General features: G+C 41.5%; 3 protein-coding genes, 2 non-coding genes and 3 pseudogenes across 8 annotated transcripts; 5 read left to right on the top strand and 3 right to left on the bottom strand.

The window, feature by feature from the left end:
- Nucleotides 1-11,987: 11,987 nt before the first annotated feature.
- Nucleotides 11,988-67,532, top strand: LOC127449220 (uncharacterized). 2 transcript variants are annotated; one of them, XM_051712518.1, is made up of 2 exons: nt 11,988-12,149; nt 66,338-67,532. In XM_051712518.1, exon 2 carries the CDS (start codon nt 66,552-66,554, stop codon nt 67,473-67,475), a length of 924 nt encoding a protein of 307 aa, XP_051568478.1. In that variant the 5' UTR covers nt 11,988-12,149; nt 66,338-66,551; the 3' UTR covers nt 67,476-67,532. The 2 variants fall into 2 exon arrangements, with proteins under 2 accessions (XP_051568478.1, XP_051568468.1); XM_051712508.1 differs by lacking the exon at nt 11,988-12,149 and adding an exon at nt 54,466-54,606.
- Nucleotides 14,001-59,808, top strand: LOC127449161 (uncharacterized). Of its 2 annotated transcripts, none has more exons than XM_051712399.1 (2): nt 14,001-15,365; nt 58,525-59,808. In XM_051712399.1, exons 1-2 carry the CDS (start codon nt 14,311-14,313, stop codon nt 59,660-59,662), a joined length of 2,193 nt encoding a protein of 730 aa, XP_051568359.1. In that variant the 5' UTR covers nt 14,001-14,310; the 3' UTR covers nt 59,663-59,808. The 2 variants fall into 2 exon arrangements, with proteins under 2 accessions (XP_051568359.1, XP_051568367.1); XM_051712407.1 differs by lacking the exon at nt 14,001-15,365 and adding an exon at nt 53,199-53,233 and having other exon boundaries at nt 58,525-59,807.
- Nucleotides 25,119-25,296, bottom strand: LOC127449249 (uncharacterized; annotated as a pseudogene).
- LOC127449203 (uncharacterized) lies at nt 25,370-31,920 on the bottom strand. Of its 2 annotated transcripts, none has more exons than XM_051712483.1 (2): nt 31,886-31,920; nt 25,370-26,773 (listed from the first exon to the last, which is right to left on the bottom strand). In XM_051712483.1, exons 1-2 carry the CDS (start codon nt 31,903-31,905, stop codon nt 25,636-25,638), a joined length of 1,158 nt encoding a protein of 385 aa, XP_051568443.1. In that variant the 5' UTR covers nt 31,906-31,920; the 3' UTR covers nt 25,370-25,635. The 2 variants fall into 2 exon arrangements, with proteins under 2 accessions (XP_051568443.1, XP_051568435.1); XM_051712475.1 differs by lacking the exon at nt 31,886-31,920 and adding an exon at nt 29,306-30,678 and having other exon boundaries at nt 26,014-26,773.
- On the bottom strand, nt 30,697-30,884 carry LOC127449283 (U2 spliceosomal RNA). The gene has a single exon (XR_007898705.1). It is a non-coding gene; the product is annotated as a U2 spliceosomal RNA (small nuclear RNA).
- Nucleotides 54,235-54,425, top strand: LOC127449234 (U2 spliceosomal RNA). Its single transcript, XR_007898692.1, has one exon. It is a non-coding gene; the product is annotated as a U2 spliceosomal RNA (small nuclear RNA).
- LOC127449273 (uncharacterized) lies at nt 59,999-60,175 on the top strand (annotated as a pseudogene).
- A 2,347-nt stretch (nt 67,533-69,879) lies between the features above and the next one.
- LOC127449244 (uncharacterized) lies at nt 69,880-70,060 on the top strand (annotated as a pseudogene).
- The last annotated feature ends 1,521 nt before the right edge of the window (nt 70,061-71,581 follow it).

The following is a 71,581-nucleotide window of genomic DNA, read 5'->3' as shown; positions in this document are numbered from 1 at the left end:
GGATGAAATCACGGACGGTCTTGGAGTTGATTTTTGGCAAAGGAATACCCACTTTGCTGAGAACCGGATCCTCCACCAAAATACAATGCTGAATTCTCTCGTAGGCTTTTGTGATGTTTTTTTCTTCAGGGGTCGATTGAGTGCTGCGAGGTGACCACAACTAGAGAAGTTTCACTAGCGTGTACATCAGCCTGTTGTGCTGAGCACTGATGTCTTGTTGAGCTGGTGCGTAGCGTTTAGCCATCTTGACTCGCTGAATCACGGCAGCATCAACGAGATCATCCCTCTTTGTGCGGCAGAACAGTGTGTTTCCCCAGTGTGTTCTGTAGAGCAGATGAAACTTCTGTGGCTGTTTGTCATGTTTCTCTACAGCATTCCATGCATCAGTGAGCTTATTCCTCTGTTCTGTTGTCAGGCTCAACTTGTCCTCAGTCAGGCCAACCTCTGCACAGCAGAGAACAGAACTTTTCCAACTGTCAGAATCCTGGAAGTGGATTGGGACTACAAGCATCCTCCTGTTGAGTAGTACAATAATAGCATGTTACAATTTAATATCAATAAACGCTGGCTAAAACGATATGCAAATGCTAGCATGGTTGAGGTAAACAAAATCACTCACAAAAGCCAGCAGGTGAGCCGCGGTGGTCTCATCAGTCATCAGGGTGATGTGGGCTGGGACAACATTGCCATCTGCCTCTGTGTCACTGGTATGCCTCGTCATTTTAATCTGGATCACACTGGCCAGGCTGAACCACCTCCTCCTCTGGACTGGGTCCGTTCTTTATGATGTCACTGAGGGAGAAAGGACCAGTTTCACCTGTGCTCTGGCTAAAGAGGTATTCCAACCCAAGCAACTCATTGGACGTGACATCAGCAGGGGCATGGAAATTCTCCTCCACAGTTTCTCCGAACAGCTGCTGGCAGCGGGTGTGGAGGCGTTCCATCAGAGGTGCAGAGTACATTCGGTGGTGTCGTCCTTTGCCTCCAAACACAGCGTCAGGACTGCGGTCCGAGTTTCACCGAGCAATACCACTAAGCATGTAAAAATTATAGGGTCAAGCCGCACAGTGGGGACCTCAGAATGACAATAAATTACATTACAATCATTGCATGGCCACAAATAATTTAACTGCCACAAGCAGTAATGACAACATTGATATACAAAGTATCATATCATGAGTGAGTGCCATCACAGGTTTAGCATTTATTTTAGCATTTGGAACAGCAGGTTTGCATTATTTGTACCTGGAATCTTATTAGGCAGAAATTGGTGGAATCCCTCCAGGCTGTTGCTTCCATGGACACACTTGTAAAACGGAATGTCCACTCCATTGATGGTTGTTGTACGAGCCACGTGATACATGTTCATGTCTGGAGGATCCTGGAGGCACTCTAGATGATGTTGCTGGCCTTCCCACACCTCATCTATGGCTTCTGTAAATAAACCACTGTAAACATTAGAAGGACAGTTTATGGGTGCTAACATACTACATGATAAATACTGCATATATATAAAAAAAGTATGTAATATTAGTTTATAATATGTACTAACAGTATAATATATAGACCATACAGTTATTGACCTCCAATATTGAAGTACTATTAAAAACTTTTTTACATATTTGTATCAAATTATATACCTGGTGACTTGAAAAGGCTGACTCCACTTTCGTCTAGCCCAGCAGGACCTTTGAGCTCACCAATGGCTATCTGGATGAGCCTGAATGTCTCCTGAGCCCCAAGTGTTACTCTCCGAACATGGTGCTTCAGTTGCTCCCTTGACACATAGAGTCGCAACATGTCTTCATCCGTGACCGTGTTCAAAGCTGTCGGGTCTTTTGCTCTGACAGCCTTGATGAGCAGCTCCAAGTCTGAGCGGTTTTAGGCTAGCACTGCTCCTGCAAGCGCAGACTTGAACACTGCATACTTGGAGTGGCTGTCAGTGTGGATGGCTGCATAAAAGTGATGAATCCAGTGGAATATGTCCAGACGCACCACCATAACATTGTCCACCCATGTCTGGAACAAGGTCTACACAGCGGTCAAGCCTTGTGCACGACAACACCCATGATCAACGTATAAGATCTTTGGCACAGACTGATTGTCCTGCTGGAATCTCTCCATTACTCCACGGCACATGGGCTCCAGATACACAATGGACTCTTCACAGGTAAGTACAAATGTGACAATCTAGGAATCCTCATTGCCTATGCTGCTAAACCACTCGGCTGTGCCTTCACCCTCTCCCGACAGCTTCTACACCACCTGCAAAGCAAAATGTTTAAGTCTTAAAAATGTGCATGATCCAAGTAATATGATAGCAAACATGTAATAGAAAGTCAGTAATCAGATCACACACAACACTGGTTGTACTCACCTTCTTAGTGGAGTCCATTTTTAGCACAGTGCCAAAAGTGGAGAGAATTTGTCTCCTGAAGTCCTGCACATTGTTGGCCTCTGCAAGCAGGAAGGTGTGGCGGAGCAGACGAGCAGAGGGCAGCTCTCTAGGAGGAGGTGAAGCCTCAAAAGTGTGTCCCAAGGCTGACACGATCCCCCCGGGTGGTTTCACGAGAGTCATGAGGAGTGTGGTGTACAGATCTTTCCTCTGGAGATACTCCTCAAAGTGATTTTCTTGAATCTGTCACCACACCTTCACCATGGTGTTCCCTTCAGTCTGGTCCCGCAGAAGCCGTACCACATTCTGGTCCACACCACGCCTGTAAAATATGATCATCTATATGCCAACAGTGGCTGGTGCTACTACTTTAAGGCATGTACTCACTTGTCTGTGAGGATAGCAGGGAACATGGCTTGGTGAGCTTCACTGTGTTGACCACGGATAGCAGGATCCCAAGCCAACCACTGGCCAATCTTGCTACCTTCACTGCACTGTCAACAGCACAGGACCTCCGTCAGCATAGTATACCAGCTGGATACATCACAGATGTGACGAACCTGCAACGTAAAATAAAAACCAGTTAAATAGTAGTGATTTATTTGATTTGATCCGTCTGTGAGTATTATTACATAATAATAACATTGAATTGTTGCACTGCTACATAAAAAAATACTATTACCCTGCTGTGGTAGCCTGACTTGTAGAGGTAAACATCTTTTCCTTTCCCCACACATTCATCGCTACGAAGACACTTCAGCGAATATCTCCATACCCCAACAGGCACCCACACAAAGATGCTACTCCGGAAGAAGAGACGTGGAGATGGCACAGTACCACTAATGTAGCCTGGAGGTTCTGGAGGGTAAAACCACATCTTGTCTGATTTCATTACCCGCTGCCTCTTCAACGCACTGGTGTTGTCGCGGTACACCTGAATGGGAGTGAAGATCCCTCCTTCTGTGTCATCCTTCACCTAGGAGAGGTCCGCTGGTGGAATGCCGTTGGGATTTTCCCACAGATACACCCAACCCAACCTGAAACATGTCAAAACAGTAAAATACATCATCTCACCCAAACAATAATTATTTAAGTTTCCTAAGTTTGCATTTAATGTGACTATTACTCACTGGGGAGTCACTCAGAGATGATTCTGCAGAGGTGACATGACTCTTGTGCTTGAGCTTCGACACAGACTTCTTGGATGGAGACATCTTCGACACGAGATCTTCAAACGAGACATAACGTAAAACAAAGGCAACCTGAGTAAACACTAAATACAGTTTTAAATAGATTTTTTTTATTGAAGCAAAAAGGTTATCCAACACATCACCCATGTGAAAACCCTTAAATGTAATAGCTGGTCGTGCCACCTTTAGCAGCAACAACTGCAGCCAAATGCTTCCGATAAATGGAGATCAGTCTTTCACAACGCTGTGGTGGAATTTTGTCCCACTCTTCTTTGCAGAACTGCTTTAGTTCAGCCACATTGGAGGGTTTTTGGGCATGGACTGCCCATTTAAGGTCCTGCCACAGCATCTCAATCGGGTTCAAATCGGGATTTTGTCTAGGCCACTCCAAAACTTTAATTTTGCTTCTTTTGTGCCATTCAGAGGTGGACTTACTCCTGTGCTTTGGATCATTGTCTTGCTGCACAATCAAGTTACGCTTGAGCTTCAACTCACGGACTGATGAGCGGATGTTCTCCTTTAGAATTTCCTGGTAGAGAGCAGAATTCATGTTTCCCTCAATTATTGCAGGTCACCCTGGCCCTGAAGCAGCATAACATCCCCACTGCAACACACTGCCACCACTATGCTTGACTGTAGGTATGATGTTCTTTTTTTGGTTTGAGGATCATCAAGGTGTGTTTTGGCAAAAACCAGACAAGCCTTAATGTTCTTCTGGGTTAGCAGTGGTTTTAGCCTCATCACTCTTCCATGGATGGCATTTTTGGCCAGTGTCTTTCTGATAGTGGAGTCATGAACAGTGACCTTCACTGATGCAAGAGAGGCCTGCAGTTCCTTGGATGTTGTCCTTGGCTTTTTTGTGACTTCCTGGATGAGTCGTCGCTGTGCTCTTGGAGGAATTTTGGAAGGTCGGCCACTTCTGGGAAGGTTCACTACTGTGCCAAGTTTTCTCCATTTGGAGATAATGTCTCTCACTGTGGTTCTTTGGAGTCCCAGAGCCTTTGAAATAGCTTTGTAACCGGGGGCGCTCACGGACGCTGAAGAAGATGGCCGCCTAAATTGTAGCTCCGCTCCTGATTGTTTAATAAATTGCTACCCTCCTCGATTTAAGTTAAAGAATCTCCTAATTAAAAAGCTTAACACACGACTAACATGTCTGAGACTCAAGATCCAAAGACTTTCCACTTTTCACAACCTCACGGTCACAGAAAAAGAAGAAACAAACTGCGTCTGCAGAAACGTCTTCGACTTCAACGGAACAAACGGACCCAGTTTTGAACGAAATACGAGCGCTTAGTAACCGATTGGGGAATATCGATGGTCGTTTCGAGACTATCGAAAGTCGTCTCGATGCTATATCGACCTCAGTTTCTGCAGTTCATGAGACTTTATCCAACTTGTCACAAAGAGTGTCTTTGAGTGAATCCCGCTTAATGGAAGCTGAAAACAGAATCTCTACCACAGAGGACACTCTGCAGGCCCGCGAGGGTGAACTCTCTGCTTTGTCGAAAACAATGACTCAGCTTCAAGCTAAAGTGGATGACTTAGAAAATCGAGGAAGACGTAAGAATCTGCGAATCGTCGGTTTACCCGAAAAAGCTGAGGGCTCTACTCCGCTCCTCCAATTCCTGAGGGAAATGATACCGAAATGGCTCGACCTCTCTTTTGATCTCAGGCTTGAGATTGAGAGAGCGCACAGATCGCTCGGACCTGCTCCAGGAGTCTATGACCCACCACAAAGCGTACTGGTCAGATTTCTGCGCTACGTGGACAGAGAACGCATTCTACAGGCAGCACTGAAAAAACGGCAAATTACTCACGAGGGCAAGCAGGTACGCTTCTTTCAAGATCTTTCAGTGGATGTGATGATGAAACGGAGGGAATTCGATGCTGTGAAGAAGATTCTAGTCGATCGCAAAATGTTCCGTAAATTCGCATATCCGGCCAAGTTGCGTTGTCTTCATGATTTGGAGCTTCGCACGTTCAGCACTCCGACCGCGGTGGAGGAGTTCATAGAGACTTTGCAAGAAAAGTGATAAAGGGATTCATACTTATTCTCTTATCTTTACCATACTCGGAGGTGTACTGACTTTAATTTTCCCGAGTTCTCACATGCCATTTATTCGTTTCTAATCTGTTCGGAATGGCAGATGTGACTGTTAGTTCATATAACGGACTTTTTATATTTTCTGTCATTTTTTCCTGTATGAGTACTCCGAGATAATGTCTATTTTACTGGAGCGGATTAACGTAGCGTCTCTCAAAATAGGTATGATCCTGAACCTTATGTTGGTAGAAGGTATAACTTTTTTTTACCTGAGTCCTAGGCTTAGGGGGATTTAGTTGGCCCTGTCAGTTGGGGACGGAGCCGGGGGTGGGGGAGAGGGAGTTGTTTTTTTGTTACCTGTTTTTTGAGGTTAAAAATTTGCCCATCAGATATTTTTGTTGTTTTATCTTTTTGTTGAAAATTACATTAACAGTCTTTTATCTTTTTACACTTCGTTGTAATGCAGAGCTCGACTAGATTTATGACATGGAACATTAAAGGATTAGGGCATGTGATAAAAAAGAAAAAAATACTGACTTTTTTAAAAAAGGAAAAAGTTACAGTTGCCATGCTTCAAGAAACTCATCTATCGGATTGTGAGCATCTGAAATTGAATCGAGATTGGGTGGGTCAAGTGTATTATTCTTCATGCATAGCTAACCTTAGGAAAAGAGGTACGATTATTTTAATTAACAAACACTTGCCATTTATTTTTGAAAACCAAGTTAGAGATCCTGAGGGTAGATTTATTTTGGTCACAGGCCTTATATTTGGCCAGCATATTACAATGTTGAATGTTTATGCACCTAACAAAGACTCTCCCAAATTCATGTCCAAAATGATTTTGTTATTTAATGAACACTGTAAAGGTCTAGGAATCTGTGCTGGAGACTTCAATTGTGTGATGGATGAAAGACTAGACAAACCTTCGTCAGGTACTCTAGTCAATCCTAAATCCTCTTTGCTTCTCAAAAAATTATGTAAAGAAACTGGTTTAATTGATAGCAGGAGAGAAATGAACCCTCTCACTAGAGACTATACATTTTACTCCAACCCCCATGGTTCATATTCAAGAACTGCTTATATCTTTATTCCAAATACTTAACTGGTCTGCTTTATGCCATGCTAGGGCCAAACTCAATCTTGATCACACTAATCATATTAAAAAAACTGCTGTTTCTCTCCAAACAGAATTATTATGAGCATGCAAACAAATCCAGTAGACTGTTAGCATATCAGATTAAAAAAAACAATCTGAACGAGCAATTAAGTCTCTAAAGATGCCAAATGGTGTCACTACATACGATCCTGTACTTATAAATGATGCATTTCGATCCTACTATGAATCGCTCTATTGTTCACAAAACAGTGCCTCACAAATAGAATTTCAAACTTTTTTCAATAATATTTCTCTTCCAGCTATTTTGGATGAATACAGAGATTACCTTAATTCGCCTATAACTTCAGAAGAGGTCCTGGCTGCAATACAATCAATGTCATCCAACAAGTCACCAGGACCCAACAGTTTCCCCCGGAATTTTATAAATCATTTTGGCCCGAGCTTTCTAACATTTTTATGCCAGCTTTACAAGCTATTTTAGATCAAGGCGCAATACCTGAAACATGGAAAATAGCAAATATCTGCGAAATACTTAAGAAAGATAAAGACCCACAAGATTGTACATCATACAGACCAATAAGTCTACTTAATACAGACTCTAAAATACTGGCAAAAGTTCTGGCATGTAGGTTAGAGAACATACTACCGAAGTTAGTTAAGCCGGACCAAACAGGGTTTGTGAAATCGCGTTATGGCACAGATAATATACGCTGACTTTTAAATGTTATTAATTTTGTTCAAAGTGAAGGGCACCCTGCACTTGTTCTCTCCCTTGATGCTGAAAAAGCTTTTGACAGAGTCGAGTGGGACTTTTTGCTTGCAACTCTTGGAAAATTTAACCTAGGGAACAATTTTATTTGGTGGATTCAGTTGCTTTATTCTGATCCTAAGGCAACAGTAATTGCGAATGGTCTCACTTCGACTCTGTTCGGAGGGAGAGGCACAAGGCAGGGTTGCCCTCTCTCACCTTTGCTTTTCGCTCCAGTCATTGAACCCTTAGCAGAACTCATTAGACAGAGCAGAAATTTCCACGGCATTATAGTGGGAGGAGAAGATCATCGAGCATCACTTTACGCTGATGATGTACTTATATTTATGTCTAAACCAGAGCAATCTATTCCAGTATTACTGGAATGTATTTCTTATTACAGTAAGATTGCATTACCTTTAAACGTCTCTTCTTTAGAACATTTAAAATTAATTTCCCCTTTCCAATTATCAGAAAATGGCTTCAGATATCTAGGCATTTTTGTCACAGCTTCACTTAATGATCTTATAAACAATAATTATATTCCTCTTATAGAGAAATCAAGCTTAACTTGAAAACATGGTGCTTACTCCCGATCTCATTTCTAGGGAGAATAAATGTTATAAAAATGAATGTACTTCCCAAGCTTTTATATTTATTCCAGTCCATACCTAGTTATTTAGCAAATTCATTTTTCAAAGATCTCAATAAACACCTCTCAAAGTTTATCTGGAATAATAAAAGGCCACGTATCAAATTTTCCAAATTAATGAAGCCAAAAGATAAGGGTGGGATAGCTCTGCCAAATTTTCAGTTTTATTATTGGGCAGCCCAGATAAAAAAATATGATCAGTTGGTGTAGTGAGAGGACAAATTCTGTTTGGTATAAGATGGAAGAAACAGCTTGCGCCCCATTACCAATTAGATATTTGCCATTTGTTAAGAACTATACAAAGCTAAAAAAGGTTTCGGAACATTTTACCATATCAAACACTCTTCGAACCTGGAGGGATGTTAAGACATACTTAGGAATTTCTGCCTCTCTTTCCTTGTCTTCCCCACTTTCTTTTAACCCTGATTTGCCTTTAACGTTGCAGAAGATTGGTCTTTCAGCATGGCTGAAACTAGGAGTCTCTCAAATATCTTGTTTATTTTCAGAGGGCCCCTAAAGTTTTTCCAGCAGATTGTAGAGCAATATAATTTCCATAATTGTCCAATTTTTACAAATATCTTCAATTGCGGCATTTTTTAAAACCAAAGATAGACAAAGAAGAGTTGAGAACCGAAACAACAGAGATTGAAGACCTTATACTGAATCCAATTTGTTTAAAGGGATTAATATCAAGGGCATATGACATCTTGTCTAGTAATTGCACTTCTGCCTTGCTGGGACTGAAGGGTGTTTGGGAGAAGGATATTGGTCAAACCATTGAAGAGAATGACTGGGCTATTGTATGTGATAATATGTACCCGAAACATACTTCTCTTAGGATCCATGTGCTTAACTTTAAATTTTTTTAATAGGATATATCTTACACCGATGCGTATTAAGAAGATGTTTATCAATGCCACAGGCCTGTGTTTCAAGTGCAAAAAAGATAAAGGTACATTCATTCATTGTTTTTGGTACTGTGACAAAATTTTGCCATATTGGAAGAAAATACATAGGGTAATGAAAGATCTTCTTGAACTAAATGACATGATACAAAGCTGGGGTCATGTCATTTGTTTAATTCTTACTTAAAAACTGCTCTAAAATGATGTGATCCTTTTTTATTATTATTATTTATCATTTGTTTTTTCTTTGCTTTTTTCCATTCATTTTTACTTCCTATTTTTAAGGTTTTGTACATTCTGTAACATGGATATATGACGTGATACTGTTAATGTTATTTGATTCTGTGGGCAAACAATAAAAAAAATTGCTTTGTAACCCTTCCCAGACTGATGTATATCAATCAACTTTTTTCTCATCATTTCTGGAATTTCTTTCGACCTTGGCATAGTGCGTTACTGGGTGAGACCTTTCAGACAACTTCATGCTGCTGAAAAAGTTTAGAAATTTAGGTTTAAATTTAGGGGTTGATCTGATTGAACAGGGCTGGCAGTAATCAGGCCTGGGTGTGTCTAGTCCAGCTGAATCCCATTATAAATGCAGTTTCATAGGTTTGGGGATTGAGTAACTAAGGGGGCAAATACTTTTTCACACAGGCCCAGGATAACTTTTTTGCTTCAATAAATTACATGATCATTTAAAAACTGTATTTTGTGTTTACTCCGGTTGCGTTTGTTTTAAGTTTGATTTTGTTTCAATTTTTGAAACAATTTAGTATGAGATGTACACAAAAACTGAAGAAATCAACAGCACTGTAGGTAGATGGTGTAGGATGTTTTATTTATTGAATGTTCAGATATTTTAAAAAGCTAAAATGTGACCAAGATGATGGAAAACAAATAAAATATTATCCTACGTTTCTGTTAGGGCTGGGTACTGATACAAATTTCCAGATTCGATATCGATTCATATGGGTTCAGATGTCCCTTTTGCTCACATATAAAAGAAATTCTCTCTCAGCTAATGCATTTAATTATACAGGGGACCTTCTAACTATGTACATTATGAAAATTGTGGATCTATCGGTTATCGGCAAAAATTGGCGATAGTTGCCGATACATTTTTCATCATTCTGTCATTTCAAAATAAGAGTCCCCAGTGTGTTTCAGGCTTGTTTATACTTTACACTATAGTCCCGCGTTATGTACCAAATCATAATTTTTTTATAGTCCCGCTTTATGTACCAAATCATCTTATTAGCATTTTGGTTCAACAAAAACTGCATTTGGGATTTTATTCATTTTGGACTCTTTGTCTGTGCCCGCCGTAAAAAAAGTCTTACATTTGATTTTTAAAACTCTGCAGCAACCTTGTTAAAGCCAGAGGAGTTTTAAATGTACGAAAGTGTGAAAGAGATGTTGAGAGCTTGATTATCAGTAAATAACCATTTAAATTTTGGTCTGTTCCTCACACAAAACTGTTGTATGATTTGGACTGAGATAACGCACAAGTCTTGCACAATTTTAGTAAAAAAATCAAACGTTGATACACCACTGTATTTAATATCTATACAGAATATTAATCAGTTTAAGTTTTGAAAATAACCAACAATTATTCACACTGTGACATCAAATAACTCCTCTCAGATGTGATCAAGATTTCAGAGAAACTTAATCAGAGCAAAGATAAAGATTTGTTTTCAGCATAAGTTTCACAGTTCACACATTTTTTGGGATCTCAAATGAATTAGACTTCGTCATGTTAAGATTATGTTTTTAATATTAATTTATGAAAGCCTTCGCCATTGGACACGTGCCAAGCAACGTCGGCACGTCCTGATAAATATTCATGAGCTAGCTCTTCGCCATAGTGGGTTTCGTAATTTGCAATAAAAAGGCGAATGTTCAGGTGGATCTTTACACGGTTTGATGCAAGACAAGCGACACCTGTGAGTATCTTCACATTTAAAACTTTGAATTTGATCATTTAGACTTTAAGATTACTTTGTAGTTGCTAAATGCAGAAATGCTTGTAGTCCCGTAAACTATGATCAAGCGTTTGAACATTAATCCGTCGAAATAAGTCTAGAAAGTGAGTGAAAGTGTTCATCCTTTCAAATATTAAATAACAGCAGTGACAGTGGATAGTTTCACAATGCATCAATTTAGAGCTTTTTTTTTTGGTCGTTGTTAATCAGTGTAGACTAATCTGAGACAATCGTCCAGTTTGAGTCGTTTAAATGAGAAAATAAAGACATTTCTCACGTGAACTGTGGCCATTAAATACACAGATGAAGTCAGTCATTAGAAAAGCATATCAAACTTATTAAACGTGTTGGTGATATTTAACTCTCATTCAAGGATTTTCAAAGATCAGTTTGTGCTGATTTTCTAGTTTGTTGTTTCAGTGTAGATCTGTAAAGATTGATGTTGCTAAAATGTTTGTTTCTTCTTCAGTAGTCTTTGAAAGTGTTTCAAGCTTTTATCGTCGTCAGTGTTTGTAGTTTGATGGACTTGCAGTCGCACATTTAACCACATGAGGACATCAAAGACAGAAATGTGTAAAAAGCTTCATTTTCTCCTGTTGTTTTGTGAATCTGGTGTCAGAACATGAGCAGACAGACTGTCCTGTTAAAAGGTGATTATTTTAGGATTATAAAGAGACTCGAGAGAGTTTTATTGGCCACAAACACTGTTCTCGTGTTTGATTGGACGATGAACTCATGAGAACAGAGGCAGAAAACATATAAAAAGCGTATTTTGAAGGTTTTTCAGCTTCTTATCGACGAGAATCTCAAAACTCTTCACACAGTCTCTGAGAGGGGCTTTAGTTTTGCAGTTTGTATGTGTAAGTAGTTTATAGTTTTAAGTTGTGTAATCTTATTAAAAACACCGTCAGTGAGATCTGTAGTTGTCTGAATGAGTCCCTTTGCTCGGACCCTTTCTCGGTATCGCTTCTCGGCCTTTTGGCTAAGAGACAGTGATCGATTCTCGGTTGGGCGGAGCCTTCAGTCTTGTTTGTGGCTTTAGGCGTTTCTAACTGGGAATACATTTCGGACGGAGCAATTTCGTTTGGAAAAAACAAAACAAAAAAGGTAAGTGCTGATTTTATGTTATTTATTGATTGTTTTAATATAATTTATTTGTTGTTTTAACTTATTTATTGTGGGTTTTAGGCTGCTGGTGTCTCCATAATGTCAGCTGCCCGTGCTGGCACGAGGAGGCACCACAGCGTGCGGTTTTTATTCAAGGAGTTTGAGGGGAAGCTCCTGGGAATGTCGCGTCTTGACTTTTCCAGGAAGCTGATCCAAAACACGCTCCATTTTAAACCTGAAGATTTAAATTGTTTAATGACTCTGCCCCTGAACAAAGGTTTTGATTTAAGCTTTAAGAGTGCTTCCCTGTTGAGTGTTTTTTGGCAAAAGTTGGATTCAGTTAAGGCCCAGTTTTCCATGTTTGCGGTGGAGAAACTTTCTGACAACACACTTAAAACTGTGATTGTCAGGATGTTCAATGAAACAGTAACTGGAGAGGATATTTGTATTTGGCTGGGTAGATTTTGCACTGTTCGAGGTCCACCAGTCAAAGTGTTAGATGAGGATGGCATCTGGACATGCTCCTGGCGAATTCCCATTAAACAATGGGAAGACGCCGGGGGCTACCAGGGTCTGAAACACCTGCCTTCCATGATTGTGTTGGGAGAGAACAGAGGCTACATTCACTATCAGGGGATGCCCAAGTTGTGTAGGAAGTGTGGGAAATTTGGGCATCTTGCTGAAGCGTGCCAAGAGATAGTATGTGGGAAGTGTAGAGAAATTGGTCACAGTTTTGAAGAATGTACCAATGGCAGACGGTGTAATCTCTGTGGAGATTCAAACCACCTCTTCAGAGATTGCCCTAAAAGTTTTGCCAATAAATTAAAGGTTAACAAAATGGCCGCCCCACAAGCACACCCAACCTTACAACAAAGAGAGGAGGAGGCGGGACCTGAGGTTTTGGCGGGAATTTTAAATTCCCAGCCAGCCTCAGGGATTGGACAGGAGGAAGGAAGTGGGGCGGTCGTGAGGGCGGAGTCTAACCTTTTATTGGAACAGGTGGAGGAAGCTATTCCCTCCCCAAAGAACAGGGAGTTAGAAATGGAGGATGGGGAGGAGGAAACGGCTTCCTCCCTCCAAACGGTCTCGAGTGGGAGTGAAACTGGGTGTTCACTCCCAAATGCTCAAGTGCAGAAAAGGCCTGCAGGATCTCCTTTGTTTGAAACAGAGGAGAAAAGCTGAAGGCCACACAGTGGCTAGATAGTTCCGTATCGGAATATCTGGACCATGTGTGGCCGCTTGAATCCCCAAATGAGGTTTCTTTTCTGCACGTAAAGCTAAAATCATCGTCGCCAAAAGAGCTGCAAGAGAATTTCTCTGCGGCCCTTGAGGCGTCGAGCACCTACCCTCCTGACCCTGGGCTTTCCAGGTTAAAGGAGGACGTAAGTGTCACAAGCTTTTAATATGATTTTAATGTATGTCACTGTGGTTTTAATGTATTTTGTTTCTTAATGGCTCATACCTTTTAACCACACTGCTCATGGCCCTCACTATCTCTACAGTTAATGTGAGAAGTGTGAGGTCCACTCTGCGAGCAAAGAGTGTTTTATCCTTTTTAAAATCTTGCAAGTCAGATGTGTTTTTATTGCAGGAATGTGCTCTTCCTTTTTTAAAGAATTACAGGAAGTGGGAGGCGCTTTGGACCTCGGGCCCCTCGCTATGGAGTGGGTCCAATTTTAACAAGAATGACGGTGTTGCCATTTTAATTAACAACCCAAATATCTTGGTGAAGGGCAGCACTGTGGTGAGGGATGGGCGGGCAATTTTAGCAAATCTGACTTTCTTAGATAAGGATTTTAACATTCTTAATGTATATGGTTTTACGGACAAAAATCAAAGGTACGAGCTTTTAGAGGACTTGCAGCCCCACATGTTGGGTAGAGCCCCCTAGTTGTGGCGGGGGATTTTAATTGTGTGTTAACAAAAAGAGATAGGAAGAGGGTAGTTGATGATTTTAAAGTAGATAAAACATCCTTTTTATTACGGGGGTTGGTTAAAGATTTTAAATTAACCGACTGTTTTAGAAACTTGCATCAAAGAGAGGAGGGCTTCACCTGGTCCAGTGGTGATAGCTCCAAAGCCTCTCGAATTGACTACATTTTTACAAGAGACTTCCCGCCAACCGATGCAACATTGACCCCCTCTTTTTTCTGACCACTTGATGCTGTCTTGCACCCTTTCACTGCCCACTGGTGTGACTGTAGGGGGAGGGCTGTGGAGGCTGAACTGCTCCTTGTTGGAAGATGAGGATGTAGTTGGAGAATATAGGGAGCGGTTCAGCCAATGGCAGACCCTCCAAGACTTTTACGATTCACGAGCACAGTGGTGGGAGATGGTAAAGGACAGGACAAGACAGTTTTTTAGGAAGGTAGGGAAAAATAAGAAAAATAGGGAAAAAAGGCACATGATGGGGCTGCAAAAAAGACTACAGAGATATTTTAACCTTTTAAATAATGGTTTGGATTTTAGCGAGGATATTAAAAAAGTAAAAAAGGAAATGTCCGTTTTAAGTGAAACACAAAGCAAAGGTGTCATTTTAAGAAGCCGAGAAAGAGACCTTGAGGAAGGAGAAAAGTGCACCAGATATTTTTTTAAAAAAATAATCACACGGGGAGGGGCAATTACATCACTGAAAACAGGAGGGAGGGAAGTGCACACAACAAAAGAAATTTTAAGTGGGGTTACAGAATTTTATGAGGCTTTATATTGTAAAAAAGATGTAGAAAGTGACACCTTGAGGGAAGTTTTAGGTTTTTTAGAGAAAAAGGTAAGCAGTCAAAGTGAGCTTTTATCCCAAGATTTGACCATTTTAGAATTACAAAATGCTCTTAAAGGTTTTAAACGGGAAAAGTCCCCAGGAATGGACGGACTCCCCTTAGAGTTTTATCAGACTTTTTGGGATATTTTAGCACACGACCTACTGACTGTTTTTAGTGAATTGGAGACCTTAGACAGACTTCCTGACAGCTTTAGATTAGGGATAGTTTCACTACTATATAAAAAAGGAGACAAGACGGACCTTAAAAACTGGCGTCCAATCACACTTTTAAATTTTGACGTTAAGCTTTTTAGTAAAATTTTAGCAACACGTATGTCAACCGTTTTAGAGGACGTGATCCACCCAGATCAAGCTTGTGCTGTGCCTGGGAGAAAGATCACGGACAGCCTAGTGCTGATTAGAGATGCCATCTGTTATGCGAGAGACAGAAATATTCGGTTAGTAGTCCTAAATTTAGATTTTGAGAAAGCTTTTGACTGCGTCTCGCACCAGTACCTGTTTCAGTACCCGTCTCCTCTCTTCCTCTCCAAGAACCAGCGTTACAGTTCGCTTCCGTACATCTCTGTGACGCGTGCTCATGAGAGGGATGACGTAAGCTCGTTGCTATGGTCAGGAAGCACGTCATAGTTTACAAGAGGAGCGCTGTACAAAAATGTAATTATCTTTGCTGTAGATTTGTATTTGTATAAGTGTAATGTTCCAAATGGTCGTTTGGTATGTGTATCCTGGATGCTTCATCAGTACATTCATTTGCATTGTTCAAAGGAGGAGGCCTGAAATGAAATCCTAAAAATCTTAAATTCTGTTTTGATGAAGAAAGAAACTCAGATACATCCTGGATGGCTTGAGGGTGAGTAAATTATCAGCAAATTTTCATTTTTGGGTGAACAGTTTTTTAGGGCTTGTCTAATTTTTGCCAAAACATACCTTGATGATCCTCAAACCTTTTGGGAGAATGTTCTGTGGACTGATGAGTCAAAAGTGGAACTGTTTGGAAGACAGGGGTCCCGTTACATCTGGCGTAAATTAAACACAGAATTCCAAAAAAGAACATACGGTCAAGCGTTGTGTTGGAATGTGATGGTGTGGGGATGTCATGCTGCGTCAGGGCCAGGGTGACTTGCAATAATTGAGGGAAATATGAATTCTGCTCTCTTCCAGGAAATTCTAAAGGAGAATATTAGGTCATCAGTCCGTGAGTTGAAGCTCAAGTGCAACTGGATTATGCAGCAAGACAATGATCCAAAGCACAGGAGTAAGTTCACCTCTGAATGGCTCAAAAGAAGCAAAATTAAAGTTATGGAATGGCCTAGACAAAATCCTGACTTGAACCCGATTGAGATGTTGTGGCAGGACCTTAAATGGGCAGTCCATGCCCAAAAACCCTCCAATGTTGCTGAACTAAAGCAGTTCTGCAAAGAAGAGTGGGACAAAATTCCACCACGGTGTTGTGAGACTGATCTCCAGTTATCGGAAGCATTTGGCTGCAGTTATTGCTGCTGTGGAACAACCAGCTATTACGTTTAAGGGTTTTCACATGGGTGATGTGTTGGATAACTTTTTTGCTTCAATAAAAAAAAAAAAAAAAAAAAAATCTATTTAAAAAATGTATTTAGGTTTTACTCAGTTATTGTGTCAGCCTTGGGACACACTTTCGAGGCTTCACCTCGTCCTAGAGAGCTGCCCTCTGCTCGTCTGCTCCGCCACGCATTCCTGCTTGCAGAGGCCAGCAATGTGCAGGACTTCAGGAGCCAAATTCTCTCCACTTTAGGCACTGTGCTAAAAATGGACTCCACAAGAAGCTGAGTACAACCGGTGTTGTGTGTAATCTGATTACTGACTTTCTATTACATGTTTTCTATCATATTACTTGGATCACGCACATTTCTAAAACTTAAACATTTTGCTTTGCAGGTGGTGAAGAAGCTGTCGGGAGAGGGTAAAGGCACAGCTGAGTGGTTTACCAGCATAGGCAATGAACATTCCCAGATTGTCACATTTGTACTTACCTGTGAAGAGTCCATGTTTGAGCCCATGTGCCGTGGAGTAACGGACAGATTCCAGCAGGCAAATCAGTCTGTGCCTAAGATCTTATATGTTGACAGTGGATGTTGTCATAAACAAGGCCCGACGTTGTTCCAGACATGGGTGTACAATGATATGTGGTGTGTCTGGTCATATTCTACCGGATTCCACTGATTTGATGCAGCCATTTGCACAGACAGCCAATCCAAGTATGCAGTGTTCAAGTCTGCGCTAGCAGGAGTAGTGCTAGCCTACAAACGCACAGACTTGGAGCTGCTCATCAAGGCTCTCAGAGGACCTGACAGCTTTAAACAGCTGAAGACATGGTGTGACTCTAAATGTCAAGGGAGAAACTGAAGCACCATGATCGCAGTTACACTTGGGGCTCAGGAGACATTCAGGCTCGTCCAGATAGCTATTGGTGAGCTCAAAGGTCCTGCTGGGTTAAACGAAAGTGGAGACAGCCTTTTCAAGTCTGGAACAAGGAACAAGGACCATTGAATTAGGAACACTGGAGGAACATTGTTTTATCATGGTTTATTTAAAAGGATATTTTTATTGAAGTGTATATTTGTATTCTTATTTTTATATTTTTTTCTATTTCATCTTACTCTAAATAAAAGTTGTTTTATCATTACAAAGAAAGAGTGCAATTATTTAAAGTACAGTTTCTTTTATAATAGATAATAATATTAATCAGATATTTATAATAATATAATCAGATAATATTAGAGTTGTTTCTAATGCAATGCCTTGAGTTTATGTCCCTAGCAAAGATTATGGTATTAACTTATAAATTTGAATGGAATCACATCAATACTGAATTGTGCCAACATATTTATACTGTACAGTCTGTTTTATAAACAGCTACTGTCATCATCCACCTAATTTAGCTAACATCTATTGATAAATCTGGCTAGCTAGCTAACGCCGACATAGGCTATCGTATAAATGCAGTCAATGTATCATACAAAGAAAAGTGATTACTTCAAACTACAGTCTCACATAGTCAGACCTATATCCACACTTTGTTTTAACCCTGTTCCAGCACTGGAGAGTCAAATATAATATACAGTCTCAAAGTCTGTAGTAAAACAATCATAACTGTGTAATTTTAATGATGCTACCTCATCTGTCAGCATGCTGCCCATGAATCACGTTCGTCTCCTTGTATGTTACATCATTGTTCTTGTCGATGCTCGCGTCCCTGTGGAGTGTGTGCACGAGCAACAGGCTGCAGTTCACTTAACGGCCACAGGTGTCATTAATAACAAGGGTTTCTGAATCTTACATACTGCACCTTTAAATGCATTTGGCGAAGGTGTGTGTAAACTTGTGACTTCAACTGCAGCAATGTTAAATGTAAATCAAGTCAATCACTGAACAGCGCCACCTTGAGTAACAAATTGCATGTATAATACGTGAACATGAATATGCAATACTGATAATTCATCATTGTCACACAGAAAATCAATGTGATATAGTATTTATCTGTATGAATATACAGGTGCATCTCAATAAATTAGAATGTCGTGGAAAAGTTCATTTATTTCAGTAATTCAACTCAAATTGTGAAACTCGTGTATTAAATAAATTCAATGCACACAGACTGAACTAGTTTAAGTCTTTGGTTCTTTTAATTGTGATGATTTTGGCTCACATTTAACAAAAACCCAGTAATTGAGTTGAATTACTGAAATAAATTAACTTTTCCACGACATTCTAATTTATCGAGATGCACCTGTAGTATTAATTTCTCTTGTAATAAACAACAAATGTCCTGTGATAGTAAACTTATATAGATATGAAATAATCATAAAAATATAATTTATGGAAGTGCAGTTTTTTGTGTGTTAAATTACTCATAAAAGTACAAAAAAAATAGATTAAAATAAAAAATAAATGTTATATTAAATTTCGTTACATATTGTACAATTCAGTTTGATTATAAAAATGAAATGCAATAAATCTCAGAAATAAGATAATACACTAACAAAGTTAGATGAAACTAATGACCAGACTATCGAAACCTCAATAGAAAGAACAAGGCACGTAATGAATCGTTTTGCCGTTTAAACGGTGTGCTGCGAATATGCTGTATTTGTTGATTATTACGACTAAAAGAAAACCATGACGTAACCACGCAGGAATAGCCACAGACGTCGGTTACATCACTTCCGGGAATTTAGAAGAAAAGGCGCTACTTCAGAGTCGTCAACGATTGCCAAATATCGTCAAAATACTTATAATAAAATCGACTATTGTAAGAGACCCTGGCGGGGTTTCTTCATAAAGTCGCTTTTAAATACGGGCAGTCGTCGGATGCGTTTTTAGGACTTCTTTCCAAAATACAGTCGCGTTTTGGTGCTTGCTGGAGCTTAACTCCATATTGCCCAATGAAGTGTGACCGACCTCTAAGTTCATCTGTCAAATATCCCCACCAACTGTTCACCTAAACACATGACAACCCAGTTCATTCTGAAAACTGTTTCTTGTTATTGATTCATTAGAGAAATAACAATAATTATAATTAGCTCCATTATAAATCATTCACTGCGCCCCCAGTTTAAAAACCACTTAAATGCATATTGTATTGTATATTGTGTCAATATGTGTGCAATATGGTCAACATATGAAATATTCCAGACTATTTGACTCTCTTAGTCATGTAGACACAATTACAATAGCAAATATTGCGATTGCAAAATCACAACAGACTAAAGTGAAACCATTTACATTTTCAGTCTGTCAGTTAAAACTCTGAAAATAAAGCAATCACATTCTTACAAGTAAACTGAACACAAATTGCAACCTGTTGCTTTACATTTATTCACATGCATTTTAGTGCTTGATATGACCATGCGCGGAAATATTTAAAATGATTTAATAGAAAAACCTCTACATTGAACAATCAAAGGGAACATACCTTTAGAAACAGCTAAATTAAAAGTGAAATCTTTAAAGTATATGAATATGAAATGCAGACATAATTAATGAACATCAGGCTGATCAAATGAGTGATGGAAAAAAAATGGGTCTTTTGCACTTCAAAATCATTTTTGTCATACATTAGTATTAACATTTGTATATTTCAGGAAGCTTATGACCCATGGGAAAAAAAACCACTTAAAGAATTGAATGAATAAAATAACAAACCAAGCCAATTCACACATTCTGCATTACAAACAGAGCATCCAAGTTTTTAAAAACAATTGTGATTTAAATGAGCTCCAGCCTCAGAAATGGAGGCATTCTTTCCCACAATACATTTTTTTGTTTGTGCCCAAAGCCTCGTGTTGAACCAAACATTAGTGGACAGTGGTCTGGTTACAGCCCGTATCCACCAAGGCTTGATGTGTACTCCCCTTGACACTTACCGGTATTTTGTACACTCCAGCTCAATCGGGGGCAGCCCGTGGAGTGTCGGGGATCTGGACTACAGTTCACAGCTCCATCACCAAGTGTCCCGGATCCCCGCAAGTCCAGCAGGCTGGCCCAGGCGTTACGCCCGCACCTGTGTCGGCAGGTTCATCCACCTGAGAGCGAGAGCGATGAGGCGATGAGGCAATGAAGTCGGTGGGGGGGGGGGGGAACAAACCCCCGCGAAGTCACGAAGTCAGTGATGGACAGACATGATCGTTTACACGGCTGGTCCATGCGGTAATTATGTCGGCCAGGAAATCCTAAGTGTGGGATCATTTTGAGAGGGTGAAGGATGACCCCAAGAAGTTACATGCAAACTCTGCAGGCAAATGTACGCCTATCATTCATCAACCTCAAACATGGCTTATCATTTGAAACATGTAAGTAGCCTAACATTAGCCACTTAGCATGGCCGCTTGCTCTAACATTAGATAATTAGATAAATGTGCGCTATTAGGCTTATCCAAGTGTTCATGGGGAAGCTAAATTAGTACCTCGCTTACTGCATGTTTAATTTTTTTTATATATAATTAACATTTTTTATTGATTCATAAATACATCACAAAGAAAAACCCAACACATATACAATGAATCAACATTTCACATTTAAACCCCACCCCGTCCCCCAACGAACACCCCTGTGGTCCCACATAACACACACACACACACACACACACACACACACACACACACAACCAAAAAAAGAAAAAACAAATGATAATAAACATACATAATTAAACTAAACTACATTCTCCACATTCCCTCCCTGAGAGTCCCCCCAAAAAACTAAATAATTGCCCCATTTAACAAATAAGTCCCAAAACTTCAGCCTTCTACTTATCACTTCCTCGAAAGCAGCCACCCTTCCCATTTCCACACACCAGTCCGAAACAGAGGGCGCTCCATCCGACTTCCATCCCCTTAAAACTATTTGCCTGCCGATCATGAGACTGGTCAGAACCCAATTTATTTATGTGATTATCCCCCCCAATTTATGACCGACCCATCACCCAAAATACAGATTCTGGGACAAAGTAAAATTTGAGGGCTAAAAATGTCACACATAAAACTCTCAACCAAACTTCTTGAATCTTAGCACACCCCCAAAAAACATGGATTGTGTCTCCATCTTCTGACTGGCATCGCCAGCAGGTGGGTGTGTCTTTAAGACCAAGCCTATTTAATCTAGAGGGGGTCCAATAGAATCTATGTAAAATTTTAAATTGCATAAGGTGCACCCTTGCATCTCTAGATGCAGACTTGATATTTTTTAGAATCCTAACACTCCCTCCTCCAATACCAAGTTTAAATCTTTCTCCCATAATCTCTTGATAGAAGTTAAAGGCTCCATCCCCCAGACTCTGAATTAACAGGGAGTAATACACTGATGACTCATGACCTTTTACAAAAACAGTAATCACCTCTCCCAGAGTATCTGCAACTTTAGGGGGTGTGAGCTACTCCCAAAAATATTACGGAGCAGGTGGCGCAACTGTAAATACCTATAGAACTGAGATCTGGGAATCTCAGTGTTGAACCAGATTTTCAAAAGATCTAAACACTCCACTCTCATATTGGTCACCGAGTGTAGTAACCCCCTCACAATCCATTCTGACCAGCAGAAAGGGGACCTTTCAATACATAGTTTAGGGTTCAGCCATATGCTCAAGGCAACATTTCAATAAATGTCCGAATTAAACACTCTGGACACTTTTGTCCATACCATGTGCAAATGCGAGGTAACGGGGTGTGACTTAACTACTCCGGTTGGTTTAATAGAAAGGCTTTGTAATGGCAAAATAGGGGCAAGAACTTCCTGTTCAATATAAAACCAGGGAGGGGCTCTCTCAGGTGGAAGTGACCAATGAGCCAAATGTCTGAGACCGAATGCATAATAAAAAAACAAAAATCTTGGGTAGGCCTAGCCCACCTTTTGACGGCCTATGTAACTTATTCAAATGTAATCTGGGACGTTTACCATTCCAAATGAAGGACTTCGCTATGCTATCAAATTGCTTGAAATAAGAGAGGGGAAATCTACAGGGAGAGATTGTAACAAGTAGTTAAATTTTGAAATACAATTCATTTTAATAACATTAACCTTCCCAATCATAGATAAATGTGATGAAGCCCAAACGCCCACATCGCTCAAAAACCTTTTAATTAAGGGGTCTAATTTAACTAACTAAATCAGACAGATTTGCTGGGAATAAAATGCCCAAATACTTAATGGCCTGTTAGGGCCACTGGAAGGTGCCCGGCTGGAAAGCCGTTACTGGGCAGTACGCTGTCAGAGCCAAAGCTTCGGATTCTGAGCAATTGACTCTGTATCCCATGAACTTAGAAAAGGAATTAATAATTCTGTGGAGGCAAGGCATAGATCTAGTAGGGTCGGAGACAAATAATAAAATATCATCTGCATAAAGCAAAATCTTCTGTGCCACATCTCCCGCCACCACACATGGAAACTCATCTTCCCTTCTTATCACGGCTGCTACTGGTTCCAGGGCAAGACAGAATAATAATAGGGAAAGAGGGCAACCCTGCTGGGTGCCCCTATCCAAAGTAAAATAATCTGAAATTAATCCATTTGTTTGTACCGCCGCCACCGGGTGTCTATAAAGTAACTTAATCCAACTAATAAAAGTTTTCCCGAAACCCGTATATTTCCAAAATCTTTATTTTTTATTTTTCCCCTTTTTCTCCCAATTTGGAATGCCCAATTCCCAATGTGCTTTTTAAGTCCTCGTGGTCGCGTAGTGATGCGCCACAGTCTGGGTGGCGGAGGACGAATCTCAGTTGCCTCCGCGTCCGAGACAGTCAACTCGCACATCTTATCACGTGGCTTGTTGAGCACGTTGCCACGGAGACATAGCCTGTGTGGAGGCTTCACTGAGGCTGGCTGCGAATTTGAATTTCCTGCCAAAACCTCAGGGACTGCCTCCCTTTGTTCTCCTGTTTGCTCCATCTGTGGGGCGGCCATGTTGTTGCTTTTCAGTTTGTTGGCAGAACTTTTTGGGCAATTTCTGTAGAGGTAGTTGGTCTCTCCACACAGATTGCACCATCTGCCACTGGTACATTCCTCAAAAAAGTGACCAGTTTCTCTACACTTCCACAAACAATTTCTTGACAGGTTTCAGCCAGATGCCCAATTTTCCCACACTTTCTACATAATTTGGACATCCCGATAGTGGATGTAGCCTCGGTTTTCTCCCAACAAAATCATAGAGGGCAGATGTTTCAGGCCCTGGAAGCCCTCAGCGTCTTCCCTTTGTTTGATAGGAATTCGCCAAGAGCAGTTCCAAATGCCATCCTCATCAACCACCTTGACCGGTTGGCCTTGTACTGTGCAATATCTGCCCAGCCAGACACAATATCATCTCCACTCACTGTTTCATTAAACATTCTAACAATCACAGTTTTAAGTGAATTATCAGAAAGTTTCTCTACAGTCAACATGGAGAACTGGGCCTTACAAACCTCAAATGTTTGCCAAAAAACATTCAACAAGAAAGCATTCTTAAAACTTCAATCAAAACCTTTGTTCAGGGGCAGAGTCATTAAACAATTCAAATCCATTGCACTAAAACCAAGAGTTTTTTGGATCAGCTTTCTGGAAAAATCGAGACACGACACCCCCAGGAGCTTCCCATTTATTTCTTTACAATTAAAACGCACACTGTGGAGCCTCCGCACGCCAGCACGGGCAGCTGACATGGTGAAGGCACCCACAGGCTACAAAAACAAGGTTTAAAATCAGTGATAAATAAATAAATTAATTAAAAGGCTTACCTTAAAAAGATTCCTCAAAGGAAAAAAAAATGAGTCCTGTGCTTTAAAAACGGCAAAAACAATGTACCTCCTAAAGGTTGAGCGGCTCGCGAAACTGTCAATCACGAACTATTGAGATAAAAGGCATATAAATGTATATTTATTATGCTGAAAAATATAATACATATGCTGCTTGTGGAGGAAACGCAAGGTCTCATGCACACTTGCTGCTCTGCTCTTATTTTTACCCACTGAATGAAGTGAAACATGGAGCTGTGACTTTGTCTCCTGTGAAATTCTCTTGTCGCTGTAGCTGCAGATCACTGAGCACATGAGTTAAGGGAGAGTAGCATGAATCTCCACATGCGATCACTTCACTTCTGGGCATGTGGACTTTAATGTGCAACAGAAACAATGATTGAAGTGTTTTTGTTACTGGATTTTAAAGTTTCACATAAATAAAGTTCAAATTTTGGGCGGATGCTTTCTTATTTTATTTTATTTTTTTACATTTCTTTGCAAATATATTTATTTTTAAATCACATTAGGTCCTCCAAAAGAGACTAGTTTTGAAATTGAAATGCCCAACGGATGTAGAAAGGAAGTCCCACCTTACAGGTAAAAGAGCCAATCACCTGTTAGATACAGACATCGCCTGTCAATCAACTCGAGAACGCGCATGCGCATCAGCAATACAAACCGGGAAAATTGCGTTTATTTAGCATTATCCGAACTAAAGCAGCACACTTTATGAATCCAGTGTCTTCAAGTTCTACTGCTGAACATATTTTAACACTGAACTGTTTTCTGATCATAATCTCGCGTCCGTTGTAGATGGGATGTTGGATTAAAGCACAAATGACACTTCTATACGCCTTCAATACAATTAAACAAAATGAAAAGCAGACTAACATTCAGTTTATCATTAAAGCATGTTGTTTTGTTTCAATGTTCTTATGTTGACAATTATATGGGGGTGCACCGTTCCCGGAGATACTGCAATACCGGGTCGATGCGTGGAGTGGACGGAGCAAGCCCCTATTCCATCTCCCTAATCCAAAAATCAATTTAATATATGGTCCCCGGATAGGGGACGTACCAGATATTAAACTGATAAGAACAGATTTTTTCTTTCGAAAAAAAATTTATTGTTACAAACATCTGTTAAAATACACAACAACATTTTTTTATATTTACAAGATGAACAGATACTACATAACTGATAAGAACAGATTTTTTTCTTTCGAAAAAAATTTGTTACAAACATCTGTTAAAATACACAACAACATTTTTTTATATTTACAAGGTCTGTTGCACTGATATCACAAAATAAAAATAAAAGTAAATATATTTGTATCATTTTGTGAGTCATTTGTTTCCATGTGCAAAAGTCCATTGAACAGTTTGTGTTAAAACAGTATGTTGTTAAAAATGTAAAATAAAAATAAAGAGGGTAAAAGCCACCAAAATGCTAAAAAGTCCTGTTGTTCAGGACCGCGAGTGAGTCCTTATCAAGTGGGCCATCACCCTAGTCTCCAGAACAGGCACCTGGGCTACCGCTTCAGGGGCCCAGAGGAGATCCCCTCTCCTCCGGCCCGCTGGCCCGCTGTTCCCGTAGCCACTGGTGGTAAGGGTGCATCTACGGGCGGCCAAGTACGGTGGCGTCCGGGGCCTCTTCCGTGTGACCCCGGCCCCCCGTCCGAATAACAGCGCCCGGTACCCCTGCAGCGTTGATGTTACCATTCGCTCGCTCGCGTGGAGGGGGACCGTAACGTGTTTCCCCACCAGCAGGTTTCTGGTGGTCCAGATGGCATCCTTGATTGCATTGAAGGTGAGCCAGAGCGAGGTAAATTGTTGTGCTGGACAGTCCTTCGAGCCCCGGCCCACCCCAAGGATGGCGAGCTTGTAATCCACCTGGACCCCACCCACTGGCAGGCACGGGAAATACAGGGGGCCGGTCGTGGCCCACAGGTCCCGCGCAGCGCCGCACTCCCAGAGCAGGTGTCTTACGGTCTCCGGGTTTTTACACCCGGACCGGGGGCAGATTGCATTTTTGGCCATGCCTCTGGAGTGCATAACCGCCCTGACCGGGAGGATCTCATGAGCTACCATCCACGCCAGGTCCTTGTGCCTGTTCTGGAGAGCGGGGTGGGCAGCATTCCTCCAAACTTCTTTGGCCTCACCTAGTGTGAGGCCTGGAACTGGACTCACTGGTTCCCGGTCCTGCACAAGAGAGACAAGAGATTTGTGGTTCGTTAAAATGGTGGCATCCTGGGTCTCTAAACTCTTTTTCTTTAAAAACTTCTTGATAAAATCATATTCTTTTGGAAGATTAAAAGCCACTGGGGTTGTCAAATCAATTGGTAAAATTTTTAAAACTCTCAGGTAAGACCCCATCCAGAAGCGGGCCATGGCTGCAGTCTTATTTTCTCTGGATGGGGTCACCGCATAACCAATATGCAGGGCGGTGAAGCGGCTGGCTAAAAACAGGTGGGGGTCTGGGAGGCCTTTTCCACCATTTTCTGGTCTTTTCTTGACGACCTCCCTCTTCAAACGTTCCCACTTGGACCCCCACAAGAAGTAAAAAGCCGCCCTCTCCAGGTCTGAAAGGAAATGTTTTGGGGGACTAAAAACAGAACACACAAGTAAAAACAATGGTAAGATCACAGCCTTAAAAATTAAAACTTTTCCTTCCATTGTCATCTGTCTAAGTCCCCAAAAGCCCAGTCTTTTCCTAACTTTCCCTATCATGTCAGTCCAATTTCCCCGTCCTCCACCCTCTTTGTCGAATTTAACCCCTAGAATTTTTAAATCGGTCTCTTTAAAATCTACGTCCAGTCCACCTGTGTCCACGTTTCCCCACGGCCCGAAGAGCTGGGCCTCAGACTTACTCCTATTGAGTTTAGCGCCCGAGGCCCGACCGTACCAGTCCGTTAAATCCATTGCTCGTTGTATGGATAAAATGTCAGTAGCTAAAAGGGTCACGTCATCCATATATAAAACACAAGTCGCTGTTAGTCCGCCCGTCCCTGGAACGTCTAGTCCTTTGATCCATTGGTCCCTTCTCAAGATCTGTGCCAGTGGCTCAATACAAGCCACATACAGGAGGGGAGATAAAGGACACCCCTGACGAACACCACTACATATGTTCACCGCTTTGGATAAATGCCCATTAACACGAATTTTGCTGACTAAACCGTTGTACAGCAGTCCCACCCAGGCTATAAACCTCCCTGGAAAACCCATTTTTTGCAGTACCTGAAACAGGTACTGGTGCGAGACGCAGTCAAAAGCTTTCTCAAAATCTAAATTTAGGACTACTAACCGAATATTTCTGTCTCTCGCATAACAGATGGCATCTCTAATCAGCACTAGGCTGTCCGTGATCTTTCTCCCAGGCACAGCACAAGCTTGATCTGGGTGGATCACGTCCTCTAAAACGGTTGACATACGTGTTGCTAAAATTTTACTAAAAAGCTTAACGTCAAAATTTAAAAGTGTGATTGGACGCCAGTTTTTAAGGTCCGTCTTGTCTCCTTTTTTATATAGTAGTGAAACTATCCCTAATCTAAAGCTGTCAGGAAGTCTGTCTAAGGTCTCCAATTCACTAAAAACAGTCAGTAGGTCGTGTGCTAAAATATCCCAAAAAGTCTGATAAAACTCTAAGGGGAGTCCGTCCATTCCTGGGGACTTTTCCCGTTTAAAACCTTTAAGAGCATTTTGTAATTCTAAAATGGTCAAATCTTGGGATAAAAGCTCACTTTGACTGCTTACCTTTTTCTCTAAAAAACCTAAAACTTCCCTCAAGGTGTCACTTTCTACATCTTTTTTACAATATAAAGCCTCATAAAATTCTGTAACCCCACTTAAAATTTCTTTTGTTGTGTGCACTTCCCTACCTCCTGTTTTCAGTGATGTAATTGCCCCTCCCCGTGTGATTATTTTTTTAAAAAATATCTGGTGCACTTTTCTCCTTCCTCAAGGTCTCTTTCTCGGCTTCTTAAAATGACACCTTTGCTTTGTGTTTCACTTAAAACGGACATTTCCTTTTTTACTTTTTTAATATCCTCGCTAAAATCCAATCCATTGTTTAAAAGGTTAAAATATCTCTGTAGTCTTTTTTGCAGCCCCATCATGTGCCTTTTTTCCCTATTTTTCTTATTTTTCCCTACCTTCCTAAAAAACTGTCTTGTCCTGTCCTTTACCATCTCCCACCACTGTGCTCGTGAATCGTAAAAGTCTTGGAGGGTCTGCCATTGGCTGAACCGCTCCCTATATTCTCCAACTACATCCTCATCTTCCAACAAGGAGCAGTTCAGCCTCCACAGCCCTCCCCCTACAGTCACACCAGTGGGCAGTGAAAGGGTGCAAGACAGCATCAAGTGGTCAGAAAAAGAGGGGGGTCAATGTTGCATCGGTTGGCGGGAAGTCTCTTGTAAAAATGTAGTCAATTCGAGAGGCTTTGGAGCTATCACCACTGGACCAGGTGAAGCCCTCCTCTCTTTGATGCAAGTTTCTAAAACAGTCGGTTAATTTAAAATCTTTAACCAACCCCCGTAATAAAAAGGATGTTTTATCTACTTTAAAATCATCAACTACCCTCTTCCTATCTCTTTTTGTTAACACACAATTAAAATCCCCCGCCACAACTAGGGGGCTCTACCCAACATGTGGGGCTGCAAGTCCTCTAAAAGCTCGTACCTTTGATTTTTGTCCGTAAAACCATATACATTAAGAATGTTAAAATCCTTATCTAAGAAAGTCAGATTTGCTAAAATTGCCCGCCCATCCCTCACCACAGTGCTGCCCTTCACCAAGATATTTGGGTTGTTAATTAAAATGGCAACACCGTCATTCTTGTTAAAATTGGACCCACTCCATAGCGAGGGGCCCGAGGTCCAAAGCGCCTCCCACTTCCTGTAATTCTTTAAAAAAGGAAGAGCACATTCCTGCAATAAAAACACATCTGACTTGCAAGATTTTAAAAAGGATAAAACACTCTTTGCTCGCAGAGTGGACCTCACACTTCTCACATTAACTGTAGAGATAGTGAGGGCCATGAGCAGTGTGGTTAAAAGGTATGAGCCATTAAGAAACAAAATACATTAAAACCACAGTGACATACATTAAAATCATATTAAAAGCTTGTGACACTTACGTCCTCCTTTAACCTGGAAAGCCCAGGGTCAGGAGGGTAGGTGCTCGACGCCTCAAGGGCCGCAGAGAAATTCTCTTGCAGCTCTTTTGGCGACGATGATTTTAGCTTTACGTGCAGAAAAGAAACCTCATTTGGGGATTCAAGCGGCCACACATGGTCCAGATATTCCGATACGGAACTATCTAGCCACTGTGTGGCCTTCAGCTTTTTCTCCTCTGTTTCAAACAAAGGAGATCCTGCAGGCCTTTTCTGCACTTGAGCATTTGGGAGTGAACACCCAGTTTCACTCCCACTCGAGACCGTTTGGAGGGAGGAAGCCGTTTCCTCCTCCCCATCCTCCATTTCTAACTCCCTGTTCTTTGGGGAGGGAATAGCTTCCTCCACCTGTTCCAATAAAAGGTTAGACTCCGCCCTCACGACCGCCCCACTTCCTTCCTCCTGTCCAATCCCTGAGGCTGGCTGGGAATTTAAAATTCCCGCCAAAACCTCAGGTCCCGCCTCCTCCTCTCTTTGTTGTAAGGTTGGGTGTGCTTGTGGGGCGGCCATTTTGTTAACCTTTAATTTATTGGCAAAACTTTTAGGGCAATCTCTGAAGAGGTGGTTTGAATCTCCACAGAGATTACACCGTCTGCCATTGGTACATTCTTCAAAACTGTGACCAATTTCTCTACACTTCCCACATACTATCTCTTGGCACGCTTCAGCAAGATGCCCAAATTTCCCACACTTCCTACACAACTTGGGCATCCCCTGATAGTGAATGTAGCCTCTGTTCTCTCCCAACACAATCATGGAAGGCAGGTGTTTCAGACCCTGGTAGCCCCCGGCGTCTTCCCATTGTTTAATGGGAATTCGCCAGGAGCATGTCCAGATGCCATCCTCATCTAACACTTTGACTGGTGGACCTCGAACAGTGCAAAATCTACCCAGCCAAATACAAATATCCTCTCCAGTTACTGTTTCATTGAACATCCTGACAATCACAGTTTTAAGTGTGTTGTCAGAAAGTTTCTCCACCGCAAACATGGAAAACTGGGCCTTAACTGAATCCAACTTTTGCCAAAAAACACTCAACAGGGAAGCACTTTTAAAGCTTAAATCAAAACCTTTGTTCAGGGGCAGAGTCATTAAACAATTTAAATCTTCAGGTTTAAAATGGAGCGTGTTTTGGATCAGCTTCCTGGAAAAGTCAAGACGCGACATTCCCAGGAGCTTCCCCTCAAACTCCTTAAATAAAAACCGCACGCTGTGGTGCCTCCTCGTGCCAGCACGGGCAGCTGACATTATGGAGACACCAGCAGCCTAAAACCCACAATAAATAAGTTAAAACAACAAATAAATTATATTAAAACAATCAATAAATAACATAAAATCAGCACTTACCTTTTTTGTTTTGTTTTTTCCAAACGAAATTGCTCCGTCCGAAATGTATTCCCAGTTAGAAACGCCTAAAGCCACAAACAAGACTGAAGGCTCCGCCCAACCGAGAATCGATCACTGTCTCTTAGCCAAAAGGCCGAGAAGCGGCTGATAAGAACAGATACTACACTTGATCTTAGCCAAAAGGCCGAGAAGCGATACCGAGAAAGGGTCCGAGCAAAGGGACTCATTCAGACAACTACAGATCTCACTGACGGTGTTTTTAATAAGATTACACAACTTAAAACTATAAACTACTTACACATACAAACTGCAAAACTAAAGCCCCTCTCAGAGACTGTGTGAAGAGTTTTGAGATTCTCGTCGATAAGAAGCTGAAAAACCTTCAAAATACGCTTTTTATATGTTTTCTGCCTCTGTTCTCATGAGTTCATCGTCCAATCAAACACGAGAACAGTGTTTGTGGCCAATAAAACTCTCTCGAGTCTCTTTATAATCCTAAAATAATCACCTTTTAACAGGACAGTCTGTCTGCTCATGTTCTGACACCAGATTCACAAAACAACAGGAGAAAATGAAGCTTTTTACACATTTCTGTCTTTGATGTCCTCATGTGGTTAAATGTGCGACTGCAAGTCCATCAAACTACAAACACTGACGACGATAAAAGCTTGAAACACTTTCAAAGACTACTGAAGAAGAAACAAACATTTTAGCAACATCAATCTTTACAGATCTACACTGAAACAACAAACTAGAAAATCAGCACAAACTGATCTTTGAAAATCCTTGAATGAGAGTTAAATATCACCAACACGTTTAATAAGTTTGATATGCTTTTCTAATGACTGACTTCATCTGTGTATTTAATGGCCACAGTTCACGTGAGAAATGTCTTTATTTTCTCATTTAAACGACTCAAACTGGACGATTGTCTCAGATTAGTCTACACTGATTAACAACGACCAAAAAAAAAAGCTCTAAATTGATGCATTGTGAAACTATCCACTGTCACTGCTGTTATTTAATATTTGAAAGGATGAACACTTTCACTCACTTTCTAGACTTATTTCGACGGATTAATGTTCAAACGCTTGATCATAGTTTACGGGACTACAAGCATTTCTGCATTTAGCAACTACAAAGTAATCTTAAAGTCTAAATGATCAAATTCAAAGTTTTAAATGTGAAGATACTCACAGGTGTCGCTTGTCTTGCATCAAACCGTGTAAAGATCCACCTGAACATTCGCCTTTTTATTGCAAATTACGAAACCCACTATGGCGAAGAGCTAGCTCATGAATATTTATCAGGACGTGCCGACGTTGCTTGGCACGTGTCCAATGGCGAAGGCTTTCATAAATTAATATTAAAAACATAATCTTAACATGACGAAGTCTAATTCATTTGAGATCCCAAAAAATGTGTGAACTGTGAAACTTATGCTGAAAACAAATCTTTATCTTTGCTCTGATTAAGTTTCTCTGAAATCTTGATCACATCTGAGAGGAGTTATTTGATGTCACAGTGTGAATAATTGTTGGTTATTTTCAAAACTTAAACTGATTAATATTCTGTATAGATATTAAATACAGTGGTGTATCAACGTTTGATTTTTTTACTAAAATTGTGCAAGACTTGTGCGTTATCTCAGTCCAAATCATACAACAGTTTTGTGTGAGGAACAGACCAAAATTTAAATGGTTATTTACTGATAATCAAGCTCTCAACATCTCTTTCACACTTTCGTACATTTAAAACTCCTCTGGCTTTAACAAGGTTGCTGCAGAGTTTTAAAAATCAAATGTAAGACTTTTTATGACCTTACATTTTGGAAAACTGAATTTGAGACATTTTAAGACGTAAGCAAACAAGTCAGTTTTCGCATGTATCATGTGTGAAATGTCAAAGGGCAGAATTGAAGATTTTTGGGTGAACTATCGCTTTCATAATCGTACCTTTTGTTTAATAGCACAATCAGCTTTAAACTTTATTTATAGAGCTGTTCAGTTTCTAGTCCAGACACCCAGCAGAGACGTTATAAATAGTATTTAATTCAGGTTAGACAACATCTCTGGACTGCTCAGAAAATAAACTGTAGAAACTCATAATGTAATAAAGCATAATATAATAATTTTCTCAAAATGTAATTATGACATCATGTAAGAGCGCATAATGTAATAACATTTTATTTTATACTTTTATCATATTACAATATATATATATATATATATATATATATATATATATATATACACACACACACACACACACACACACACACACACACACACACATATACACTGGTGGCCAAAAGTTTGGAAAAATGTACAGATTTTGCTCTTATGGAAAGAAACTGGTACTTTTATTCACCAAAGTGGCATTCAACTGATCACAATGTATAGTCAGGACATTAATAACGTGAAAAATTACTATTACAATTTGAAAAAAAAATTCAGAACTTCTTAAACTACTTCAAAGAGTTCTCTTAATAAAATCCTCCATGTGCAGCAATGACAGCTTTGCAGATCCTTGATATTCTAGCTGTCAGTTTGTCCAGATACTCAGGTGATATTTCACCCCACGCTTCCTGTAGCACTTGCCATAGATGTGGTTGTCTTGTCGGGCACTTCTCACACACCTTACAGTCTAGCTGATCCCACAAAAGCTCAATGGAGTTAAGATCCATAACACTCTTTTCCAATTTTCTGTTGTCCAATGTCTGTGTTTCTTTGCCCACTCTAACCTTTTCTTTTTGTTTTTCTATTTCAAAAGTGGCTTTTTCTTTGCAATTCTTCCCATAAGGTCTGCACCTTTGAGTTTCCTCTTTATTGTTGTACATGAATCTGGTGTTGAACGGGTAGAATTCAATGAAGCTGTCAGCTGAGGACATGTGAGGCATCTATTTCTCAAACTAGAGACTCTGATTTACTATCCTCTTGTTTAGTTGTACATCTGGCCTTCCACATCTCTTTCTGTCCTTGTTAGAGCCAGTTGTCCTTTGTCTTTGAAGACTGTAGTGTACACCTTTGTATGAAATCTTCAGTTTTTTGGCAATTTCAAGCATTGTACAGCCTTCATTCCTCAAAACAATGATTGACTGACGAGTTTCTAGAGAAAGCTGTTTCTTTTTTGCCATTTTTGACCTAATATTGACCTTAAGACATGCCAGTCTATTGCATACTGTGGCAACTTAAAAACAAACACAAAGGGGGCCTGGGTAGCTCAGTGAGTATTGACACTGACTACCACCCGTGGAGTCGTGATTTCGAATCAAGGGTATACATTCTCTTAAAGCAAGTCTAAATATCTTATATGTTGCTTCTCAAGTAAATGTATCTTGTTTTAAGGATTTTTAGACAATTTTAAATGAAAAACAAGACAAAAACACTCAACAACAGTAGGATTTTTTTACAGTGAATTGTTTTACTTAATTAAACTTAATAAAAAGTATTTTTCCCTTTAATTTAGTGAATGTCATTTAGAGGTGTTTTTAAAAGATGATTTTGTCCTCTTTATTGTTAGTAAGCACATTTAATGTAGCCTTTTAAGTCGGGGCTCAAGCTGACAGAAGAAATGAGAGACTTGGATATATAGAAAAAAAAATCTATTCTAGAATATACTGATGAAAAGAATGTATAGTCCCTACCAGATGGGTTCAAAAGTCTCCAGATATCTGTAAGACCAAGATTTTTACACATCCTGTGAAGCGTCAATGTTGCTCAAGGGGGCTTACACACTTTTGCTTCGCTATGATCAAGGACTGAGTCCATCAAAAGATTAAAGTTTCTCCCAATATTATATCATGAGGGGTGCCAGCGGTTTGCAACATCCCTTCAAGATCTATAAAAAAGCCCTGATCATCAGCATTAGGTGCATAAATATTAGCCAAACTCAACCTTTGCCCCTGAATGTCTGCTAAAACTATAATGACTCTTCCTATTTTATCTTTAATCTGTTTGAGAAATTTGAACTGTACATGTTTATTTATCAGTATAATGACTCTCCTACTCTTACTTGAGCCAGCAATATTTGAGCCCAAGTTTTTCAGCTTCCTGCGGGGAAAGATGCGTTTCTTGAAGAAAGACTATATCATATTTCTTACGCTTAAGAAAAGAAATAACCTTCCTTCTTTTTATGGGTTGCCCCAACCCATTGACATTCCATGTGGAGAGAGATAATCCACTCATATTAACAATTGACATAATTATATAATAAAAAAATAAATTGTGTGTCAAAAGCAAGATTATACAGACCACATTCCCCATTAATGCAACAATCAAACCCTGAACTTCCCCCCGAACAAAACAAACAGAAAAAAGAAAAACGTGCGCATTAACCCCGCGCACGACAGCGCCAACCGGCATCAATCCCTCTAAATTCAAAAGGTCCATGTACGCGTACGAGAACCCCCACGACAACTTTGCTATCGGATTGCTCAAGTCTGGTGCCTCTGCACAGGGTCCATGAGGCAAAATTACATAACAGAAAATACTTTGTAAAACAGACCCCAGCCAACAGGCAGAATAAACACAAAGAACAAGATTAATTCACAGAACTGTCTTGAAGGTGTGTTCCTCCACAAAAAAAAAAAAAAACTCCAGCTGATATAAAGCCATTCAGTTTCCTTGGACAGACAGACAATTGTTCAGTGAGCCGGCTGTTGTGAGTGCAGCAGATGACGTAATCATTCTAATGTCCCTTAAAAATACTCCACAAAAACAAACTCCAGCCCACAGGAGGCGTAAGCACAAAGAACGATCAGATACATCCACAGCTGACTGGGGGATGACCCGAAGGAGTATTATTCACAAAACAAACTCCAGCTGCTAGGCAGAGCCAGCACATAAAGAAACAAAACAGGCATCCCAGTTCCTCGGATGATCAAGAGTCAAATTCACTCGGAGGCCGCATAAAAAAAAACTAAAAAAAAACATCATCAATTATTCAGTCCGTCAACTTTATAAAAGACGTCCTTTATGTGAGCATGTAGATATTTTGCAGTCATTCATAGTGTCCATTCTCAATCTGGCCGGGAACTTCAGTGTAAAAGCGATCTTCCGTCAATGCAAAAGTTTCTTGGAGTGTCATGCCACAAAACAAACTCCAGCCGCTAGGCGAAGCCAATGCAGAAAGAAACAAAAAATGGCGCCCAGCTTCCTCATACAGTCGAGACACTAAACAGCGAGTCAGTTCACTCACATAAGAAACGCCCAATGGTTTACTCACCCATAGTTTGTATGAAGGCCAGTGCCTTTTTGGGGTATAAAAATACTTTGCTGCCGTCCTTGGTGTCTATTCTCATTTTGGCCGGAAACATCGGTGCAAAAGCGATCTTCCGTTGATGTAAGAGTTTCTTAAATTCCTTGAAACGATCGCAATTCTCTCTTGTCGAATTCGCAAAATCCGGGAACAAGAAAATATTGTGATTCTTCCAAGAAAGCTTTCCTTTGCTCCTCGCCTGGCACAACGCGAGATCTTTATCGGATGATCTCAGAAATTTGGCCAGAATTGATCGGGGCCTGTCTCCCTCAGCAGATCTCTGAGCCGGGACTCTGTGAGCTTGTTCGATTTCCAGCTTATGGCCTGTTATGTCGAGCAGACTCGGGAAGAGCTCATCTAGGAATTTCACCATATCTCTGACCTCTTCATGTTCAGGAATTCCAACAATTCGAATATTGCTCCTTCGATTCCTATTTTCGAGATTTTCCAGTTTTTTAAAAAATAAATTCCAAGTCTGTTTTGGAGTCAGAGCCAGTGTTGCCAACTTCGGCCGCCCAGAGGAGGAGGAGAAGAAGAAGAAAGGCTTCTATTCCCAAGTCTCTTCCCATGTTCGCAACCACGGAGGTCGTTTCCAAGTCATCCAGGACTCTTTGTTTCAAGTCTTCCAAAGCTCTGCCTTCCATGGCTCCGTTCCCAGAGTCTTCCACGGTTCCACCTTCCATGGCTCCGTTTCCTGAGTCATCCACGGCGCCGCCTTCCATGGCTCCGTCCCTAGAGTCTTCCACGGCTCCGCCTTCCATGGCTCCGTCCCCAGAGTCTTCCACGGCTCTGCCTTCCATGGCTCTGTCCCCAGAGTCTTCCACGGCTCCACCTTCCACAGCTCCATCCCCAGAGTCTTCCATGGCTCCGCCCCAGTGCCTTCCAGGGCTCCGCCCACTCCCCCAGAGACTATTTCTCCCACGGCTCCGCCCGCTCCCCCAGAGACTATTCCTCCCGTGGCTCCGCCCGCTCCTCCTGAGACTATTCCTCCCATGGCTCCACCCACTCCCCCAGAGACTATTCCTCCCGCAGCTCCGCCCACTTCCTCAGAGACTCCTCCTCCAGTGGTTCCATCCACCTTACCAGTGACTCCTCCTACAGCAGCTCTGCCGCCTGACCAAGTTCCTGTCCTACAGCCGCCTCCCAGACCTCCTGACCCTGTCTCGGCGTTGCAGCCACCTCCCAGGCCTCCTGACCCTGTCTCGGCCCTGTGGCTGCCTCCTAGACCTCCTGACCCTGTCCCCAACTTGAGGTCATCTCCGTGGTCTCCTTGGTCTCCTGGCCATCCGCCTGATCTGCTCTGGTCCCCTTGGTCTCCTGGACGTCCGCCTGATCTTCTCTGGTCCCCTTGGTCTCCTGGCCGTCCGCCTGATCTGCTCTGGTCCCCTTGGTCTCCTGGCCGTCCACCTGATCTGCTCTGGTCTCCTTGGTCTCCTAGCCACCTGCCTGATCTGCTCTGGTCTCCAACCTCCCACTGGCTCTGCCTCAGTCTTCCAAGCACCCAGCTCCACCTCAGCCCTCTGAACCCCTGGCTCTCCATCCCTCCAGCTCCACTTTGGTCTCAAGCCTTCCTGTCTTCGCCTTGTTCCTCTGCTCCCCTTGTGCCCCCTTGAACTGCCTGTTTGCCCCTTGTGCCCCACTGAACTACCTGTTTTCCCCCACACCCCATGGACAATTTGTTTTTTTGTTTTTTATGGAGCGTCTGGAATCCGCTCCATAAAAGGGGGCTCCGTCACATATTCCCTGTTTTTGTGCTTTTATTTTGAAATTCTTGTTTAGTTCCTCGTTCCTGTTTCCTGTTAATGTTGTAGTCCTTTTGTAGTTTCATTTTATGATTGTTTTTCCCTCTGATTGTTTCCACAGGTGTTCCTCGTTCCCTTGTTTGCCCCTGTGTATTTAAGCCCTTGTTTTCCCTGTTTCCTTTACGTGTTGTCATGTTCTGTGCTTGGTTTCCCGTGTTTTGTTTTTTTATATTCTGAGTTACTTTATCATTTTGTTAATAAAGCTGCGTTTAGATCCTCATTCCTCGCCTGCCTCGTCACAAAACAAAACCAAATCAAAAATGTATTTTTGTTGCAGTGTGTAATGGGCGAAGACTACCCTCTATCACCTTTACACATACTGTATATTATGATTCAATACGTCGTGAGCCATCACGTTATAATCTGGCTGCAGCAAGCGCATGCGCGAGGGCCGAGCGTCCTCACAACAGAGTGCATCAGCCGGGATGCATTTTCAATAACTCCACCTTAGATCGGGTAACTTCACGCGACTAATAGCAGTGGCACTGACCACACAGAGAAATGCCAGTTTCTGAGTTTGTACTTATTTACATGACCTGCTTCCATTTTATTTGAACTTTAATAAAGTATGCGTTAAATGTATAACGCTAGGGTGTTTTCTTTAAAGACGCTCTGACATGCAAATTTTGCTTCAGTGGAATGGCAGCTCCGGCTCCAAAAACAGGAGGCAAAGTTAAATCTCATAATAAATAGCTCAATACAAAGTGTTCTTTGCACTGTTTATAGTAGCATGAATGACATTTACTATTAATAGGTCCATTCTAAAATTAAATCAGGGCCTATATGCACATACCAAATATGGAAGCACGATGCTTCAATCTCATGAGATAAATTTGAGGGAAGTTTGAGTAGATGTGCCTGTATTTCGAAGAACTACCGATAATAGTCTTAAAGGAATAGTTCACCCAAAAATGAAAATTTGCTGATAATTTACTCAACCTCAGGCCATCCAAGATGTATCTGAGTTTTTTCTTCATCAAAACAGAATTTAAGACTTTTAGGATTTCATTTCAGGCCTCCTCCTCTAAACAATGCAAGTGAATGTCCTCCATTTTTTGATGGTCCAAAATGCATATTTAGTGTGCATCAAAATAATCCACATGACTACAGTCGACAAATAAAGTTCTTCTGAATGCAAACGATTGATTATTTTTAGAAACAAAACAATACATATACTTTTTAACTACAAGTGTTCGCTTCCGTACATCTCTGTGACGTGCTCATGAGAGGGATGACGTAAGCTCGTTGGTAAGGTAACGCGTCACGTGGAGGAGGAGTCAGGAAGCACGTCATTGTTTACATTGTTTTTATTATTATTATTGTTTGGAAATTATTTTTAATTTATTTTATATTGTTTTGAAATTGTTTTGGACTGTTTTGGTTTGTGAACGGCACAAGTTTCTGTTGCAGACTTGTGTTGTAAGTTGTTATTGTGTGCCAATTTACTGTCACAAATTTGCCATGTTACTTGATTATTAGTTTAATCCAAAGTAAAATACCGGCAGACGATCCAGGTCTGGAAAGCAGATGTGTCGAAGGGCTTGTGCGATTGCGAATACTGATGAACAAATGGAGCAAATTTGACTCAAGAGTCAGATTGGTGATCGTTAAAATGCAGTCGTTTTATAATCATTTTGTAAATTAGTGCTGTTAGGCTTCTAAAATGTGTAGTTGTTCAGTGGTCGAGGAAATAATCACAGTCTGAAAATATCAACCAGTTTCCCCGGAAGGAATAGACTCCAACTTGTCGATTCCAACTTTCGAGTCGATTGTTGATTCCCAACACCTCGGAATCGATTCCCAGCCCTATCTGCTGCTGCATTTATTGAAAAAACTTGTTTTGGAGGTATGAAAGTAATATTTTTTCATGAGTTGTATTTTTGTCATTCTGTCCTGACCTTTTGTATGACTTAATCAAAATGTACTTAATTTGAATCATTGTTTTGTTGACTTCTAAGTGACATGGTTAACATGTGTCAAGGTTAGTGTGTGCACATGATGTTCTGTCATGGCTGATAGGGTTGGGGACTTGTTGCAACCGTCCCCAAGCTAAGCAGCCATATCAAAACAGTATTTTTCAACATAAATAAGTCATTGTGGGGTACATAAAAGGATAGTTCACCCAAATATATACAATTGTCAACTGTTGTCTTCTACGGTGGTGTATTGATGCCATTACAAAAATAAAAATAAGATTACACTATGACGTATACATTTATACATGCACAAGTCATTGTGAGGTACATAATCATTGGAGCAATCATTTCATTATTTCGTATTAACGTAATCTTATTATTGTAAAATCCATTAGCAAATAGTAAGCCATTATTGTTTGTCATACAGTGAATAAATCATCTAAAAGTAGAAATTGTATTCTGTTGGTTTTCAATATGCCAAGAGTGAAGAAGAGGGTTACTAAAAGAAGGGGTCTCCTCAATAAACAGTTGCAGTGTTGTACAATAAATACATGTTTAATAAAAGTTTGTTGCATTGCAAATTGTTCCATTCTTCCTGTCTAACACTGAAATATGGAGAGATTGAATAGCATCTGTAACATCTGCACATTGACTCAAGGTAGGCCTATGTTCTACCCAAAAACAAAACTCAATAACTGTTATTTGATAAATATTACTAAATTATAAATACTATAATATTATTATATAAATAAATAATACTATAATATTATTGTAAAGCAATACATATTTTCAGAATACTATGCTCATTGAGACAAAAAGCAAAAGTTAGTGATATTTAATGTACTTTCTAACATGTTGCTACCGCCCCTGATCGTGTTTCTACTCTCCCCAGGGTTCAGGTCAGTTGCAACATCTGACTTCTTCCATTCAAATAAATAAATATTGTGAACGATATGTCATATGTTATCATCTTTAAATGGTATGGGAAATTAGCAGACAGATGTAAGTTTAATATATAAAAATTTGTTTGGTCTAGTCCAAATAGTCTCTGAGTAACAGAGAAATGAAAAAAGTTTTGAAACCGTCCCCAGTCTCCCCCTACTCAAGCTGAAGTGCTCGTCTCGCGTGCCATCATTAGAGTTTCAACTGATCACCTAACCCTAACACTAACCCTAACCCTATCACCCTAATCCTAAACTGTTCCCAAATTTGAACGCTCTGGCTGGTAAAGGTTAACCTAAAGCGTGATTGGTTAATTGTCTACAATTTGTCACATGGTTAATATGTTTATTTTACCTTTAAAGGAGTGCAGGAGTGGTTTAATCATCTTCAGTTGTTATGTGAATAATGGATAAAGATGCTCCGAAGTTTGTTGTAACTCTTGTAATAGTATGTTCATTGTGTGAACTTTATATATGTTGTTAATGCTTTTTAAATGAAATGTTGTGTTGATTTAATTTTGCATTTACTGTACATTATTTGTCTTTTTTCTTCTGTGCACTGTACAATGTTTTATCACATCTTCTGATTTCCCTCATCAATAAAGTTCTATCTTTACTATTGATTTTGTCCAATCTATCATTGTATGATAATCTTTAAGTACACAAACTGAAGGCATTGTATTAGAAATAACCCTTATGTTTTTTTTTTGGTACACATTTCTTGTAATGATATAACAAATAATCACTTTATTTAGAGTGAGACAAAATAGAAAAAAGTAAGAAAAAAGAATATAGATCTAATACACTTCAATAAAATATCATTTTTAAATAAAACAATTTTGTTCCAGTGTTCCTAATTCAGTGGTCCTTGTTCCTGTATTAAATGTTTATAAATGGTGTACATTTTGTCCAATTATAATAAAATGAGATAAATATGTATCATTCAGAAGATTACATTGTTTGGTTCAGAGTCACTTTGGATAGAAACATCTGGTAACTGTAAATATTTCTATTATATACTATAATACTGATGATAATATATGCTAATAATTTATTATTACTATTGTATTAATAATAATAAGATAATAAAAACAAGTACACGCGACAGTTTGGCTCAAACATCAGTAAGGTTGTCTGTGTGTTTTCTTTTGTACAGTGTTGCTCTGGCCCACACAGAAGGATTGCCAGCACTGTGTGATGATGTGTCAGTTTGGCTGCTGCACATTGTCACAGGTGTTGTGTTGGTGGAAGTGGCTGGATTCACTTGTGTTGCCATGATTGTGGGTAAAGGTTTGGTGATGGTGGAAGTGGCTGGAATCACTTGCGTTGTAGTAGTGACTGCAGGTAATGTTTTGGTGATGGTGGAAGAGACCAGAGTCCTTCTCGCTGGTGGAGGTAAGCAAGGCGTCAGTGCAGACTTTGGAACTGCCATCACCATATCCATTCTTTCTTTCAACAGCTTGGTCCCCGCCATGCTCAGAATGGGTTCGTACTCAATCTGTGAGTAGTCAACTGATGGTTGGCATGGTGCTGGAGGTAGATCCTTTGAGGAGATTGATGTGGTCTTTAATATGGTGGATGGCATTTTTATTGACTGCAGGTTGATGAGTCTCTCTTGACGGCGGATGAAATCACGGACGGTCTTGGAGTTGATTTTTGGCAAAGGAATACCCACTTTGCTGAGAACCGGATCCTCCACCAAAATACAATGCTGAATTCTCTCGTAGGCTTTTGTGATGTTTTTTTCTTCAGGGGTCGATTGAGTGCTGCGAGGTGACCACAACTAGAGAAGTTTCACTAGCGTGTACATCAGCCTGTTGTGCTGAGCACTGATGTCTTGTTGAGCTGGTGCGTAGCGTTTAGCCATCTTGACTCGCTGAATCACGGCAGCATCAACGAGATCATCCCTCTTTGTGCGGCAGAACAGTGTGTTTCCCCAGTGTGTTCTGTAGAGCAGATGAAACTTCTGTGGCTGTTTGTCATGTTTCTCTACAGCATTCCATGCATCAGTGAGCTTATTCCTCTGTTCTGTTGTCAGGCTCAACTTGTCCTCAGTCAGGCCAACCTCTGCACAGCAGAGAACAGAACTTTTCCAACTGTCAGAATCCTGGAAGTGGATTGGGACTACAAGCATCCTCCTGTTGAGTAGTACAATAATAGCATGTTACAATTTAATATCAATAAACGCTGGCTAAAACGATATGCAAATGCTAGCATGGTTGAGGTAAACAAAATCACTCACAAAAGCCAGCAGGTGAGCCGCGGTGGTCTCATCAGTCATCAGGGTGATGTGGGCTGGGACAACATTGCCATCTGCCTCTGTGTCACTGGTATGCCTCGTCATTTTAATCTGGATCACACTGGCCAGGCTGAACCACCTCCTCCTCTGGACTGGGTCCGTTCTTTATGATGTCACTGAGGGAGAAAGGACCAGTTTCACCTGTGCTCTGGCTAAAGAGGTATTCCAACCCAAGCAACTCATTGGACGTGACATCAGCAGGGGCATGGAAATTCTCCTCCACAGTTTCTCCGAACAGCTGCTGGCAGCGGGTGTGGAGGCGTTCCATCAGAGGTGCAGAGTACATTCGGTGGTGTCGTCCTTTGCCTCCAAACACAGCGTCAGAACTGCGGTCCGAGTTTCACCGAGCAATACCACTAAGCATGTAAAAATTATAGGGTCAAGCCGCACAGTGGGGACCTCAGAATGACAATAAATTACATTACAATCATTGCATGGCCACAAATAATTTAACTGCCACAAGCAGTAATGACAACATTGATATACAAAGTATCATATCATGAGTGAGTGCCATCACAGGTTTAGCATTTATTTTAGCATTTGGAACAGCAGGTTTGCATTATTTGTACCTGGAATCTTATTAGGCAGAAATTGGTGGAATCCCTCCAGGCTGTTGCTTCCATGGACACACTTGTAAAACGGAATGTCCACTCCATTGATGGTTGTTGTACGAGCCACGTGATACATGTTCATGTCTGGAGGATCCTGGAGGCACTCTAGATGATGTTGCTGGCCTTCCCACACCTCATCTATGGCTTCTGTAAATAAACCACTGTAAACATTAGAAGGACAGTTTATGGGTGCTAACATACTACATGATAAATACTGCATATATATAAAAAAACGTATGTAATATTAGTTTATAATATGTACTAACAGTATAATATATAGACCATACAGTTATTGACCTCCAATATTGAAGTACTATTAAAAACTTTTTTACATATTTGTATCAAATTATATACCTGGTGACTTGAAAAGGCTGACTCCACTTTCGTCTAGCCCAGCAGGACCTTTGAGCTCACCAATGGCTATCTGGATGAGCCTGAATGTCTCCTGAGCCCCAAGTGTTACTCTCCGAACATGGTGCTTCAGTTGCTCCCTTGACACATAGAGTCGCAACATGTCTTCATCCGTGACCGTGTTCAAAGCTGTCGGGTCTTTTGCTCTGACAGCCTTGATGAGCAGCTCCAAGTCTGAGCGGTTTTAGGCTAGCACTGCTCCTGCAAGCGCAGACTTGAACACTGCATACTTGGAGTGGCTGTCAGTGTGGATGGCTGCATAAAAGTGATGAATCCAGTGGAATATGTCCAGACGCACCACCATAACATTGTCCACCCATGTCTGGAACAAGGTCTACACAGCGGTCAAGCCTTGTGCACGACAACACCCATGATCAACGTATAAGATCTTTGGCACAGACTGATTGTCCTGCTGGAATCTCTCCATTACTCCACGGCACATGGGCTCCAGATACACAATGGACTCTTCACAGGTAAGTACAAATGTGACAATCTAGGAATCCTCATTGCCTATGCTGCTAAACCACTCGGCTGTGCCTTCACCCTCTCCCGACAGCTTCTACACCACCTGCAAAGCAAAATGTTTAAGTCTTAAAAATGTGCATGATCCAAGTAATATGATAGCAAACATGTAATAGAAAGTCAGTAATCAGATCACACACAACACTGGTTGTACTCACCTTCTTAGTGGAGTCCATTTTTAGCACAGTGCCAAAAGTGGAGAGAATTTGTCTCCTGAAGTCCTGCACATTGTTGGCCTCTGCAAGCAGGAAGGTGTGGCGGAGCAGACGAGCAGAGGGCAGCTCTCTAGGAGGAGGTGAAGCCTCAAAAGTGTGTCCCAAGGCTGACACGATCCCCCCGGGTGGTTTCACGAGAGTCATGAGGAGTGTGGTGTACAGATCTTTCCTCTGGAGATACTCCTCAAAGTGATTTTCTTGAATCTGTCACCACACCTTCACCATGGTGTTCCCTTCAGTCTGGTCCCGCAGAAGCCGTACCACATTCTGGTCCACACCACGCCTGTAAAATATGAACATCTATATGCCAACAGTGGCTGGTGCTACTACTTTAAGGCATGTACTCACTTGTCTGTGAGGATAGCAGGGAACATGGCTTGGTGAGCTTCACTGTGTTGACCACGGATAGCAGGATCCCAAGCCAACCACTGGCCAATCTTGCTACCTTCACTGCACTGTCAACAGCACAGGACCTCCGTCAGCATAGTATACCAGCTGGATACATCACAGATGTGACGAACCTGCAACGTAAAATAAAAACCAGTTAAATAGTAGTGATTTATTTGATTTGATCCGTCTGTGAGTATTATTACATAATAATAACATTGAATTGTTGCACTGCTACATAAAAAAATACTATTACCCTGCTGTGGTAGCCTGACTTGTAGAGGTAAACATCTTTTCCTTTCCCCACACATTCATCGCTACGAAGACACTTCAGCGAATATCTCCATACCCCAGCAGGCACCCACACAAAGATGCTACTCCGGAAGAAGAGACGTGGAGATGGCACAGTACCACTAATGTAGCCTGGAGGTTCTGGAGGGTAAAACCACATCTTGTCTGATTTCATTACCCGCTGCCTCTTCAACGCACTGGTGTTGTCGCGGTACACCTGAATGGGAGTGAAGATCCCTCCTTCTGTGTCATCCTTCACCTAGGAGAGGTCCGCTGGTGGAATGCCGTTGGGATTTTCCCACAGATACACCCAACCCAACCTGAAACATGTCAAAACAGTAAAATACATCATCTCACCCAAACAATAATTATTTAAGTTTCCTAAGTTTGCATTTAATGTGACTATTACTCACTGGGGAGTCACTCAGAGATGATTCTGCAGAGGTGACATGACTCTTGTGCTTGAGCTTCGACACAGACTTCTTGGATGGAGACATCTTCGACACGAGATCTTCAAACGAGACATAACGTAAAACAAAGGCAACCTGAGTAAACACTAAATACAGTTTTAAATAGATTTTTTTTATTGAAGCAAAAAGGTTATCCAACACATCACCCATGTGAAAACCCTTAAATGTAATAGCTGGTCGTGCCACCTTTAGCAGCAACAACTGCAGCCAAATGCTTCCGATAAATGGAGATCAGTCTTTCACAACGCTGTGGTGGAATTTTGTCCCACTCTTCTTTGCAGAACTGCTTTAGTTCAGCCACATTGGAGGGTTTTTGGGCATGGACTGCCCATTTAAGGTCCTGCCACAGCATCTCAATCGGGTTCAAATCGGGATTTTGTCTAGGCCACTCCAAAACTTTAATTTTGCTTCTTTTGTGCCATTCAGAGGTGGACTTACTCCTGTGCTTTGGATCATTGTCTTGCTGCACAATCAAGTTACGCTTGAGCTTCAACTCACGGACTGATGAGCGGATGTTCTCCTTTAGAATTTCCTGGTAGAGAGCAGAATTCATGTTTCCCTCAATTATTGCAGGTCACCCTGGCCCTGAAGCAGCATAACATCCCCACTGCAACACACTGCCACCACTATGCTTGACTGTAGGTATGATGTTCTTTTTTTGGTTTGAGGATCATCAAGGTGTGTTTTGGCAAAAACCAGACAAGCCTTAATGTTCTTCTGGGTTAGCAGTGGTTTTAGCCTCATCACTCTTCCATGGATGGCATTTTTGGCCAGTGTCTTTCTGATAGTGGAGTCATGAACAGTGACCTTCACTGATGCAAGAGAGGCCTGCAGTTCCTTGGATGTTGTCCTTGGCTTTTTTGTGACTTCCTGGATGAGTCGTCGCTGTGCTCTTGGAGGAATTTTGGAAGGTCGGCCACTTCTGGGAAGGTTCACTACTGTGCCAAGTTTTCTCCATTTGGAGATAATGTCTCTCACTGTGGTTCTTTGGAGTCCCAGAGCCTTTGAAATAGCTTTGTAACCGGGGGCGCTCACGGACGCTGAAGAAGATGGCCGCCTAAATTGTAGCTCCGCTCCTGATTGTTTAATAAATTGCTACCCTCCTCGATTTAAGTTAAAGAATCTCCTAATTAAAAAGCTTAACACACGACTAACATGTCTGAGACTCAAGATCCAAAGACTTTCCACTTTTCACAACCTCACGGTCACAGAAAAAGAAGAAACAAACTGCGTCTGCAGAAACGTCTTCGACTTCAACGGAACAAACGGACCCAGTTTTGAACGAAATACGAGCGCTTAGTAACCGATTGGGGAATATCGATGGTCGTTTCGAGACTATCGAAAGTCGTCTCGATGCTATATCGACCTCAGTTTCTGCAGTTCATGAGACTTTATCCAACTTGTCACAAAGAGTGTCTTTGAGTGAATCCCGCTTAATGGAAGCTGAAAACAGAATCTCTACCACAGAGGACACTCTGCAGGCCCGCGAGGGTGAACTCTCTGCTTTGTCGAAAACAATGACTCAGCTTCAAGCTAAAGTGGATGACTTAGAAAATCGAGGAAGACGTAAGAATCTGCGAATCGTCGGTTTACCCGAAAAAGCTGAGGGCTCTACTCCGCTCCTCCAATTCCTGAGGGAAATGATACCGAAATGGCTCGACCTCTCTTTTGATCTCAGGCTTGAGATTGAGAGAGCGCACAGATCGCTCGGACCTGCTCCAGGAGTCTATGACCCACCACAAAGCGTACTGGTCAGATTTCTGCGCTACGTGGACAGAGAACGCATTCTACAGGCAGCACTGAAAAAACGGCAAATTACTCACGAGGGCAAGCAGGTACGCTTCTTTCAAGATCTTTCAGTGGATGTGATGATGAAACGGAGGGAATTCGATGCTGTGAAGAAGATTCTAGTCGATCGCAAAATGTTCCGTAAATTCGCATATCCGGCCAAGTTGCGTTGTCTTCATGATTTGGAGCTTCGCACGTTCAGCACTCCGACCGCGGTGGAGGAGTTCATAGAGACTTTGCAAGAAAAGTGATAAAGGGATTCATACTTATTCTCTTATCTTTACCATACTCGGAGGTGTACTGACTTTAATTTTCCCGAGTTCTCACATGCCATTTATTCGTTTCTAATCTGTTCGGAATGGCAGATGTGACTGTTAGTTCATATAACGGACTTTTTATATTTTCTGTCATTTTTTCCTGTATGAGTACTCCGAGATAATGTCTATTTTACTGGAGCGGATTAACGTAGCGTCTCTCAAAATAGGTATGATCCTGAACCTTATGTTGGTAGAAGGTATAACTTTTTTTTACCTGAGTCCTAGGCTTAGGGGGATTTAGTTGGCCCTGTCAGTTGGGGACGGAGCCGGGGGTGGGGGAGAGGGAGTTGTTTTTTTGTTACCTGTTTTTTGAGGTTAAAAATTTGCCCATCAGATATTTTTGTTGTTTTATCTTTTTGTTGAAAATTACATTAACAGTCTTTTATCTTTTTACACTTCGTTGTAATGCAGAGCTCGACTAGATTTATGACATGGAACATTAAAGGATTAGGGCATGTGATAAAAAAGAAAAAAATACTGACTTTTTTAAAAAAGGAAAAAGTTACAGTTGCCATGCTTCAAGAAACTCATCTATCGGATTGTGAGCATCTGAAATTGAATCGAGATTGGGTGGGTCAAGTGTATTATTCTTCATGCATAGCTAACCTTAGGAAAAGAGGTACGATTATTTTAATTAACAAACACTTGCCATTTATTTTTGAAAACCAAGTTAGAGATCCTGAGGGTAGATTTATTTTGGTCACAGGCCTTATATTTGGCCAGCATATTACAATGTTGAATGTTTATGCACCTAACAAAGACTCTCCCAAATTCATGTCCAAAATGATTTTGTTATTTAATGAACACTGTAAAGGTCTAGGAATCTGTGCTGGAGACTTCAATTGTGTGATGGATGAAAGACTAGACAAACCTTCGTCAGGTACTCTAGTCAATCCTAAATCCTCTTTGCTTCTCAAAAAATTATGTAAAGAAACTGGTTTAATTGATAGCAGGAGAGAAATGAACCCTCTCACTAGAGACTATACATTTTACTCCAACCCCCATGGTTCATATTCAAGAACTGCTTATATCTTTATTCCAAATACTTAACTGGTCTGCTTTATGCCATGCTAGGGCCAAACTCAATCTTGATCACACTAATCATATTAAAAAAACTGCTGTTTCTCTCCAAACAGAATTATTATGAGCATGCAAACAAATCCAGTAGACTGTTAGCATATCAGATTAAAAAAAACAATCTGAACGAGCAATTAAGTCTCTAAAGATGCCAAATGGTGTCACTACATACGATCCTGTACTTATAAATGATGCATTTCGATCCTACTATGAATCGCTCTATTGTTCACAAAACAGTGCCTCACAAATAGAATTTCAAACTTTTTTCAATAATATTTCTCTTCCAGCTATTTTGGATGAATACAGAGATTACCTTAATTCGCCTATAACTTCAGAAGAGGTCCTGGCTGCAATACAATCAATGTCATCCAACAAGTCACCAGGACCCAACAGTTTCCCCCGGAATTTTATAAATCATTTTGGCCCGAGCTTTCTAACATTTTTATGCCAGCTTTACAAGCTATTTTAGATCAAGGCGCAATACCTGAAACATGGAAAATAGCAAATATCTGCGAAATACTTAAGAAAGATAAAGACCCACAAGATTGTACATCATACAGACCAATAAGTCTACTTAATACAGACTCTAAAATACTGGCAAAAGTTCTGGCATGTAGGTTAGAGAACATACTACCGAAGTTAGTTAAGCCGGACCAAACAGGGTTTGTGAAATCGCGTTATGGCACAGATAATATACGCTGACTTTTAAATGTTATTAATTTTGTTCAAAGTGAAGGGCACCCTGCACTTGTTCTCTCCCTTGATGCTGAAAAAGCTTTTGACAGAGTCGAGTGGGACTTTTTGCTTGCAACTCTTGGAAAATTTAACCTAGGGAACAATTTTATTTGGTGGATTCAGTTGCTTTATTCTGATCCTAAGGCAACAGTAATTGCGAATGGTCTCACTTCGACTCTGTTCGGAGGGAGAGGCACAAGGCAGGGTTGCCCTCTCTCACCTTTGCTTTTCGCTCCAGTCATTGAACCCTTAGCAGAACTCATTAGACAGAGCAGAAATTTCCACGGCATTATAGTGGGAGGAGAAGATCATCGAGCATCACTTTACGCTGATGATGTACTTATATTTATGTCTAAACCAGAGCAATCTATTCCAGTATTACTGGAATGTATTTCTTATTACAGTAAGATTGCATTACCTTTAAACGTCTCTTCTTTAGAACATTTAAAATTAATTTCCCCTTTCCAATTATCAGAAAATGGCTTCAGATATCTAGGCATTTTTGTCACAGCTTCACTTAATGATCTTATAAACAATAATTATATTCCTCTTATAGAGAAATCAAGCTTAACTTGAAAACATGGTGCTTACTCCCGATCTCATTTCTAGGGAGAATAAATGTTATAAAAATGAATGTACTTCCCAAGCTTTTATATTTATTCCAGTCCATACCTAGTTATTTAGCAAATTCATTTTTCAAAGATCTCAATAAACACCTCTCAAAGTTTATCTGGAATAATAAAAGGCCACGTATCAAATTTTCCAAATTAATGAAGCCAAAAGATAAGGGTGGGATAGCTCTGCCAAATTTTCAGTTTTATTATTGGGCAGCCCAGATAAAAAAATATGATCAGTTGGTGTAGTGAGAGGACAAATTCTGTTTGGTATAAGATGGAAGAAACAGCTTGCGCCCCATTACCAATTAGATATTTGCCATTTGTTAAGAACTATACAAAGCTAAAAAAGGTTTCGGAACATTTTACCATATCAAACACTCTTCGAACCTGGAGGGATGTTAAGACATACTTAGGAATTTCTGCCTCTCTTTCCTTGTCTTCCCCACTTTCTTTTAACCCTGATTTGCCTTTAACGTTGCAGAAGATTGGTCTTTCAGCATGGCTGAAACTAGGAGTCTCTCAAATATCTTGTTTATTTTCAGAGGGCCCCTAAAGTTTTTCCAGCAGATTGTAGAGCAATATAATTTCCATAATTGTCCAATTTTTACAAATATCTTCAATTGCGGCATTTTTTAAAACCAAAGATAGACAAAGAAGAGTTGAGAACCGAAACAACAGAGATTGAAGACCTTATACTGAATCCAATTTGTTTAAAGGGATTAATATCAAGGGCATATGACATCTTGTCTAGTAATTGCACTTCTGCCTTGCTGGGACTGAAGGGTGTTTGGGAGAAGGATATTGGTCAAACCATTGAAGAGAATGACTGGGCTATTGTATGTGATAATATGTACCCGAAACATACTTCTCTTAGGATCCATGTGCTTAACTTTAAATTTTTTTAATAGGATATATCTTACACCGATGCGTATTAAGAAGATGTTTATCAATGCCACAGGCCTGTGTTTCAAGTGCAAAAAAGATAAAGGTACATTCATTCATTGTTTTTGGTACTGTGACAAAATTTTGCCATATTGGAAGAAAATACATAGGGTAATGAAAGATCTTCTTGAACTAAATGACATGATACAAAGCTGGGGTCATGTCATTTGTTTAATTCTTACTTAAAAACTGCTCTAAAATGATGTGATCCTTTTTTATTATTATTATTTATCATTTGTTTTTTCTTTGCTTTTTTCCATTCATTTTTACTTCCTATTTTTAAGGTTTTGTACATTCTGTAACATGGATATATGACGTGATACTGTTAATGTTATTTGATTCTGTGGGCAAACAATAAAAAAAATTGCTTTGTAACCCTTCCCAGACTGATGTATATCAATCAACTTTTTTCTCATCATTTCTGGAATTTCTTTCGACCTTGGCATAGTGCGTTACTGGGTGAGACCTTTCAGACAACTTCATGCTGCTGAAAAAGTTTAGAAATTTAGGTTTAAATTTAGGGGTTGATCTGATTGAACAGGGCTGGCAGTAATCAGGCCTGGGTGTGTCTAGTCCAGCTGAATCCCATTATAAATGCAGTTTCATAGGTTTGGGGATTGAGTAACTAAGGGGGCAAATACTTTTTCACACAGGCCCAGGATAACTTTTTTGCTTCAATAAATTACATGATCATTTAAAAACTGTATTTTGTGTTTACTCCGGTTGCGTTTGTTTTAAGTTTGATTTTGTTTCAATTTTTGAAACAATTTAGTATGAGATGTACACAAAAACTGAAGAAATCAACAGCACTGTAGGTAGATGGTGTAGGATGTTTTATTTATTGAATGTTCAGATATTTTAAAAAGCTAAAATGTGACCAAGATGATGGAAAACAAATAAAATATTATCCTACGTTTCTGTTAGGGCTGGGTACTGATACAAATTTCCAGATTCGATATCGATTCATATGGGTTCAGATGTCCCTTTTGCTCACATATAAAAGAAATTCTCTCTCAGCTAATGCATTTAATTATACAGGGGACCTTCTAACTATGTACATTATGAAAATTGTGGATCTATCGGTTATCGGCAAAAATTGGCGATAGTTGCCGATACATTTTTCATCATTCTGTCATTTCAAAATAAGAGTCCCCAGTGTGTTTCAGGCTTGTTTATACTTTACACTATAGTCCCGCGTTATGTACCAAATCATAATTTTTTTATAGTCCCGCTTTATGTACCAAATCATCTTATTAGCATTTTGGTTCAACAAAAACTGCATTTGGGATTTTATTCATTTTGGACTCTTTGTCTGTGCCCGCCGTAAAAAAAGTCTTACATTTGATTTTTAAAACTCTGCAGCAACCTTGTTAAAGCCAGAGGAGTTTTAAATGTACGAAAGTGTGAAAGAGATGTTGAGAGCTTGATTATCAGTAAATAACCATTTAAATTTTGGTCTGTTCCTCACACAAAACTGTTGTATGATTTGGACTGAGATAACGCACAAGTCTTGCACAATTTTAGTAAAAAAATCAAACGTTGATACACCACTGTATTTAATATCTATACAGAATATTAATCAGTTTAAGTTTTGAAAATAACCAACAATTATTCACACTGTGACATCAAATAACTCCTCTCAGATGTGATCAAGATTTCAGAGAAACTTAATCAGAGCAAAGATAAAGATTTGTTTTCAGCATAAGTTTCACAGTTCACACATTTTTTGGGATCTCAAATGAATTAGACTTCGTCATGTTAAGATTATGTTTTTAATATTAATTTATGAAAGCCTTCGCCATTGGACACGTGCCAAGCAACGTCGGCACGTCCTGATAAATATTCATGAGCTAGCTCTTCGCCATAGTGGGTTTCGTAATTTGCAATAAAAAGGCGAATGTTCAGGTGGATCTTTACACGGTTTGATGCAAGACAAGCGACACCTGTGAGTATCTTCACATTTAAAACTTTGAATTTGATCATTTAGACTTTAAGATTACTTTGTAGTTGCTAAATGCAGAAATGCTTGTAGTCCCGTAAACTATGATCAAGCGTTTGAACATTAATCCGTCGAAATAAGTCTAGAAAGTGAGTGAAAGTGTTCATCCTTTCAAATATTAAATAACAGCAGTGACAGTGGATAGTTTCACAATGCATCAATTTAGAGCTTTTTTTTTTGGTCGTTGTTAATCAGTGTAGACTAATCTGAGACAATCGTCCAGTTTGAGTCGTTTAAATGAGAAAATAAAGACATTTCTCACGTGAACTGTGGCCATTAAATACACAGATGAAGTCAGTCATTAGAAAAGCATATCAAACTTATTAAACGTGTTGGTGATATTTAACTCTCATTCAAGGATTTTCAAAGATCAGTTTGTGCTGATTTTCTAGTTTGTTGTTTCAGTGTAGATCTGTAAAGATTGATGTTGCTAAAATGTTTGTTTCTTCTTCAGTAGTCTTTGAAAGTGTTTCAAGCTTTTATCGTCGTCAGTGTTTGTAGTTTGATGGACTTGCAGTCGCACATTTAACCACATGAGGACATCAAAGACAGAAATGTGTAAAAAGCTTCATTTTCTCCTGTTGTTTTGTGAATCTGGTGTCAGAACATGAGCAGACAGACTGTCCTGTTAAAAGGTGATTATTTTAGGATTATAAAGAGACTCGAGAGAGTTTTATTGGCCACAAACACTGTTCTCGTGTTTGATTGGACGATGAACTCATGAGAACAGAGGCAGAAAACATATAAAAAGCGTATTTTGAAGGTTTTTCAGCTTCTTATCGACGAGAATCTCAAAACTCTTCACACAGTCTCTGAGAGGGGCTTTAGTTTTGCAGTTTGTATGTGTAAGTAGTTTATAGTTTTAAGTTGTGTAATCTTATTAAAAACACCGTCAGTGAGATCTGTAGTTGTCTGAATGAGTCCCTTTGCTCGGACCCTTTCTCGGTATCGCTTCTCGGCCTTTTGGCTAAGATCAAGTGTAGTATCTGTTCTTATCAGTTTAATATCTGGTACGTCCCCTATCCGGGGACCATATATTAAATTGATTTTTGGATTAGGGAGATGGAATAGGGGCTTGCTCCGTCCACTCCACGCATCGACCCGGTATTGCAGTATCTCCGGGAACGGTGCACCCCCATATAATTGTCAACATAAGAACATTGAAACAATGTTGATCGCTTCTCAGCCTTTTGGCTAAGAGACAGTGATCGATTCTCGGTTGGGCGGAGCCTTCAGTCTTGTTTGTGGCTTTAGGCGTTTCTAACTGGGAATACATTTCGGACGGAGCAATTTCGTTTGGAAAAAACAAAACAAAAAAGGTAAGTGCTGATTTTATGTTATTTATTGATTGTTTTAATATAATTTATTTGTTGTTTTAACTTATTTATTGTGGGTTTTAGGCTGCTGGTGTCTCCATAATGTCAGCTGCCCGTGCTGGCACGAGGAGGCACCACAGCGTGCGGTTTTTATTTAAGGAGTTTGAGGGGAAGCTCCTGGGAATGTCGCGTCTTGACTTTTCCAGGAAGCTGATCCAAAACACGCTCCATTTTAAACCTGAAGATTTAAATTGTTTAATGACTCTGCCCCTGAACAAAGGTTTTGATTTAAGCTTTAAAAGTGCTTCCCTGTTGAGTGTTTTTTGGCAAAAGTTGGATTCAGTTAAGGCCCAGTTTTCCATGTTTGCGGTGGAGAAACTTTCTGACAACACACTTAAAACTGTGATTGTCAGGATGTTCAATGAAACAGTAACTGGAGAGGATATTTGTATTTGGCTGGGTAGATTTTGCACTGTTCGAGGTCCACCAGTCAAAGTGTTAGATGAGGATGGCATCTGGACATGCTCCTGGCGAATTCCCATTAAACAATGGGAAGACGCCGGGGGCTACCAGGGTCTGAAACACCTGCCTTCCATGATTGTGTTGGGAGAGAACAGAGGCTACATTCACTATCAGGGGATGCCCAAGTTGTGTAGGAAGTGTGGGAAATTTGGGCATCTTGCTGAAGCGTGCCAAGAGATAGTATGTGGGAAGTGTAGAGAAATTGGTCACAGTTTTGAAGAATGTACCAATGGCAGACGGTGTAATCTCTGTGGAGATTCAAACCACCTCTTCAGAGATTGCCCTAAAAGTTTTGCCAATAAATTAAAGGTTAACAAAATGGCCGCCCCACAAGCACACCCAACCTTACAACAAAGAGAGGAGGAGGCGGGACCTGAGGTTTTGGCGGGAATTTTAAATTCCCAGCCAGCCTCAGGGATTGGACAGGAGGAAGGAAGTGGGGCGGTCGTGAGGGCGGAGTCTAACCTTTTATTGGAACAGGTGGAGGAAGCTATTCCCTCCCCAAAGAACAGGGAGTTAGAAATGGAGGATGGGGAGGAGGAAACGGCTTCCTCCCTCCAAACGGTCTCGAGTGGGAGTGAAACTGGGTGTTCACTCCCAAATGCTCAAGTGCAGAAAAGGCCTGCAGGATCTCCTTTGTTTGAAACAGAGGAGAAAAAGCTGAAGGCCACACAGTGGCTAGATAGTTCCGTATCGGAATATCTGGACCATGTGTGGCCGCTTGAATCCCCAAATGAGGTTTCTTTTCTGCACGTAAAGCTAAAATCATCGTCGCCAAAAGAGCTGCAAGAGAATTTCTCTGCGGCCCTTGAGGCGTCGAGCACCTACCCTCCTGACCCTGGGCTTTCCAGGTTAAAGGAGGACGTAAGTGTCACAAGCTTTTAATATGATTTTAATGTATGTCACTGTGGTTTTAATGTATTTTGTTTCTTAATGGCTCATACCTTTTAACCACACTGCTCATGGCCCTCACTATCTCTACAGTTAATGTGAGAAGTGTGAGGTCCACTCTGCGAGCAAAGAGTGTTTTATCCTTTTTAAAATCTTGCAAGTCAGATGTGTTTTTATTGCAGGAATGTGCTCTTCCTTTTTTAAAGAATTACAGGAAGTGGGAGGCGCTTTGGACCTCGGGCCCCTCGCTATGGAGTGGGTCCAATTTTAACAAGAATGACGGTGTTGCCATTTTAATTAACAACCCAAATATCTTGGTGAAGGGCAGCACTGTGGTGAGGGATGGGCGGGCAATTTTAGCAAATCTGACTTTCTTAGATAAGGATTTTAACATTCTTAATGTATATGGTTTTACGGACAAAAATCAAAGGTACGAGCTTTTAGAGGACTTGCAGCCCCACATGTTGGGTAGAGCCCCCTAGTTGTGGCGGGGGATTTTAATTGTGTGTTAACAAAAAGAGATAGGAAGAGGGTAGTTGATGATTTTAAAGTAGATAAAACATCCTTTTTATTACGGGGGTTGGTTAAAGATTTTAAATTAACCGACTGTTTTAGAAACTTGCATCAAAGAGAGGAGGGCTTCACCTGGTCCAGTGGTGATAGCTCCAAAGCCTCTCGAATTGACTACATTTTTACAAGAGACTTCCCGCCAACCGATGCAACATTGACCCCCCTCTTTTTTTCTGACCACTTGATGCTGTCTTGCACCCTTTCACTGCCCACTGGTGTGACTGTAGGGGGAGGGCTGTGGAGGCTGAACTGCTCCTTGTTGGAAGATGAGGATGTAGTTGGAGAATATAGGGAGCGGTTCAGCCAATGGCAGACCCTCCAAGACTTTTACGATTCACGAGCACAGTGGTGGGAGATGGTAAAGGACAGGACAAGACAGTTTTTTAGGAAGGTAGGGAAAAATAAGAAAAATAGGGAAAAAAGGCACATGATGGGGCTGCAAAAAAGACTACAGAGATATTTTAACCTTTTAAACAATGGATTGGATTTTAGCGACGATATTAAAAAAGTAAAAAAGGAAATGTCCGTTTTAAGTGAAACACAAAGCAAAGGTGTCATTTTAAGAAGCCGAGAAAGAGACCTTGAGGAAGGAGAAAAGTGCACCAGATATTTTTTTAAAAAAATAATCACACGGGGAGGGGCAATTACATCACTGAAAACAGGAGGGAGGGAAGTGCACACAACAAAAGAAATTTTAAGTGGGGTTACAGAATTTTATGAGGCTTTATATTGTAAAAAAGATGTAGAAAGTGACACCTTGAGGGAAGTTTTAGGTTTTTTAGAGAAAAAGGTAAGCAGTCAAAGTGAGCTTTTATCCCAAGATTTGACCATTTTAGAATTACAAAATGCTCTTAAAGGTTTTAAACGGGAAAAGTCCCCAGGAATGGACGGACTCCCCTTAGAGTTTTATCAGACTTTTTGGGATATTTTAGCACACGACCTACTGACTGTTTTTAGTGAATTGGAGACCTTAGACAGACTTCCTGACAGCTTTAGATTAGGGATAGTTTCACTACTATATAAAAAAGGAGACAAGACGGACCTTAAAAACTGGCGTCCAATCACACTTTTAAATTTTGACGTTAAGCTTTTTAGTAAAATTTTAGCAACACGTATGTCAACCGTTTTAGAGGACGTGATCCACCCAGATCAAGCTTGTGCTGTGCCTGGGAGAAAGATCACGGACAGCCTAGTGCTGATTAGAGATGCCATCTGTTATGCGAGAGACAGAAATATTCGGTTAGTAGTCCTAAATTTAGATTTTGAGAAAGCTTTTGACTGCGTCTCGCACCAGTACCTGTTTCAGGTACTGCAAAAAATGGGTTTTCCAGGGAGGTTTATAGCCTGGGTGGGACTGCTGTACAACGGTTTAGTCAGCAAAATTCGTGTTAATGGGCATTTATCCAAAGCGGTGAACATATGTAGTGGTGTTCGTCAGGGGTGTCCTTTATCTCCCCTCCTGTATGTGGCTTGTATTGAGCCACTGGCACAGATCTTGAGAAGGGACCAATGGATCAAAGGACTAGACGTTCCAGGGACGGGCGGACTAACAGCGACTTGTGTTTTATATATGGATGACGTGACCCTTTTAGCTACTGACATTTTATCCATACAACGAGCAATGGATTTAACGGACTGGTACGGTCGGGCCTCGGGCGCTAAACTCAATAGGAGTAAGTCTGAGGCCCAGCTCTTCGGGCCGTGGGGAAACGTGGACACAGGTGGACTGGACGTAGATTTTAAAGAGACCGATTTAAAAATTCTAGGGGTTAAATTCGACAAAGAGGGTGGAGGACGGGGAAATTGGACTGACATGATAGGGAAAGTTAGGAAAAGACTGGGCTTTTGGGGACTTAGACAGATGACAATGGAAGGAAAAGTTTTAATTTTTAAGGCTGTGATCTTACCATTGTTTTTACTTGTGTGTTCTGTTTTTAGTCCCCCAAAACATTTCCTTTCAGACCTGGAGAGGGCGGCTTTTTACTTCTTGTGGGGGTCCAAGTGGGAACGTTTGAAGAGGGAGGTCGTCAAGAAAAGACCAGAAAATGGTGGAAAAGGCCTCCCAGACCCCCACCTGTTTTTAGCCAGCCGCTTCACCGCCCTGCATATTGGTTATGCGGTGACCCCATCCAGAGAAAATAAGACTGCAGCCATGGCCCGCTTCTGGATGGGGTCTTACCTGAGAGTTTTAAAAATTTTACCAATTGATTTGACAACCCCAGTGGCTTTTAATCTTCCAAAAGAATATGATTTTATCAAGAAGTTTTTAAAGAAAAAGAGTTTAGAGACTCAGGATGCCACCATTTTAACGAACCACAAATCTCTTGTCTCTCTTGTGCAGGACCGGGAACCAGTGAGTCCAGTTCCAGGCCTCACACTAGGTGAGGCCAAAGAAGTTTGGAGGAATGCTGCCCACCCCGCTCTCCAGAACAGGCACAAGGACCTGGCGTGGATGGTAGCTCATGAGATCCTCCCGGTCAGGGCGGTTATGCACTCCAGAGGCATGGCCAAAAATGCAATCTGCCCCCGGTCCGGGTGTAAAAACCCGGAGACCGTAAGACACCTGCTCTGGGAGTGCGGCGCTGCGCGGGACCTGTGGGCCACGACCGGCCCCCTGTATTTCCCGTGCCTGCCAGTGGGTGGGGTCCAGGTGGATTACAAGCTCGCCATCCTTGGGGTGGGCCGGGGCTCGAAGGACTGTCCAGCACAACAATTTACCTCGCTCTGGCTCACCTTCAATGCAATCAAGGATGCCATCTGGACCACCAGAAACCTGCTGGTGGGGAAACACGTTACGGTCCCCCTCCACGCGAGCGAGCGAATTGTAACATCAACGCTGCAGGGGTACCGGGCGCTGTTATTCGGACGGGGGGCCGGGGTCACACGGAAGAGGCCCCGGACGCCACCATACTTGGCCGCCCGTAGATGCACCCTTACCACCAGTGGCTACGGGAACAGCGGGCCAGCGGGCCGGAGGAGAGGGGATCTCCTCTGGGCCCCTGAAGCGGTAGCCCAGGTGCCTGTTCTGGAGACTAGGGTGATGGCCCACTTGATAAGGACTCACTCGCGGTCCTGAACAACAGGACTTTTTTAGCATTTTGGTGGCTTTTACCCTCTTTATTTTTATTTTACATTTTTAACAACATACTGTTTTAACACAAACTGTTCAATGGACTTTTGCACATGGAAACAAATGACTCACAAAATGATACAAATATGTTTACGTTTATTTTTATTTTGTGTCAGTGCAACAGACCTTGTAAATATAAAAAAATGTTGTTGTGTATTTTAACAGATGTTTGTAACAAATTTTTTTCGAAAGAAAAAATCTGTTCTTATCAGTTATGTAGTATCTGTTCATCTTGTAAATATAAAAAAATGTTGTTGTGTATTTTAACAGATGTTTGTAACAATAAATTTTTTTCGAAAGAAAAAATCTGTTCTTATCAGTTTAATATCTGGTACGTCCCCTATCCGGGGACCATATATTAAATTGATTTTTGGATTAGGGAGATGGAATAGGGGCTTGCTCCGTCCACTCCACGCATCGACCCGGTATTGCAGTATCTCCGGGAACGGTGCACCCCCATATAATTGTCAACATAAGAACATTGAAACAATGTTGATCGCTTCTCGGCCTTTTGGCTAAGAGACAGTGATCGATTCTCGGTTGGGCGGAGCCTTCAGCCTTGTTTGTGGCTTTAGGCATTTCTAACGGGGAATACGTTTCGGACGGAACAATTTCGTTTGGAAAAAAACAAAACAAAAAAGGTAAGTGCTGATTTTATGTTATTTATTGATTGTTTTAATATAATTTATTTGTTGTTTTAACTTATTTATTGTGGGTTTTAGGCTGCTGGTGTCTCCATAATGTCAGCTGCCCGTGCTGGCACGAGGAGGCACCACAGCGTGCGGTTTTTATTTAAGGAGTTTGAGGGGAAGCTCCTGGGAATGTCACGTCTTGACTTTTCTAGGAAGCTGATCCAAAACACGCTCCATTTTAAACCTGAAGATTTAAATTGTTTAATGACTCTGCCCCTGAACAAAGGTTTTGATTTAAGCTTTAAAAGTGCTTCCCTGTTGAGTGTTTTTTGGCAAAAGTTGGATTCAGTTAAGGCCCAGTTTTCCATGTTTGCGGTGGAGAAACTTTCTGACAACACACTTAAAACTGTGATTGTCAGGATGTTCAATGAAACAGTAACTGGAGAGGATATTTGTATTTGGCTGGGTAGATTTTGCACTGTTCGAGGTCCACCAGTCAAAGTGTTAGATGAGGATGGCATCTGGACATGCTCCTGGCGAATTCCCATTAAACAATGGGAAGACGCCGGGGGCTACCAGGGTCTGAAACACCTGCCTTCCATGATTGTGTTGGGAGAGAACAGAGGCTACATTCACTATCAGGGGATGCCCAAGTTGTGTAGGAAGTGTGGTAAATTTGGGCATCTTGCTGAAGCGTGCCAAGAGATAGTATGTGGGAAGTGTAGAGAAATTGGTCACAGTTTTGAAGAATGTACCAATGGCAGACGGTGTAATCTCTGTGGAGATTCAAACCACCTCTTCAGAGATTGCCCTAAAAGTTTTGCCAATAAATTAAAGGTTAACAAAATGGCCGCCCCACAAGCACACCCAACCTTACAACAAAGAGAGGAGGAGGCGGGACCTGAGGTTTTGGCGGGAATTTTAAATTCCCAGCCAGCCTCAGGGATTGGACAGGAGGAAGGAAGTGGGGCGGTCGTGAGGGCGGAGTCTAACCTTTTATTGGAACAGGTGGAGGAAGCTATTCCCTCCCCAAAGAACAGGGAGTTAGAAATGGAGGATGGGGAGGAGGAAACGGCTTCCTCCCTCCAAACGGTCTCGAGTGGGAGTGAAACTGGGTGTTCACTCCCAAATGCTCAAGTGCAGAAAAGGCCTGCAGGATCTCCTTTGTTTGAAACAGAGGAGAAAAGCTGAAGGCCACACAGTGGCTAGATAGTTCCGTATCGGAATATCTGGACCATGTGTGGCCGCTTGAATCCCCAAATGAGGTTTCTTTTCTGCACGTAAAGCTAAAATCATCGTCGCCAAAAGAGCTGCAAGAGAATTTCTCTGCGGCCCTTGAGGCGTCGAGCACCTACCCTCCTGACCCTGGGCTTTCCAGGTTAAAGGAGGACGTAAGTGTCACAAGCTTTTAATATGATTTTAATGTATGTCACTGTGGTTTTAATGTATTTTGTTTCTTAATGGCTCATACCTTTTAACCACACTGCTCATGGCCCTCACTATCTCTACAGTTAATGTGAGAAGTGTGAGGTCCACTCTGCGAGCAAAGAGTGTTTTATCCTTTTTAAAATCTTGCAAGTCAGATGTGTTTTTATTGCAGGAATGTGCTCTTCCTTTTTTAAAGAATTACAGGAAGTGGGAGGCGCTTTGGACCTCGGGCCCCTCGCTATGGAGTGGGTCCAATTTTAACAAGAATGACGGTGTTGCCATTTTAATTAACAACCCAAATATCTTGGTGAAGGGCAGCACTGTGGTGAGGGATGGGCGGGCAATTTTAGCAAATCTGACTTTCTTAGATAAGGATTTTAACATTCTTAATGTATATGGTTTTACGGACAAAAATCAAAGGTACGAGCTTTTAGAGGACTTGCAGCCCCACATGTTGGGTAGAGCCCCCTAGTTGTGGCGGGGGATTTTAATTGTGTGTTAACAAAAAGAGATAGGAAGAGGGTAGTTGATGATTTTAAAGTAGATAAAACATCCTTTTTATTACGGGGGTTGGTTAAAGATTTTAAATTAACCGACTGTTTTAGAAACTTGCATCAAAGAGAGGAGGGCTTCACCTGGTCCAGTGGTGATAGCTCCAAAGCCTCTCGAATTGACTACATTTTTACAAGAGACTTCCCGCCAACCGATGCAACATTGACCCCCCTCTTTTTTCTGACCACTTGATGCTGTCTTGCACCCTTTCACTGCCCACTGGTGTGACTGTAGGGGGAGGGCTGTGGAGGCTGAACTGCTCCTTGTTGGAAGATGAGGATGTAGTTGGAGAATATAGGGAGCGGTTCAGCCAATGGCAGACCCTCCAAGACTTTTACGATTCACGAGCACAGTGGTGGGAGATGGTAAAGGACAGGACAAGACAGTTTTTTAGGAAGGTAGGGAAAAATAAGAAAAATAGGGAAAAAGGCACATGATGGGGCTGCAAAAAAGACTACAGAGATATTTTAACCTTTTAAACAATGGATTGGATTTTAGCGAGGATATTAAAAAAGTAAAAAAGGAAATGTCCGTTTTAAGTGAAACACAAAGCAAAGGTGTCATTTTAAGAAGCCGAGAAAGAGACCTTGAGGAAGGAGAAAAGTGCACCAGATATTTTTTTAAAAAAATAATCACACGGGGAGGGGCAATTACATCACTGAAAACAGGAGGGAGGGAAGTGCACACAACAAAAGAAATTTTAAGTGGGGTTACAGAATTTTATGAGGCTTTATATTGTAAAAAAGATGTAGAAAGTGACACCTTGAGGGAAGTTTTAGGTTTTTTAGAGAAAAAGGTAAGCAGTCAAAGTGAGCTTTTATCCCAAGATTTGACCATTTTAGAATTACAAAATGCTCTTAAAGGTTTTAAACGGGAAAAGTCCCCAGGAATGGACGGACTCCCCTTAGAGTTTTATCAGACTTTTTGGGATATTTTAGCACACGACCTACTGACTGTTTTTAGTGAATTGGAGACCTTAGACAGACTTCCCGACAGCTTTAGATTAGGGATAGTTTCACTACTATATAAAAAAGGAGACAAGACGGACCTTAAAAACTGGCGTCCAATCACACTTTTAAATTTTGACGTTAAGCTTTTTAGTAAAATTTTAGCAACACGTATGTCAACCGTTTTAGAGGACGTGATCCACCCAGATCAAGCTTGTGCTGTGCCTGGGAGAAAGATCACGGACAGCCTAGTGCTGATTAGAGATGCCATCTGTTATGCGAGAGACAGAAATATTCGGTTAGTAGTCCTAAATTTAGATTTTGAGAAAGCTTTTGACTGCGTCTCGCACCAGTACCTGTTTCAGGTACTGCAAAAAATGGGTTTTCCAGGGAGGTTTATAGCCTGGGTGGGACTGCTGTACAACGGTTTAGTCAGCAAAATTCGTGTTAATGGGCATTTATCCAAAGCGGTGAACATATGTAGTGGTGTCCGTCAGGGGTGTCCTTTATCTCCCCTCCTGTATGTGGCTTGTATTGAGCCACTGGCACAGATCTTGAGAAGGGACCAATGGATCAAAGGACTAGACGTTCCAGGGACGGGCGGACTAACAGCGACTTGTGTTTTATATATGGATGACGTGACCCTTTTAGCTACTGACATTTTATCCATACGACGAGCAATGGACTTAACGGACTGGTACGGTCGGGCCTCGGGCGCTAAACTCAATAGGAGTAAGTCTGAGGCCCAGCTCTTCGGGCCGTGGGGAAACGTGGACACAGGTGGACTGGACGTAGATTTTAAAGAGACCGATTTAAAAATTCTAGGGGTTAAATTCGACAAAGAGGGTGGAGGACGGGGAAATTGGACTGACATGATAGGGAAAGTTAGGAAAAGACTGGGCTTTTGGGGACTTAGACAGATGACAATGGAAGGAAAAGTTTTAATTTTTAAGGCTGTGATCTTACCATTGTTTTTACTTGTGTGTTCTGTTTTTAGTCCCCCAAAACATTTCCTTTCAGACCTGGAGAGGGCGGCTTTTTACTTCTTGTGGGGGTCCAAGTGGGAACGTTTGAAGAGGGAGGTCGTCAAGAAAAGACCAGAAAATGGTGGAAAAGGCCTCCCAGACCCCCACCTGTTTTTAGCCAGCCGCTTCACCGCCCTGCATATTGGTTATGCGGTGACCCCATCCAGAGAAAATAAGACTGCAGCCATGGCCCGCTTCTGGATGGGGTCTTACCTGAGAGTTTTAAAAATTTTACCAATTGATTTGACAACCCCAGTGGCTTTTAATCTTCCAAAAGAATATGATTTTATCAAGAAGTTTTTAAAGAAAAAGAGTTTAGAGACTCAGGATGCCACCATTTTAACGAACCACAAATCTCTTGTCTCTCTTGTGCAGGACCGGGAACCAGTGAGTCCAGTTCCAGGCCTCACACTAGGTGAGGCCAAAGAAGTTTGGAGGAATGCTGCCCACCCCGCTCTCCAGAACAGGCACAAGGACCTGGCGTGGATGGTAGCTCATGAGATCCTCCCGGTCAGGGCGGTTATGCACTCCAGAGGCATGGCCAAAAATGCAATCTGCCCCCGGTCCGGGTGTAAAAACCCGGAGACCGTAAGACACCTGCTCTGGGAGTGCGGCGCTGCGCGGGACCTGTGGGCCACGACCGGCCCCCTGTATTTCCCGTGCCTGCCAGTGGGTGGGGTCCAGGTGGATTACAAGCTCGCCATCCTTGGGGTGGGCCGGGGCTCGAAGGACTGTCCAGCACAACAATTTACCTCGCTCTGGCTCACCTTCAATGCAATCAAGGATGCCATCTGGACCACCAGAAACCTGCTAGTGGGGAAACACGTTACGGTCCCCCTCCACGCGAGCGAGCGAATGGTAACATCAACGCTGCAGGGGTACCGGGCGCTGTTATTCGGACGGGGGGCCGGGGTCACACGGAAGAGGCCCCGGACGCCACCGTACTTGGCCGCCCGTAGATGCACCCTTACCACCAGTGGCTACAGGAACAGCGGGCCAGCGGGCCGGAGGAGAGGGGATCTCCTCTGGGCCCCTGAAGCGGTAGCCCAGGTGCCTGTTCTGGAGACTAGGGTGATGGCCCACTTGATAAGGACTCACTCGCGGTCCTGAACAACAGGACTTTTTAGCATTTTGGTGGCTTATACCCTTTTTATTTTATTTTACATTTTTAACAACATACTGTTTTAACACAAACTGTTCAATGGACTTTTGCACATGGAAACAAATGACTCACAAAATGATACAAATATATTTACGTTTATTTTTATTTTGTGATATCAGTGCAACAGACCTTGTAAATATAAAAAAAATGTTGTTGTGTATTTTAACAGATGTTTGTAACAATAAATTTTTTCGAAAGAAAAAAATCTGTTCTTATCAGTTATGTAGTATCTGTTCATCTTGTAAATATAAAAAAATGTTGTTGTGTATTTTAACAGATGTTTGTAACAATAAATTTTTTTTCGAAAGAAAAATCTGTTCTTATCAGTTTAATATCTTATCCAAAGCGGTGAACATATGTAGTGGTGTTCGTCAGGGGTGTCCTTTATCTCCCCTCCTGTATGTGGCTTGTATTGAGCCACTGGCACAGATCTTGAGAAGGGACCAATGGATCAAAGGACTAGACGTTCCAGGGACGGGCGGACTAACAGCGACTTGTGTTTTATATATGGATGACGTGACCCTTTTAGCTACTGACATTTTATCCATACAACGAGCAATGGATTTAACGGACTGGTACGGTCGGGCCTCGGGCGCTAAACTCAATAGGAGTAAGTCTGAGGCCCAGCTCTTCGGGCCGTGGGGAAACGTGGACACAGGTGGACTGGACGTAGATTTTAAAGAGACCGATTTAAAAATTCTAGGGGTTAAATTCGACAAAGAGGGTGGAGGACGGGGAAATTGGACTGACATGATAGGGAAAGTTAGGAAAAGACTGGGCTTTTGGGGACTTAGACAGATGACAATGGAAGGAAAAGTTTTAATTTTTAAGGCTGTGATCTTACCATTGTTTTTACTTGTGTGTTCTGTTTTTAGTCCCCCAAAACATTTCCTTTCAGACCTGGAGAGGGCGGCTTTTTACTTCTTGTGGGGGTCCAAGTGGGAACGTTTGAAGAGGGAGGTCGTCAAGAAAAGACCAGAAAATGGTGGAAAAGGCCTCCCAGACCCCCACCTGTTTTTAGCCAGCCGCTTCACCGCCCTGCATATTGGTTATGCGGTGACCCCATCCAGAGAAAATAAGACTGCAGCCATGGCCCGCTTCTGGATGGGGTCTTACCTGAGAGTTTTAAAAATTTTACCAATTGATTTGACAACCCCAGTGGCTTTTAATCTTCCAAAAGAATATGATTTTATCAAGAAGTTTTTAAAGAAAAAGAGTTTAGAGACTCAGGATGCCACCATTTTAACCAACCACAAATCTCTTGTCTCTCTTGTGCAGGACCGGGAACCAGTGAGTCCAGTTCCAGGCCTCACACTAGGTGAGGCCAAAGAAGTTTGGAGGAATGCTGCCCACCCCGCTCTCCAGAACAGGCACAAGGACCTGGCGTGGATGGTAGCTCATGAGATCCTCCCGGTCAGGGCGGTTATGCACTCCAGAGGCATGGCCAAAAATGCAATCTGCCCCCGGTCCGGGTGTAAAAACCCGGAGACCGTAAGACACCTGCTCTGGGAGTGCGGCGCTGCGCGGGACCTGTGGGCCACGACCGGCCCCCTGTATTTCCCGTGCCTGCCAGTGGGTGGGGTCCAGGTGGATTACAAGCTCGCCATCCTTGGGGTGGGCCGGGGCTCGAAGGACTGTCCAGCACAACAATTTACCTCGCTCTGGCTCACCTTCAATGCAATCAAGGATGCCATCTGGACCACCAGAAACCTGCTGGTGGGGAAACACGTTACGGTCCCCCTCCACGCGAGCGAGCGAATTGTAACATCAACGCTGCAGGGGTACCGGGCGCTGTTATTCGGACGGGGGGCCGGGGTCACACGGAAGAGGCCCCGGACGCCACCGTACTTGGCCGCCCGTAGATGCACCCTTACCACCAGTGGCTACGGGAACAGCGGGCCAGCGGGCCGGAGGAGAGGGGATCTCCTCTGGGCCCCTGAAGCGGTAGCCCAGGTGCCTGTTCTGGAGACTAGGGTGATGGCCCACTTGATAAGGACTCACTCGCGGTCCTGAACAACAGGACTTTTTTAGCATTTTGGTGGCTTATACCCTCTTTATTTTTATTTTACATTTTTAACAACATACTGTTTTAACAAACTGTTCAATGGACTTTTGCACATGGAAACAAATGACTCACAAAATGATACAAATATATTTACGTTTATTTTTATTTTGTGATATCAGTGCAACAGACCTTGTAAATATAAAAAAATGTTGTTGTGTATTTTAACAGATGTTTGTAACAAATTTTTTTTCGAAAGAAAAAATCTGTTCTTATCAGTTATGTAGTATCTGTTCATCTTGTAAATATAAAAAAATGTTGCTGTGTATTTTAACAGATGTTTGTAACAATAAATTTTTTTCGAAAGAAAAAAAATCTGTTCTTATCAGTTTAATATCTTATCCAAAGCGGTGAACATATGTAGTGGTGTTCGTCAGGGGTGTCCTTTATCTCCCCTCCTGTATGTGGCTTGTATTGAGCCACTGGCACAGATCTTGAGAAGGGACCAATGGATCAAAGGACTAGACGTTCCAGGGACGGGCGGACTAACAGCGACTTGTGTTTTATATATGGATGACGTGACCCTTTTAGCTACTGACATTTTATCCATACAACGAGCAATGGATTTAACGGACTGGTACGGTCGGGCCTCGGGCGCTAAACTCAATAGGAGTAAGTCTGAGGCCCAGCTCTTCGGGCCGTGGGGAAACGTGGACACAGGTGGACTGGACGTAGATTTTAAAGAGACCGATTTAAAAATTCTAGGGGTTAAATTCGACAAAGAGGGTGGAGGACGGGGAAATTGGACTGACATGATAGGGAAAGTTAGGAAAAGACTGGGCTTTTGGGGACTTAGACAGATGACAATGGAAGGAAAAGTTTTAATTTTTAAAGCTGTGATCTTACCATTGTTTTTACTTGTGTGTTCTGTTTTTAGTCCCCCAAAACATTTCCTTTCAGACCTGGAGAGGGCGGCTTTTTACTTCTTGTGGGGGTCCAAGTGGGAACGTTTGAAGAGGGAGGTCGTCAAGAAAAGACCAGAAAATGGTGGAAAAGGCCTCCCAGACCCCCACCTGTTTTTAGCCAGCCGCTTCACCGCCCTGCATATTGGTTATGCGGTGACCCCATCCAGAGAAAATAAGACTGCAGCCATGGCCCGCTTCTGGATGGGGTCTTACCTGAGAGTTTTAAAAATTTTACCAATTGATTTGACAACCCCAGTGGCTTTTAATCTTCCAAAAGAATATGATTTTATCAAGAAGTTTTTAAAGAAAAAGAGTTTAGAGACCCAGGATGCCACCATTTTAACGAACCACAAATCTCTTGTCTCTCTTGTGCAGGACCGGGAACCAGTGAGTCCAGTTCCAGGCCTCACACTAGGTGAGGCCAAAGAAGTTTGGAGGAATGCTGCCCACCCCGCTCTCCAGAACAGGCACAAGGACCTGGCGTGGATGGTAGCTCATGAGATCCTCCCGGTCAGGGCGGTTATGCACTCCAGAGGCATGGCCAAAAATGCAATCTGCCCCCGGTCCGGGTGTAAAAACCCGGAGACCGTAAGACACCTGCTCTGGGAGTGCGGCGCTGCGCGGGACCTGTGGGCCACGACCGGCTCCCTGTATTTCCCGTGCCTGCCAGTGGGTGGGGTCCAGGTGGATTACAAGCTTGCCATCCTTGGGGTGGGCCGGGGCTCGAAGGACTGTCCAGCACAACAATTTACCTCGCTCTGGCTCACCTTCAATGCAATCAAGGATGCCATCTGGACCACCAGAAACCTGCTGGTGGGGAAACACGTTACGGTCCCCCTCCACGCGAGCGAGCGAATGGTAACATCAACGCTGCAGGGGTACCGGGCGCTGTTATTCGGACGGGGGGGCCGGGGTCACACGGAAGAGGCCCCGGACGCCACCGTACTTGGCCGCCCGTAGATGCACCCTTACCACCAGTGGCTACGGGAACAGCGGGCCAGCGGGCCGGAGGAGAGGGGATCTCCTCTGGGACCCTGAAGCGGTAGCCCAGGTGCCTGTTCTGGAGACTAGGGTGATGGCCCACTTGATAAGGACTCACTCGCGGTCCTGAACAACAGGACCTTTTTAGCATTTTGGTGGCTTTTTACCCCTTTTATTTTTATTTTACATTTTTAAACAACATACTGTTTTAACACAAACTGTTCAATGGACTTTTGCACATGGAAACAAATGGTTCACAAAATGATACAAATATATTTACCTTTATTTTTATTTTGTGATATCAGTGCAACAGACCTTGTAAATATAAAAAAATGTTGTGTATTTTAACAGATGTTTGTAACAAATTTTTTTCGAAAGAAAAAAAAAATCTGTTCTTATCAGTTATGTAGTATCTGTTCATCTTGTAAATATAAAAAAATGTTGTTATGTATTTTAACAGATGTTTGTAATAATTTTTTTCGAAAGAAAAAAAAAAATCTGTTCTTATCAGTTTAATATCTGGTACGTCCCCTATCCGGGGACCATATATTAAATTGATTTTTGGATTAGGGAGATGGAATAGGGGCTTGCTCCGTCCACTCCACGCATCGACCCGGTATTGCAGTATCTCCGGGAACGGTGCACCCCCATATAATTGTCAACATCAGAACATTGAAACAAAACAGCATGCTTTAATGATAAACTGAATGTTAATGTTAGTCTGCTTTTCATTTTGTTTAATTGTATTGAAGGCGTATAGAATTGTCATTTGTGCTTTAATCCAACATCCCATCTACAACGGACGCGAGATTATGATCAGAAAACAGTTCAGTGTTAAAATATGTTCAGCAGTAGAACTTGAAGACACTGGATTCATAAAGTGTGCTGCTTTAGTTCGGATAATGCTAAATAAACGCAATTTTCCCGGTTTGTATTGCTGATGCGCATGCGCGTTCTCGAGTTGATTGACAGGCGATGTCTGTATCTAACAGGTGATTGGCTCTTTTACCTGTAAGGTGGGACTTCCTTTCTACATCCGTTGGGCATTTCAATTTCAAAACTAGTCTCTTTTGGAGGACCTAATGTGATTTAAAAATAAATATATTTGCAAAGAAATGTAAAAAAATAAAATAAAATAAGAAAGCATCCGCCCAAAATTTGAACTTTATTTATGTGAAACTTTAAAATCCAGTAACAAAAACACTTCAATCATTGTTTCTGTTGCACATTAAAGTCCACATGCCCAGAAGTGAAGTGATCGCATGTGGAGATTCATGCTACTCTCCCTTAACTCATGTGCTCAGTGATCTGCATCTACAGCGACAAGAGAATTTCACAGGAGACAAAGTCACAGCTCCATGTGTCACTTCATTCAGTGGGTAAAAACAAGAGCAGAGCAGCAAGTGTGCATGAGACCTTGCGTTTCCTCCACAAGCAGCATATGTATTATATTTCTCAGCATAATAAATATACATTTATATGCCTTTTATCTCAATAGTTCGTGATTGACAGTTTCGCGAGCCGCTCAACCTTTAGGAGGTACATTGTTTTTGCCGTTTTTAAAGCACAGGACTCATTTTTTTTTTCCTTTGAGGAATCTTTTTAAGGTAAGCCTTTTAATTAATTTATTTATTTATCACTGATTTTAAACCTTGTTTTTGTAGCCTGTGGGTGCCTTCACCATGTCAGCTGCCCGTGCTGGCGTGCGGAGGCTCCACAGTGTGCGTTTTAATTGTAAAGAAATAAATGGGAAGCTCCTGGGGGTGTCGTGTCTCGATTTTTCCAGAAAGCTGATCCAAAAAACTCTTGGTTTTAGTGCAATGGATTTGAATTGTTTAATGACTCTGCCCCTGAACAAAGGTTTTGATTGAAGTTTTAAGAATGCTTTCTTGTTGAATGTTTTTTGGCAAACATTTGAGGTTTGTAAGGCCCAGTTCTCCATGTTGACTGTAGAGAAACTTTCTGATAATTCACTTAAAACTGTGATTGTTAGAATGTTTAATGAAACAGTGAGTGGAGATGATATTGTGTCTGGCTGGGCAGATATTGCACAGTACAAGGCCAACCGGTCAAGGTGGTTGATGAGGATGGCATTTGGAACTGCTCTTGGCGAATTCCTATCAAACAAAGGGAAGACGCTGAGGGCTTCCAGGGCCTGAAACATCTGCCCT

The sequence above is a fragment of the Myxocyprinus asiaticus genome, chromosome 1 (assembly GCF_019703515.2).
Source record: "Myxocyprinus asiaticus isolate MX2 ecotype Aquarium Trade chromosome 1, UBuf_Myxa_2, whole genome shotgun sequence".
In the NCBI taxonomy this organism is placed as follows: domain Eukaryota; kingdom Metazoa; phylum Chordata; class Actinopteri; order Cypriniformes; family Catostomidae; genus Myxocyprinus; species Myxocyprinus asiaticus.
The sequence above is the reverse complement of the archived record's forward strand: the minus strand, read 5'-3'. Positions and strand labels throughout refer to the sequence as shown.

Coding starts and splice junctions, on each gene's coding strand:
- LOC127449161 (XM_051712399.1), top strand. CDS start 14,311: ATGCTGTCTTGCACCCTTTCACTGCCCACTGGTGTGACTGTAGGGGGA. Junction 15,366..58,524: donor GCGAGAGACAGAAATATTCG/GTTAGTAGTCCT, acceptor TTCTGTTTTTAG/TCCCCCAAAACATTTCCTTT.
- LOC127449203 (XM_051712475.1), bottom strand. CDS start 30,589: ATGTCAGCTGCCCGTGCTGGCACGAGGAGGCACCACAGCGTGCGGTTT. Junction 26,774..29,305: donor TTTCCAGGTTAAAGGAGGAC/GTAAGTGTCACA, acceptor TTCTGTTTTTAG/TCCCCCAAAACATTTCCTTT.
- LOC127449220 (XM_051712518.1), top strand. CDS start 66,552: ATGGCCCGCTTCTGGATGGGGTCTTACCTGAGAGTTTTAAAAATTTTA.